Consider the following 71,872-nt stretch of genomic DNA (forward strand, 5'->3'; position numbering starts at 1 on the left):
TCCTCTTGAGATGGGAACTCAGCCTTTGGGGTTGCTTTATCACCTAAACTTCCTTGACCTCCTTTGTCTTTAATAGTGAAAGGCTGGTCATCAATGGTAGGAAGGTTGGTAGGATTGTGGATATTGAACTTCATAACCACATCTTCAGCAATGTTCAAGGTCACAAGATCCTCCTTCACATCAATGACTGCTCCAACAGTAGCCAAGAATGGCCTCCCTAGCAAAATTGGATCCTCAGGCTCCTTATCCATTTCTATCACCACAAAGTCAGTGTGAATCCTTGCTTTCCCTATCTTAAGTGGGACATTCTCCAACCTGCCAACTACCTCTCTATTTGTCCCATCAGCTAGAAGCACATGGAGGTTGGTAGATTTGAAATCAGTTCTCCCTAGCTTTTGAGCTATGGAGTATGGCATCACACTTGTTGAAGCTCCCAAATCACAAAGACACTGATTGTAGTGGAGGTAGCTGATAGTGCATGGCAGATAAAAAGGGCCAGGATCCTTAAGCTTCACTGGAATGATCACTCCTCCAAGGTCCTCAAGATCCTTCTCATCTTGAGCTTCACCCCTCTTACTAGACAAATCAAGCAAAAAAATTTTGTAGAGAGGATATGGTTCATACTGCTCCAAGGCAGGTCCTCTCTCCTCCTCTTGGTAAGCTATGATGATCTCTTGAATGGCTGACACTTGTTCCTCTTTCTCAACCAAAGCTTCTTCTTTCAAAACCCTTTCTTCTTCTTGTTGCTTTGCCAATAATGCCTTTTTCTCAATTATTTCCCTCAACTCTTTGATCTTCTGTGCTTTGAAATGCCCAGGGAATGGTAGTGGAGGTTTATAAGCAGGAGGAATGTACTTAGCAGGCTTGACAGCTTCGGAATGCTCAGCTCGATCGACCACTCGAGCATGCACTCGGTCGAGTGGCTGCTCGAGTTCCTGGTCGAGTTCTCCTGCGAGTTCCTGATGCTTTGCACATATGGCACTTGGGGCTTCAGTAACTGATGAATTCCCCCAAACTTGGACTTCACTGTCCTCAGTGACTTCTTCCTCCTCAATTAGAATGGCTTTGGCTGTGAACTCCCTTGGATTTTGAACAGCTTTTCCAGCGAGTTGATTGGGTTTTGGAGCTGAAGAAGAGGCTATGTTGCTCTCCATGTACTTCACTCTAGAGTTAAGACCTTCAAACTTCATGTTCAGGTCATTGTACTGGGATGTAAGCCTTTGGTTTAGCTCTGCAAACTGCTTGGCTTCCTCAATCTTCCCTTGTGTTTGACCAATCAACAGCTGCTGTATCATAGCTCTAAGGTCTTGTTCTTGGCCTTGGTTAGTCTGAAACCCTGTTGGGGGACACAACTGGGGCTGGAACACTTGCTGCTGTTGTTTGGGGATATAGTTTTGGAATCCTTGAGGCTGTTGAGGTTGTTGAGGCTGTTGAGGAGGGTAGACTTGGTCTTGTGGGTTTGCCACATTAGTGCTCCTATAAGAGAGGTTGTTGTTCCTAAACCCTCCTTGGTTATAGCCTTTAAAACCTCCTTGGTTTTGCATATAGCAAAGCTCAGCAAACTCATGCTCTCCTTCTTGAACTGGGGCTTCTTCTTCACCAATGAAGTGAATAGATTTGGACTGGCTGAGGAGTATCTTGTCAAGTTTCTCATTGACCATCTTCAAATCCTTCTTGTATATGTCCTCTTGATCAGTTGAGGAACTCCTTATGGTCCTATCATAATCTTCATTATAATTACCATCTGACTGAGCAAGATTCTCTACTAACTCCCAGCCTTCATCCACATGCTTGTTGAGGAAGTTTCCATTGGAGGCTGTGTCAAGAAGCATTCTGAACTTTGGAAGGACTCCTCTATAGAGTGTGCTCAACAATGACTCCATACTGAAACCATGATGAGGGCATTGAGTTTGGTAGCCCTTGAATCTCTCCCAAGCTTCACAAAAGCTTTCATTGGACCTTTGAGCAAAACCAGAGATCTCATTCCTCAGCCTTGCTGTCCTTGCATTGGAGAAGAATTTGGCCAGGAAGGCTTTCTTGCACTGATCCCAAGTAGTGAGAGCACCAGTAGGCAGAGTCTTCTCCCACAAATGAGCCTTGTCCCCAAGAGAGAAAGGGAACAACCTCAGTTTGAAACCATCTTCACTTACTCCATTTATCTTTGTGAGGCCACAGATTCTGTCAAACTCATCAAGATGATCTAAAGGGTCCTCTATAGGCAATCCATGAAACTTATTTGCCTGAATCATTGAGATCAATCCACTCTTGATCTCAAAGTTGTTGTTGGCAACTGATGGTGGTACAATGCCAGCTCTTTGGTTGTGTGTGTTGGGTGCATCTCCAGCACCAATATTCCTTGGTCTCTGAACTTGATCCTGATGATCCATGGCTACTGGAACCTCCTGTTGTTGCTGAACAACTCTCCTTTTCTTTGATCCCACACCCTTGGTCAACTTGTTGATGCTGTCACTATGCTTAACAAGATTATCCTTTCCTTTGGACCTTGTGTGCATCAACTTTCACAAGCGATTTTTCCCGAGCAAGCAACTGAGCACAGGCTCCAGAAGGAAGGTAGGGCAACTGGAAAAAGAGGCGTACAGAGATCCGGTGTCTGGCTCGATCAAGTGCTCGATCACTACTCGGTCGAGTGGTGGTCGAGTGACTGGTCGAGTGGTACCTGAAATTGAACTTCAACCCAGAAACACAAGATTCAAGTGCAGAAACTTCACAAATGCTTAAAAGAACTTAATCTTAGACTAATATGGATCCTAAATGTCACAAAAACTAACTCAAACAGGCAACAGCGCCAAATTGAAACATGTTCTTTTGTGTGTGGATGTGAATGTGATGATGAATGGTGTGTGTGAAAGTGTATGATGGTGGGTGTTTCAATTCCCCTTATACAGTTGCAGTATAAGAGGTGTCAATCCAGTCTGAGTGCTTGTGAACAATCAAGATATGCATATGAATCTAAGTTAAGACAAATATGAAAGGATGTTTGTCACTAACAATCCTATGATGATAATGATAAAAAGCAGAAAATAAACTACAAGAACTAAGAACTAGATGCAAATGAAACAAAATGATTATGAACTAAGAACAGAAACAGAAACTGTAAACACTAGATATGAACTAATGCAAGACAAGTAATGAACTAGATGCTAAGTGAATGCAATGGAAATTAAACAGGAATGAAACAAGACAAACATAAAACATAAACTAGAAATCTGGGGAACAGCTCGATCAGCACTCGACCGAGTGTAGGTCGAGTGGGTGGTCGAGTGGGACTAAAACGTGAAAACAGAGCAAGACAAGAAAAACAGAGCAATGCTAAATCAGATCAAACAACAAGCAAGCAGTGGTATTTAAACTAAGAATTCAATAAACAAAGAAGGTTCCTGAGGATGGATTCATGGGATGAACTGATCTTTGTGATAATCTAACTTGATCAACAAACCTCAATCAAACTTTGAGCTGACCTCTAGACATATTAATCTAAGACAAGTTTCTCCCACTCTCATGGTGAAGAAACAATCAAACCTATGCAATCCTAGACTTGCTCTCACAATGAAAAGAATTTACACAAGCAGGCATTAAGCAATACATCTCAAACCAAACAAGACCTCTAATCTCTTAGCAAGCCTAATGGTAAGCTCTAGATCTAGCCTTATCTATGCCTTTTAAACATTGGTGTGATGCTAAAAAGCTTGAGATCAGATCCTACCCTCTCAGATATAGGATCAGCATTAAGAACATCTAGCCTAGAAGAGATCTACAACAATCAAGCTTGATCAAATCAGATATACCACAAGATCAATCCATCCTAACCATCCTCAAGATCCTAATATGACTACTCACAGCAAGACATGATCAAACAAATCATAAACCCAGAAATAATTGAAACTTGCATGATTAGATAGATAAGATAAAGATCTACAACTTTAAAGAAGAAATCAAACTCAGATTCTCAATACCCAGAAAGTTATTAAACCAACAAGTATGAAGAATTTCTTCTCTTTCAAGAACAAAATCCAAAAAGAAAATAAAAAGGCAAAAGGAATAAAATTCCTAAAAAGGTAAAAACTAGGTTTCTGAAAAGCTGAATAGAATCTAGATATTTTGGTGGCTGCAGTACAAGGGTTTTTATAGTGGGGAAGGTGGAAGCCCTAAAAATAGGAAAAGTCAAAGTGGTCAACGGATCGGTCAACTCGACCAGTGGTCGGTCGAGTGACCGGTCGAGCTGGCTTCCCTGGTGCAACTCCACTCGGTCGAGTCCATCTCCCACTCGGTCGAGTGCTTGGTCGAGCTGGACTCCGGATCTTGGTTCTTCAGCCTTAACTTCCTTGTTTCCTCCTCATGACTGCTTCACATCTCTTCTCCTTTGCTTCCATGCTCCTTAAGCTCCAAAATAACCTGTTTATGCATGAAAAGATGCAAATGCAATGCAACTAGACTCTAATGCATGATTGGACCTAAAGCTACACAATAATGGTGAAAATGGCTAACAAAAGATGCAAAAGATGTAAATAAACTAAAGGAAAACAAGGTAAAATATGTGAACATCATCGAGTGGGTGGGTTGAGTTGATGCGCGAGGTGAAAATTGCTGACCTTGCTGCTGGTAGAACTGGTGCAAGAGGGCTAGATCCATGAAATATTGGGGTGGGAAGGGAGGGTAACCTGGGTAGCCTGGATATCCTGCTGGAACTGGGAAGCCATAGGGAGATCTGGGTAGGTACTCGACCGAGTGAATCGGGGGTACTCGGTTGAGTGGTTGCTCGAGTGAACCGGTCGAGTGCCTCGAAGATTGTTGTTCTCAGCGACTTGAACTTGTCCTCCTCTGAATTGGCTCTTGTATTGAAGCTCTAGCTGGTTCCATTGAGTTTTCAGCTCTTGACAGTGCTCTAGTTGAGCTACTCCTCAAAGGGCTAGATGGTGTTGGTGATGAGTTTCCACTCTTCAACTCAGCAATCTCCTTCTTTAAACCCTTGATTGACTTGGTCATCTTTGGTCATCTTTCCCATCTTCTTCTTCAGCTTCTCAAAGTTCCTCCCATGCCACTTGTTCCACTTTTGTAGGAGTGTCAACCTCTTGCTAGTCTCCCTCACTCCTCTACTATCCCTTGGGTGAGGCTCATAATCTTCAAAGTAAAATTGCTCTTCCCCATCAGCCATTTGCACATCTCCAGCTTCATCTACCCTCACTTGGACTGTCCCATCAAACAGGAACTCATCAGCTGGCCAAAAGTCAATGTTTACCCCTTCTTGTATGGTGGTGAGCTCTTGATTAGGTAAAACAAGCTGGCTTTTCCCAATTGTTGGAAGCTCAAAATTGAAAAGGTGATTTCCTTGATGCATCTCCTTGGCTAGTATTAGAGTGGAGGTGAGATAGTTAGAATCAATCCACCTTGGCATGACTTTCTCTCCTTTGAGTGGCACCTTAGCAGCTAGTAGCATTGGGGTGATGATTCCTCCAATGGTTAGAGTTCCCATTGAGCCCTTCTTGTAAATCTTGCTCACCCAGCTTCTCAAATAGATCATGTGGTCAATGAGCACCATTGCAAGATCAGTCTCCACACTGCTCCCAAGGATGATGGTTCCATCCCTTGCTTGAAGGATGATTCCATTGAGAGCCATATCAATCATCTTGAGCTCACCCTCAGTGAGATTTCCAGTCTCCTTCCTAGCAAAGAAGGTGTTTGCTAAGGTCTTGTGGAAGTACCTTAGGACTGGGCTTCTTATCTTTGAACTCTTGGTCTTGGAGGATGAGTAGGTGATGTTATCTCCAATGGTTTCCCAAACAGCATAGAGCTCTTCTCTTGGTATGAATATGCTCTTCTCACTACCAACTTCAAATACAAAGATATTGGCTATCTTTTTGAGTGAAAGCTCTTATCTCTTTCCCTTGATGGTGAACTCACAGCGACCAGGACCATATTCTTTATTCTTCTTTAAGTAGGAGTGCATCTTAATGGTGGTTAAGAACTCACAGCTTTCTTCTCTATATCCCTCCATGCAAAGCCCCATGAACTTGCTTAGGTTGCACTTCTCAAAGAGAAACTCCACATCTTCATCAATTCCAGCTTCTCCATGGTCTCTTTTTGGGGATAGCTTGTTCCTTAAAAGCTCATTCTCATGAAAGCTTCATAGAGCTGTCTTGAACTCAAATCACCAGATACTTCTTCTTCTTCTTCACTCTCACTTTCAACCTCTTCTTGTTGAACTTCAAATGCTGGCCTCTTCCCCTTTGCCTTGTTCCTCCTAATATGTTCTTGAAGAGTGAACCCCATCTCTTCTTCACTTTCAGTTCGCTCAGGGTCTTCTTCAACTGGCTGATGTCTCTTACTCACAAGCCCACTCGACCGACTACTCGAGCTTGCACTCGGTCGTTTGCCTCCTCGAGTGGTTGGTCGAGTGCTTCCGCCAGCTCCTTTTCTTGATTCAAGATGAGCATCACGACGATCCAGAGAGCTATCAGCAGCTTGTTGAGACTTCCTTGTTAACCTTGAAGACATTTTCGAATAGAACTGAAAGAAATAGACTCAAAGCTTAAGGTTAATAGGTTAGTGACCCAAAAACCAAAAAGAACTAAGCTTTGAGCAAGAAGATAATCTTGGAAGAGATTTTAAGCAAGGATCTTTATTGTTTTAAGCAAATGAGAGAGTGTGAGAAGCAAAGGATCGAGTTTAGCTCCATATAAAGAAGCTAAGGGGACAAGGAGACAAGAGAGGAGCGTGCATACCATTCAAATTTGAATTGGGAATCTTTGACTCACTTTTTGCTGCCACTCGACCCCACTACTCAACTGCACGTGGTCGAGCTCCTTGACCAAAACCTTAAATTTGAACGTCTTTTCCCTCCACTCGATCATGCAAGAGAAATGAGAATTGAGTGGGCCTTGGTGTCCATACAACTCGATCGAGTACCTCTCGTGGGCCGGTCGAGTGGGCTTGCGAGTCTACTTCCTCAAGTCCAAATCTCTCCAAACCCATCTACACTTTCATTAAAAAGCCTACCCAACATAAACATAAAACAAAAATATCAAAACTACAAGGAAAAGAAAGCATATGTACAATGATACCTTAGGGACTTCCTCCCAAGTGAGCTTGTTTAAAGTCACTAAGCTTGACTTTTGATGCCTTTTCAGGCTTGGTTTAGATACCAAGGAGGTGATGAAATCCTCCCTGGCACCTCTTGATCAATGTGAAACTGATCCTTGATCACTTCACCCTTAACACATAACCCTTGTTTCTTCTTAATCTGGAGCCTTGGTCTTGCCTTCTTCAAAGACCTCTTGTTGAGTTGCACTTGAAGATCTTTCACTAGATCAGTCAACTCTTGAACTGAACCCTTGAGCTTTTCCACTGGCTTGGCTTGTGATGAACTTTTAATCCTAGGGTCCTCTCCATCCTCAAAAACTTCACAACTAGCTTGTTCCTCTACCACAAAGTGCTGACCTTCAATAGTAGGTTGATGTGTTGAATTCTTGATGTCAAACTTCATAGTGAAGTCTTTAGCAAGGTGGAGCTTGATGGTTCCCATCTTAAGATCAATTACAGCCCCAACTGTGGCTTAGAATGGTCTTCCCAAGATGAGAGGATCTTCTGGCTCTTTGTCCATGTTCATGATCACAAAATCAGTTGGGATTCTAGCCTTCCCTATCTTTACTGAAAATCCTCAGTTACTCCAAGCACATCCCTCTTAGATCCATCTGCTAGGCCAATATAGAGATTGCAGGGCTTAAAATACTCATATCCCAACTTTTTAGCTACTGAGTATGGCATTAAACTCACTGAAGCTCCTAGGTCACATAGGCACTTGTTGAAGTGCATATAGCTGATGGAGCAAGGTAGGTTAAATGAACATGGATCCTTAAGCTTTGTTGGGATAATAGCTTTCTCAATCTCTTTTAGATCCTTCATGTCTTGGTCTTGAGCCTTCTGCTTGGATAATTCAAGAAGCATGTCCTTGAGTGCAGGATGTTGAGCATATTTTTCCAAGGGAGGTCATCTCTCTTCCTCTTTCTTTTCAATGACAACCTCTTGTTGAATGGCCATTACTTTCTCTTGTTGCAAAGCCAACTCTTCCCTTTTCTCAATAATTTCCCTGAGTTCCTTCAGCTTTTGTGCCTTGAAACGTCCTGAGAAAGGCAGAGGCGGCTTGTAAGTAGGAGGAATGTACTTAACAGGCTTAACAGCTTCAGAGTCTTTAACTCAATCGACCACTCGATCAGTCACTCAGTCGAGCACTCGCTCGAGCACCTGGTCGAGTGCATTGCCGGATTCAGTCTTCTTCATACAATCTTCACTCTGGGCTTCAATAAATGATCCCCCCTAGCTTGAACTTCACTGTCCTCAGTGACAGCTTCCTCATATACATGAATGGCTTTTTCAGTGAATTCCCTTGGGTTTTTAACAGCTTTTCCATAGAGTTGGTTAGGCTTTGGAGCTGAAGTAGAGGCAATGTTGCTCTCCATGTACTTCACTCTTGAGTTCAGACCTTCAAACTTCATGTTCAGATTATAATACTGGGATGTGAGCCTCTAGTTCAACTCAGCAAATTGTTTGGCCTCCTCAATCTTTCGATTGGCTTGCCCAATCAACAACTGTTGCATCATGGCTCTTAAGTCTTGTTCTTGGCCTTGGGAGGTCTGAAACCCTGGAGGGGGACACAATTGAGGCTGGAACCCTTGATGTTGCTGCTTGGGGGCATAGTTGTTTTGCTGTTGAGGCTGTTGAGGTGGATAGACTTGATCTTGAGGATTAGCTACATTGGTGCTTCTATAGGAGAGATTGTTGTTCTTGAATCCTCCTTGGTTGTAACCTTTGAATCCTCCTTGGTTTTGCATGTAGCACAACTCAGCAAACTCCCTATCTCCTTCTTGTACTGGAACCTCTTCTTCACCAATGAAATGAATGGTCTTTTGCTGGCTGAGTAGAATCTTGTCTAGCTTCTTATTGACCATATTCAAATCCTTCTTGTACTTCTCCTCTTCATCATTGGAAGTGAACCTTACTGTTCTGTCATAGTCTTCATTATAATTCCCATCTGACTGAGCTAAATTCTCTACTAACTCCCAGCCTTCTTCTACATTTTTGTTAAGGAAGTTACCATTGATGCTGTATCAAGAAGCATCCTTATCTTAGGTAGAACTCCTCTATATAAAGTGTTGAGCAGAGATTCATTGCTAAACCCATGATGAGGACACTGTGCTTGGAAGCCTTTGAATCTCTCCCATGCCTCACAAAAGCTTTCATTGTTTCTCTGTGCAAAACCAGAAATCTCATTCCTCAACCTTGCAGTTCTTACATTGGAGAACAACTTGGCTAGAAAAGCCTTCTTACAAGCATCCCAAGTGGTGATTGCTCCAGTTGGAAGTGTTTTCTTCCATAGATGAGCTTTGTCTCCAAGTGAGAAAGGAAACAGCCTAAGCTTTAAGCCATCTTCACTAACACCATTGATCTTTGTGAGCCCAAAAATTCTGTCAAACTCATCAAGGTGGTCTAGGGGATCTTCCATTGGCAAACCATGGAACTTATTGGCTTGAATCATAGAGATCAATCCACTCTTGATCTCATATTTATTATTAGCAACTGTAGGAGGCACAATACCAGCTCTTTGGTTATGTGTGTTTGGTGCATCTCCAGCACCAATGTGCCTTGGCCTTTGAACTTCATTATTTTGTTGCTCCATTAGTAACTGATTCTCTTGTTCTTGTAGGATTCTTGTTCTCTGCTGTCTCAAATCTCTTGGTAGCCTGTTGATGTGGTCAAGAAGCTTATGAAGATTCTGATTACCCTTGGACCTTGTTTGCATTAACGGACTCGATCACGGACTCGGACAGACATTCGATCGAGCAGAGGCTCGAGTAGATGGTCGAGCTGACTGAAACGAGACGTCTAATTGTATCCGGGGTTTGGCTCGATCGGGTACTCGATCGTGACACGGTCGAGTAGTGGTCGAGTAGGTACCTGAAACTCAACACAAACAAGCAGAGGAAGAATTCGAGATTAGTATTGAACAAGGAAACGAAGGAACTTAATCTTAGACTTGTATAAATCATAAATGTCATAAACAAACACTCAAATGGGCAACGGCGCCAAATTGAAACTTGCTTTCTTGTGTGTGAATGATGAATGATGATAGATATGATGTATGATGGATGCAAGGTGTTTCAATTACCCTTATAATGTTGTAGTATAAGAGATGCCAATCCTAAATGAGTGTGATGCAAGCAATCAGGATGTGGAATACTTGTCTAAGTTAAGCCAATTATAAAGGATGTTTGTCACTAACAACCTAATTATGAAAATAGAATGCAGAATGTAAAGCAACTAGAACAAGATACTAAATGCAAGGTAAACTAAATGATTAAAGCAGTAATGTAATGAAGCAGAAACAGAAACTACAGCAATGCAAGACAAGTACTATAGCAGGATCAATAGAAACTAAATGAATGCAACAAAAATGAAACTACAATGCAACAGGAAATGAAATAGGACATATGTAGAACATAAACAACAAAGACTGGAGGGAGCTCGAGCAAGCACTTGATCGAGCACCGATCGAGTACTAGGTCGAGTGGGTTGAAATCCCAGAACCGAAACAGAGCATCAACAAAACAGAGCAGAACAAAAATAAAGCAAACAACAAACGATTAAACAGGATTCTAACAGGTAAATCAATAGATAAGGAAGGTCCTAAGGATGGAGTCATGGGCTGGATTCAAGCTATGATTATCTAAAACTGGTCAAAAAACCTCAATCAAACATGAGCTATCTCTAGACAATGATCTCCTAATACAAGTTAATCCAATCTCTTCGCAATAACAATAAGGGTAAGCTACTCCCAATCTAGCTCTCACTAGCAAAGATCATATTAAAGCAGGCATTTAACAACAGATCATTATAGTCAAAAATCAAACAAAACATCTAATCTCTTAGCATGCTTAATGATAATCTCTAGATCTAGCCTTATCTAATAACTTAGACATTGGTGTGATGCTAAGAAGCTTAAGATCTAACCTTACCCTCTCAGATATAAGATTAGCATAGAGCATATCTAGCCTAGAAGAGATCTATAACAAATAAGCTTGACCAATCCAAACAACCACAACCATCATCCAGCCTAACCCATCCTTAAGATCCTAAGCCACTACTCACAATCACAAAACATAATGAACAAAGTCATAAACCCAGAAATCAATGAAACTTGCATGATTAGAAAGATAAGATAAAGATCTACAATATTGAAGAAGGTATCAAACTCAAAATCTTAATGCCTTGAAAGTTATGAAACCAACAAATATCAAAGATCTCTTCGTTTTCTCAAAAGTGGCTAGAGAATCTAAGCAAAGAAGAAAAATGCAAAAAGTAAATAATTCCCAAAAGGATAAATACTAGGTTTTTGTACTCTAAAAGGTCTCTCCTTTGGTGGCTGCAGGCTACAAGACTTTATATAGAAAAAGGAGTGGAAGCCCTAAAAATGCTAAAAGACAAAATAGAAGCGCGGCTCGGTCAACTCGACTCTGTGCTCGTTCGAGTGCATGGTCGAGTGACCTCTTCTCCTGCTTCTTCACCCGGTTGAGTCAATCTCCGCACACGGTCGAGTGCCTGGTCGAGTGGGCGGTCGAGTAGACTTCCGGACCTTGATTCTTCAGCTCTAACTCCCTTGTTTTCTCCTCTTGATAGCTTCAATCCTCTTCAGCATTGCTTCCATGCTCCTTAGGCTCCAAAATCACCTGTTTATGCAAGAAAATATGCAAATGCAATGCAACTCTATTCTAATGCATGAACAGTCCTAAAGCTATACAATAATGGCCAAAATGGATAGAAAAAGATGCAAAAGATGTGAATATACTAAGGGAAAACAAGGTAAAATATATGAACATCAAATCATCACTCTATAAATCATTAATAAATATATTGAACATAAGAAGTTCTGTTTGCTGCAATTGCTTTAAAAACAACGACGAAACCATCACCCTCCATCACCACCACTTTAGAGAATACGAACAGAGAAGCTTCAGATCCTAGATCCATTTTCCAACGAAACCATCACCATCCAACCACCATCACTTTACAAAGAAGAAAAAGAAAGTCTAGATCCTAGATCTGTTGCCCATCAAAACCCTCACCTTCAAACTCCAGCCACACCAGATCCAAAGCCAGAAGACTACCACAGAGGCTTGACGGAAGAAGTAGCGCCTCTATTGAAGCATTTTTAATTTATTTTATCAATTGAAGTAATTACGCTTTCGTAAATAATTCTTTTTGATAAAGAAATAATTTCAAATTTAATTTAACAATTTTTTTTTTGTTATTTTTTAATTAAAATTATAAAAAGTCACGAATTAGTCAATAATTATCTTCGTGGCAATGAGCCATAAATATTTTAAGTGGTTATTCCGTGACAACTTAGTTACAAAATACGCGTAAGTAAATCGTGGCTACACAGCTACGAAAAAGCCAGGAAAAAAGAAGTCACGACGCTATAACCATGAATTTTTAGTGATCATTCGTGACTATTACAACGTATAGCCATGAAATTTTAACCTCGACCACTAAAAGTTTTGTGGTTATACATATTTTCTTTACTAGTTTCAAGGTGAATGCATGACCATGGCTTTATCTGAGCATGAGATTTATGAGTTCTTTGCGTTTCTCTATGATTTAGGTATTGTTTTTCCTTGTTTGTTATGATTTTCGTGTTTCCCTATGACTTGTTTTGGTGTGGATGTGTTCATGACTAATTTGTGATGATGGAGGATGATTCTCGATGATGACGGCAGGAATTTACACTATGGCAACTGCATCGATCGATGCATGGAGGGTATCAGTCGACGCAGTCGCGAGGATTTGCAAACAATCAAGGTGATGCAGCAGTTGATGCGAGACGCAATAAATTGCATGGTGTGCCTTCGAGTATCGTGTCTGACAGAGATTCCAAGTTCACTTCAGTGTTATCTAGGGCGTTTCAGGCAAAGATGGGCATGAAGGTGCATATGAGTAAATCCTATAATCCTCAGACAGATGGTCGGAGGGGACGATCTAGAATTTGGAAGATTTACTAAGGATGTGTGTGCTGCATTGGGGTGGCCAATGGGCAGACCACTTGAGCATGGTGGAATTTGCATACAACGATAGTTACCAGGCGAGTATTGGGATGTCTCCTTATGAGGCATTGTACGGGCCATGATATGAACGCCGGACGGCCTAAAGGCTCGGACGGAGTTCTACGTCATTGGACAGACGATCGCTATGGACGGACGGACGAACGCTGCGGACGGAGAGTCACTGCGGACGGTCGAACGGTCGTTGCATGTGGTCCGACGCGGATCTACGGTTGCGGATTGACGTACAGACTTCGAACTAGTCGGCTCTCTTCAAGGTTTGATGGGATGGAGGAAATCGACCGATTAGAAACTCGACTCGGCGATCTTCAGAAGAGATGAACGGATGGGAGAATGTCTTGGTAAGATTCTCGACCCGATCGGTTCTCAAGAAGATGGACGGATGAACGAACGCAGTAGACGGAACGGTGGATTGATGCGACGACACACGGGAGATGGCTCGGCTAATTATACGGTCGGACTAGGGGATCACGCTTTGTGAATCTCCTAGGGTTTCTGTCCCGACCCGGAACCTCGGTACATGCAGTATCGAGAATTACTGAGAGTCAGTACCGAGAGTGACCGAGAGTCAGTATTGGGAGTTACCTAGAACCAGTATCGGGAGTTACTAAGAACCAGTATCGAGAGTTACCGAGAGCTAGTGCCGAGAGTTGCCGATACTTGGTATCGAGGAATGCTGATACTTGGTATCGAGGAATGCTGATACTTGGTATCGAGGAATGCCGATACTTGGTATCGAGGAATGCCGATACTTGGTATCGAGGAATGCCGATACTTGGTATCGAGGAATGCCGATACTTGGTATCGAGGAATGCCGATAGCTAGTGCCGAGAGTTGCCGATACTTAGTGTCGAGAAGTGTCGATGGCCTGGGCCGAGGAATGCCGACCACGGTACGCGAATAGGAGGAAATTGGCACAAACCTCAGTATAGAATGGGACAAATAAATGGGATAAAAGGACTTTGACCATGAGCCGAGAAAGGAGTTCGAGACTACCGAAGTTTACAGTGATGGATCATTCAGGCTTGCAAGTTCCTGGATGAAAATGGGGAAATTCAGTATTTAGTCTAAGTAACAGTCCGAGTGATAGTGATAGTGAAGTGAGAGTGATAGTGAGTAGGCTATCCGGAAATGGTTGCATCGGTGAACGATGGATCGGGCCGATGGACGAGAGTGGATCGATTAGACTATGGGCCGATGAATGGCCCGGGGACTCGGTAACCTTGCAAAGATTTAAGCCGACTCACGGGAGAGGAAACCTGAGAGAAATAGAAACTCGCGGAAAAGGTAAGGTGATTGGATAAGGATAGATGCGAGAAATAAGGGAAGCTAGGGACGGGAAGACTTATCGTTCTAAGGAAACATAGGGCGGTTTAGTCGACCCTATATAAGGGATGGAACCATTAGAAATTCTTTAGTTTTGCATACCTTAGGTCGATACCGAAAGTGAGTGTGTGACTGTGGCCGAGTTCCATGGTTGATTTCTCTTGACCCACGGTTTATTTAATCTCGTTAATTGCTTGTCTTGATTGATGATTAATGTGTTCTATTGCAATATGAATGATGGTTGGTCTAAACGACTTAGGCAACTATCCGATGTGAATTGTTTGACTTGCGTGACTTGATTGGAATATACCCCTGTGTTAGTTTGAGATCGTTGAACTGAGCCTAGTGAGACGGGATGACCGCTCCACTAAGCAAACATTGTTTGCTTACGCCTCCTTTCAATGGACACAGGAAAGGAAAAGTTCGATGATCAGGATTATAGTGGCTGACCAGCTCGTGTGACGAAGGCAAGGGAGGAAGAGGATGGTGGCTTTGGGTAGATTTAATCATAGTGTTTATTTTATAAGTACTTCGTTATTTCCATGTATGGGACAAGTTGTTTATTAAGGATGAATCGAACCTTTTCCATTAATGAATGCGTATTTTTAAGTTATATCATCTGCTATACATATCTGCTGTTAAGTCTTGTTAAAAGAATGAGTAGAAATTCATAGGCCCTAAGAAAAATTTTATCGGCCGGTACGTCCGTGTACGGGTTTTTCAAGACAAAGCTCACAACTTACACACCAAGAGCCCAAGGTTAGCATCACCACCAAGGAGCCTTGAGACGCGACCAGGTTTGGGAAGCCATACTCGCGAGTCTTCACCACCACGCTAGTGTGAAGACACCTCTAAGCCATTACACGAAGTTGTACTCTTTTTCCTACTTTGGGTTTGTCCCAATGGGTTTACCAAAGAGGTTTTAACGAGGCAGCAAACTCTAGTGCATCTACACTTCGATCCCACTTGGCTCATGACTTGGAAACATCAATGACATGCTTGGGAGCCAAGGAAGTGAAGATTCTATTGCCACGCCTCAACCAATGACGTGGCGACCCTATCCCCTTCCTTCTTTTAAATTAGTCTAGACTCTTCTATGACCGTTGCTTTTGGTCATTGTTTGATTTGCTTTTGTTTTTGCTTTAGGACAAGTGTGTGGTTTAGATCAAGGCCACGTTTTCTAGGGTTTAGAGTCTCCATTTGTAAGCCTCACTATATAAAGGCATCAACCCACAATGTAAAAGGCAGACTTGAAGTATTGAATTAAATTTCACAAAGAGAGAATCTTTGTTCTTGTCTCACCTCTCTCCTTAGCCCAAGTCCGGAATTTGGCTCTTGAGAAACCCTAAGAGATTCACAAACCGGGTTCGTAATCTCTTAGTCGACTAAATCAAGAGACGAGCCAGCCCTCTTGTGTCATCGCATGGATTCACCTCTATCCATCCTCCATCTCGTTCGTTCCACCATCACCAGCCTCGAGTTCTCTTCCACAAGCTCTCGAGTTATCATCGATCCACCCATCATCCCCCCCTTCGTTTCATTTCCATCGTTCCCCCATCGTAATCGCCTTCGAGTCCAACGTTGTTCTCTTGCAGCCTCTCGAGGTCGCCAACGTTGTCCTCTCGTAGCCTCTCGAGGCGTCCATCGTCGTCCAACGTTCTCACCGCAACCACCGTTGTTCCTTCATCGTCCCTTCGTCGTTCCACCGTCGCCTATTGAGGCGTCCATCGTTTGCACCGCATCTACCGTCATCCCATCGTAGCTTCCCGAGTCCACCGTCGTTCTGCGTCACTACCGACCGAAGCCTCTCGCAGCCGCTCGAAGCCTCTCGGAGCCCTTCGACCAAAACAAAGCCAGACTCGAGGATTTATCAAACCATCCGTTGGTTTGATCTCCTTTCTCGTTTCCGTCGGTCATTTCCCTCATAGAGCCGATTCCCAGAAGCTTGACCGAGGAAAGTCGGCTCACGTCCGACCTGACCGAAGAAGATCGATCCGGTCCGTCCGAGACGCGTCTGTGGGTCACATCACATGGGGTCAGTACGGGAGTGATACCAACAGTGGGTAGGGTGCTAATGCGACTGCGAACATGGGGATGGGGCAAGTATTGGACACCTTGGTCCAGATACTGAACCAGATGACACCACCACAGGTCGCAAACCCGCCTGTACCTAACGTGGTGCCAATGGGAGTGGCAACTCCTTCGTACTTGACTATCATGGACCACATGTTAAAGTTGGGTACACAATACTTTAGTGTTGGAGCGAACCCTACCGAGGCTGATGAATGGAGAAGTCGCCTCGAGAGGAACTTTGACTCCATGCGTTGTCCATACGTGGTGGACAGGCATGGTGAAACGTATGGTCAACCCGAATTGCTCATGGGAGACTTTTCGTGGTATGTTTCTTGCGATATTTTCCGCAGGAAGCTATTGACCGTCTTGAGTCGGAATTTCTGGATTTGAGGCAAGAGAGTATGAGACCGAGTTCAACCGACTTAAGAGGTACGGTAGAAATGAGATGGCGGATGAGCAAGTGCAGATTCGTCGGTTCTTGCAAGGCATGAGGGTGGATGTCCGCAACCGATGCATGATTTGGAACTTCGGGAGTCTTGCCAAGCTGGTTGAAAAGGCGGCCATGTTGGAGGACGGACTGGCCAAGGAAGCTCAGCAACATTCCGGAGGAACTGCGGTGCAGCAGGAGCCGATGGTGAAAACTGAACTAGGAACTGGGAGTAAGCAGACTGGGAGTCGGAAACCTACGGGTAAGGTTTCGGGCAGTGTGCGTGTGTGTCCGACTTGCCGCAAGAGTCACTCGGGACAGTTTCGACGTTTACTCAGCACTTGTCTTGCTTGTGGTGGGAAAGACCACATGGCTAGCAATTGCCAGAATAAGGGAAGTGACACACGAGTGTGCTACCAATGTGGGCAGGCGGGTCACATCCGGCCAAACTGTCCGCAGTTGAGAACGCAAGGGCAGAAACGGGCCAGCGAGGTGCTGCCGTTGCCACCACCGCCGAAATGGCCGGCGATTGTGCCTAGGGTGTATTTGATTGCGGACGGGCAGGTGGAAGCGAGCACTTCACGGTAGATCACTGGTAAGTTTTGATACTCATCTTAGTGGAATTTTGCGTGAAACTTGTGTGTGTGCGTGTGTTTGTTTGTGTGTGGATAGGTTCTTAGCAAGTAGAATTGTGTAGGGACCTTACTTTTGGGCGGTGTGGAAACTCATGTGATGTTTGACAGTGGGGCTACGCATTTTTTTGTGAGTCTGAATATGATTGGGAAAGGCGGTTTCTGGAAGGAACCCGTAGATCATTTTGGTTTGGTACAAGCATCGGGCGGTCAAGTGATGATGACGTACGGAGTGGTACATAATATCTTGGTCATGGTGTGCGGTATGGATATGCCGGCAGACTTAGTCATATGCCGAGTGAAGGCACACGATGTGATACTAGGCATGGACTAGCTAAGTAAACACAAGGCCCACATGGAATGCTACCGCGGGCGAGTAGTGTTTGAAACTGCCAAGGGAATGATAGGATATCAAGGTATCAGGCCATTGTCGGGAAATCTGTTAGTCTCGGCGGTGTAGGCCGAACAATTGATCAGTAATGGGTGCGAGACATACTTGGCTTCGATCATGATAGAGGAAGTGGGTACGAGTACATAACTACAAGAGATACCGGAGGTACAAGAGTATGAGAGCGTGTTCGGACCCCTATCCGGATTACCACCAACATGGTCAGACCCGTTCACTATCGAACTGGAACCTGGTACGGCTCCGATATCAAGAGCTCCGTACCGCATGGCACCGGCGGAGATGGCCGAACTAAAGAAACAGTTGGGAGAGTTGATGGAGAAAGGTTTAGTGAGACCAAGTAGCTCACCATGGGGTGCACCGGTGCTCTTTGTAAAGAACAAGGATGGTACTTTCCGACTTTGCATCGATTACCTGGGATTGAACAAAGTGACGGTGAAGAATCGGTATCCTTTGCCGAGGATTGACGAGTTGCTTGATCAACTCCGGGGAGCCACATATTTCTCGAAGATTGATTTGGCTTCGGGATATCACCAAATCCCGATAGAAGAGTCCGACATTCGAAAGACAGCCTTTAGGACAAGGTACGGCCATTACGAATTTGTGGTCATGCCGTTTGGGTTAACCAACGCTACGGCAGTATTCATGAAACTCATGAAAAATGTGTTCCGAGAGTACTTGGACGAGTTTTTGATTGTGTTTATAGATGACATCTTAGTCTATTCGAAGAGTAAAGATGAGCATGCCGCACATTTGAGGAAAGTGTTGGAAAGGTTAAAAGAGCAGAAGCTATTCGCCAAACTGAGCAAGTGCAGCTTCTAGAAACGAGAGATCGGTTTCTTAGGACATGTAGTATCAGACAAAGGAGTGTCCGTGCATCAGGAAAAGATTCGGTCCATAGCACAGTGGCCTAGATCGCAGAACGCCTCAGAAATAAGAAGCTTCCTAGGACTGGCCGGATACTATCGACGATTCGTGAAGGATTTTGCAAGTATGGCACAGACGCTGACCAAGCTAACAGGAAAGGACGAACCGTACGTATGGTCGGACGAACCGTACGTAAGGATATGCTGACTAGTGCACCTGTGTTGGCACTACCAGAACCGGATGAGCTGTATGTGGTATACAAGGACACGTCTGGTCAAGGATTGGGATGTGTACTCATGCAGAATGGGAAGGTGATCGCGTATGCTTCTAGACAGCTGAGGAAGCATGAAGCGAATTATCCAACCCATGACTTGGAAATGGCGTCCGTAGTATTTGCACTAAAAATTTGGAGGTCCTACTTGTACGGTGTGAAACAAGTATTTATATGGTGGTGGATGATGAATGTATGCAATGGTGAGATATGAATGGAATGATGGATGGGTGTTTCAATTCCCCTTATGCTGTTGCAGTATAAGAGGTATCAATCCTAAATGAGTGTTTGAGAACAATTAAGATATGCATATGAATCTAAGTTAAGACAAATGTAAAGATTGTTTGTCACTAACAATCCTAAGATGGAAATGTAAAATGCAGAAAATAAACTACAAGAACTAAGAACTAAATGCAAATGAAACAGAATGATTGTAACTGTAATGAAGCAAGAACAGAAACAGAAACTACTACTAATGAACTAATGCAGGACAATTAATGAACTGAAAACTAAATGAATGCAACTGGAATGAAACAGGAATGAAACAAGACAATCACAAATCATAAACACAAGTTTTGGGGATGAACTCGAGCAGGCACTCGACCGAGTGTTGGTCGAGTGGGAGGTCGAGCTGGTTAAATCCGGAAAACAGAGCAACAAAATAAAAACAGAGCAATGCAAAAACCAATCAAACAACAAGCAAACAACGGGATTAAGACTAAGATTTCAATAAACAAAGAAGGTTCCTGAGGATGGATTCATGGGATGAACTGATCATTGTGGCTATCTAACTTGGTCAACAAATCTCAAGCAAACTTTGAGCTAACCTCTAGACATATAAATCTAAGACAAGTTTCTCCCACTCTCATGGTCAAGAAACAATCAAACCTATGCAATTCTAGACTTGTTTTCAGACAGTAAAGAATCTACACAAGCAGGCATTAAGCAATACATCTCAAACCAAACAAGACCTCTAATCTCTTAGCAAGCCTAATGGTAAGCTCTAGATCTAGCCTTATCTATGCTTCTTAAACATTGGTGTGATGCTAAGAAGCTTGAGATCAGATCCTACCCTCTTAGATATAGGATCAGCATTAAGAACATCTAGCCTAGAAGAGATCTACAACAATCAAGCTTGATCAAATCACACAAACCACAAGATCAATCCATCCTAACCCATCCTCAAGATCCTAAGCAAACTACTCACAACAATACATGATGAACAAAGTCAAAAACCCAGAAAATATTGAAACTTGCATTATTAGAAAGATAAAACAAAGATCTATATTATTGATGAAAGGATGAAACTCAAATTCTCAATATCTTGAAAGTTATTGAACCAACAAAATACAAAAAACTAGTCTTCTATCTTAAGAAAGTACAAGATCTTAAGAATAAAAATGCAAAAGGAATAAAGCTAAAAAAGGTAAAAACTAGGTTTAGAGAATATCTAAAAAGCTGGACACTTTGGTGGCTGCAGGTACAAAGCCTTATATAGTGGGGGAGTGGAAGCCCTAAAAATAGAAAAAGTCAAAGTAGTCAACGGCTCGGTCAACTCGACCTGTGCTCGGTCGAGTGAGGGGTCGAGCTGGCTTCTCACGTGCAATCTCCACTCGGTCGAGTCCTCCTCATCACACGGTCGAGTGTCTGGTCGAGTGTGCGGTCGAGTTGGGCTCCGGACCTTGTTGTTTCAGCCTTAACTCCCTTGTTTCCTCCTCATGATTGCTTCACATCTCTTCTCCATTGCTTCCATGCTCCTTCAGCTCCAAAATCACCTGTTTATGCATGAAAATATGCAAATGCAATGCAACTAAACTCTAATGCATGATTAGTGCTAAAGCTACACAATAATGGCCTAAATGGATAGCAAAAGATGCAAAAGATGTGATTAGACTAAGGGAAAACAAGGTAAAATATATGAACATCAACACCCCCAAACTTAGTCTTTGCTTGCCCTCAAGCAAATAATCAAAGACATAAGAAGGTAAGTGAGGTTTGAAAGTGGGACCTCAGCTCCTAAAGCTTGCAAATAGACCATCTAGAATCAATGTCCAAGTTACTAATACTAAGATGCAAGTTGAATGAGCTGGAATTAAAGACTTTAGACAAGCATTTCACAACCTTTATTGATTTGAGCCTAAGACATCCACATGCAATTCAAATCAACCATTTCCTTTAACATTCATCAAACAAGAACATGGATCAATTCTATGCAATGCTTAAACTCATTTGGCTTGGTAATAAAGGGTTTTGAGACATTGATGGTCTCTGTTTAGAGTGGGGCTTATCAATATCAAGGTTCTCTCATGAAAATGGATTGAGCTTTAGAAGAATGCTAAAGGTAAGAACACCTAGACACATACAAGAATAAAACCTTGTCTACCCAAAGGCACCCAAAGATTTCATCCTATCAATCTAAACCCAAATGATCCTAGTGCTACCCTTTGCTTCTTCTTTTCTCTTTAACCTTTTCTCTTTTGATTTTCAAGTCTTAGGAGATGTTTTCTTATTTGATCTTTCTAGTGGGATGGGGGATTCTTACTTATTTGCTATGGTTCTCTTTTCTTCTTATTCTTAAGACATATAAGCTTTTGCTAAACTTTTCTTTTCTTTCTTTTCTTTTCCTTAACTAGAACCATCTTAAACAACACTTTACTTCCCATCCTTTCACTAGACTTTTACATAAACACAATCTCCTCTTAAAGACTCTACCCTTTTTCTTTCTCTTTTCTTTCTTTTCTTTTCATAACAGCCAAGTCCCAAACCCAACAAGTGAACCACCTAGTCCTATCTAGTTTGAAAAATGCAAACTAGAACTACACAAGGTCTTACTCTTGTCAGTTCAAACCTAACACTTTCTACCAATCTCAATCCCAAAAATAGGCCTCACATACTCAAGAATAAACAAGGCTTGAAAGAAGGTTTGGTTTAGGGGTAGGGGAACTGATCTTAATGATTTAATCAGCTACTTGGATCAACAAGAGTGGTAAAAAGGAGAAAGATGATCCAAGTATGTATATGGTACCCATGAGTTTAAAGCAATGCACACATTGATAATTATATGTCAATATTAGGTTCTTATAAATAGGAAATGGTTTCAAATCTCAACATGCTTCAATTTAGACCAAATGCAATGCAGGAATTCAAGGCTTGGTTCAATCTTATTCTTCTAACTACTCAACTAGCATCAAAGTACTATTAACTTGGGCATTGATCCTAGTCTAGTGAATAAGCTAGCTAACAAGACAAGCTCATCATAGATCCCTAATGCAAATATTATACAATCCTACATGAAACATGCTAAACAAGATCCTAATATGCAATGCAAACTACATGAACACTCTTTTTTTATGAAGATTTTTTTCAAAAATTTTCAAATTTTTATGGTTTTTCTATGCCTTAGATGCTATGCAAGTGCTAACATGATGATAATAAAAATTTGAAATAAGAACACAAAACACAACATCAAATGCTATCTCAAACCCTCCCCCAAACTTAAATCACACAGTCCTCTGTGTGAAAGAAATTTGTAAGAGGATTCAAGACTTAAAAACAAAACAAAACACCATATGAAATGCAATGGTATTTACAAGTGAAGGTGATGATGGTACCTTAGGGGTTGTGGAAGAAGTTGTCCACATCCATCTGCATGCTGTCATAGGAGTAGTTAGGGTCAGGCTGGTGGCTTGGAGATGGACTTTGGGGCAGCTCGACGACGGCGATCGACCGTGACTCGGTCGAGTACGTGTCCGAGTGGGGGGGTCGAGTTGGTCCGCCGGTGTCAAAATGGTGAGCTTGCTGCTGGCAAAACTGCTGGTAGAGAGATGGATCCATGTAATATTGAGGTGGGATGGGAGGGTAACTTGGATAACCTGGATAAGCAGCTGGAGGTGGGAAACCATAGGGTGATCTGGGCTGGTACTCGGCCGAGTGCATTGGAGGTGCTCGGTCGAGTGGGTGCTTGAGTGACCCGGTCGAGTGACTCGAAGATTGATGTTCTCGGGTACTTGAGCTCCTCTTCCTCTGATTTGGCTCATACATTGAAGCCCTAGCTGGCTCCACAGGGTTTGCAACCCTTGAAAGTGCTCTAGTTGAGCTACTTCTCCTCAAAGGGCTTGAATGGCTAGGAGATGAGTTTCCACTCTGCAGCTCAGCAATCTCCTTCTTCAAGCCTTTGATAGACTTAGCCATGTTGGTCACCTTCTTCTTCAGCTTATCAAACCTCTTTCCATGCCACTTGCCCCATTTTTGCAAAAGAGTCAACCTCTTGGCATTCTCCCTCACTCCTCTACTATCTCTTGGGTTGGGCTCATAATCTTCAAAGTAGAACTGCTCCTCTCCATCAGCTACTTGTGCATTCCCAACTTCCTCAACTCTATGTTGAATCACTCCATCAAACCAATGCTCCTCAGGTGGCCAAAAATCAATGTTTGCTCCTTCTTGAATGGTGGTGAGCTCTTAGTTAGGCAATATGAATTGCTTTTTCCCAAGTGTTGGAAGCTCAAAGTTGAAGATGTGGTTCCCTTGATGCATCTCCTTGGCTAGGATGAGAGTAGAAGTGAGTTAGCTTGAGTCAACCCATCTTGGTGAGACCCTTTCTCCTCTAAGTGGAACTCTAGTAGCTTGTAGGATTGGAGTGATGATGCCTCCAAATGGTAAGTGCTCCTCTTGACCCTTTTTTCTCCAACTTTCCTACCCAACTTCTCAACTGAATCATGTGGTCAATGAGCACCATTCCTAGGTCAGTCTCCACTGTGCTCCCAAGGATGATGGTACCATTCCTTGCTTGTAAGATGACTCCATTGAGAGCCAATTCAATCATCTTTAGCTCCCCCTCATTGATGTTCCCAGTTTCCTTCCTTGCAAAGAAGGTATTGGCAAGAGCCTTGTGGAAGTACCTTAGGACTGGGCTCCTTATCCTTGAGCTCTTAGAGTTGGAGGATGAGTAGTACTTGTTATCCCCAATGGTTTCCCACACAGCTAACAGTTCTTCTCTTGGGATCATCAAATTCCTATTGCTCCCAACCTCAAATCCAAACACACTTGCTATCTCCTTCATTGAAAGCTCATGCTTCTTCCCTTTGATAGTAAAGGAGATGTGACCAGCTCCATGTTCAGCACTCTTCCTTGCATATGTGTGCAGCTTGATAGTGGCTAGGAACTCACAGCTTTCCTCCTTGTAGCCTTCCATGCACAGCCCCATGAACTTGGTGAGATTGCTCTTCTCAAAGAGGTATTCCACATCCTCATCAATGGGAAGCTTCTCCATGGTCTCCTTGTGAGGATATCTAGTTCCCAGGAACTCCATCCTCATGAAAGCATCATAAAGATGCCTCTTTGACAGCCCACAAGACTCAGCTTCTCCATCATCCATCAATTCTTCTTCTTCACTCTCCTCCTCACTTTCACTTTCACTATCTTCTTGCTCAACTTCAACAGCTGGCCTCTTCCCTTTGGCCTTTTGTCTCCTCATAAACTCATTGAGAGTAGGCTCCCTTTCCTCCTCACTCTCAGTCCTCTCAGGATCTTCCTCAACAGGCTCTCTCCTTGGACACGGCATCTGGCTCGATCGAGTGCTCGAACCGCCACTCGGTCGAGTGGTCGATCGAGTGGTCCGTCGAGTGACTCTCCTAGCTTCACCTCTTGATTCAAGGTCAGCATCACGACGTTCCATGGAGCTGGCAGCGGTTTGGTGAGACTTCTTGGTGATCTTGGAAGACATTTTCAAAAGAAACTGAAGAGAATAAACTCAAAGCTCAAAGTTAATAGGTTAGTGACCCAAAAACTTGAAAGAACAAAGCTTGAGCAAGAGATGAACTTTGAAAGAGATTTTAGAGCTTGAATTTAAGGTTTTGAGCAAATGAGAGAGTGTGAGAAGTACAATCTCGTGCAAGGGCTATATAAAGAAGCTAAGGGGACAAGGAGACAAGGGTGGAGCGTCCATACCATTCAAATTTGAATTGGGAATCTTTGACCCACTTTTGGCTGCCACTCGACCCCACACTCGACCAGCACGTGGTCGAGTTCCTTGACCAAATTTGAAATTTCAAAATTTTTCTCCTTGTTTTTCCCTCCACTTGATCGTTCTAGAAGATTGGGAATCGAATGGGCCTCAAATCATACCCAGCTCGGCCGAGTACCTCTTGTGGGATGGTCGAGTGGGCCTGCGAGTCTCCTTCTCCAAGTCCACATCTCTCCTTACCCAACTACATTTTCACCTAAAAGCCTGTCCAACAAAAACATAAAAGAAAACACATCAAAACTACTAAGAAATTTAAGCATATTTACAAAGGATACCTTAGGGACTTCCTCCCTAGTGAGCTTGTTTAAAGTCACTAAGCTTGACTTTGGTTTCCTTCTTAGACTTGATCTAGATACCAAGGAGGTGATGAAATCCTCCCTGGAACCTCTTGGTCACTGTGAAGTTGATCCTTGATCACCTCACTCTTAACACTCAAACCATATTTCTTCTTAAATTTGAGCCTTGGTCTTGCTTTCCTCAAAGACCTCTTGTTCAGCTTAACTTGGAGATCCTCAACCATACTGGACAGCTCTTGAACTGACCTCTTAAGCTTCTCCACAGAATCTTCTTGAAGTGGGAGCTCAGCCTTTGGGGTTGCCTTATCACCTAAACCTCCTTGACCACCTTTGTCCTTGATAGTAAAAGGCTGGTCATCAATGGTAGGAAGGTTGGTTGGGTTATAGATGTTGAACTTCATGACTATATCCTCAGCAATGTTCAAGGTCACAAGACCTTCCCTAACATCTATTACTGCCCCAATAGTGGCTAAGAATGGCCTCCCTAATAAGATTGGATCTTCAGGCTCCTTGTCCATCTCTATGACTACAAAATCAGTATGAACCCTTGCCTTCCCTATCTTGAGTGGGACATTCTCCAACCTTCCAACTACCTCTCTATTTGTCCCATCAGCTAGGCACACATGGAGGTTAGTGGATTTGAAATCAGTTCTCCCAAGCTTTTGAGCTATGGAGTATGGCATCACACTTGTTGAAGCTCCCAAATCACAAAGGCATTGGTTGTAGTGAAGGTAACTGATTGTGCAAGGCAGATAGAATGGACCTGGATCCTTAAGCTTAAGTGGGATGATCACTCCTTCAAGGTTATCAAGATCCTTCTCATCTTGAGCTTGAGCCTTCTTTTTTGACAAATCAAGCAAAAAATCTCTGTAGAGAGGATATGGTTCATACTGTTCCAAGGCAGGTCCTCTCTCCTCTTTTTGGTAAGCTATGACGATCTCTTGAATGGCTGACACTTGTTCCTTTTTCTCAACCAAAGCTTCTTCTTTCAAAACCCTTTCTTCCTCTTGTTGCTTAGCCAACATCTCCTTTCTCTCAATTATTTCCCTTAACTCCTTGATCTTCTGTGCTTTGAAACGCCCAGGGAATGGTAGTGGAGGCTTGTAAGCAGGAGGAATGTACTTAGCAGGCTTGACAGCTTCGGAGTCTCCAGCTCGATCGACCACTCGAGCATGGACTCGGTCGAGTGTGTGGTCGAGCTCCTGGTCGAGTTCGCTTGCGAGCTCCTGTTGCTTTGCACAAATGTCACTTGGGGCTTCAGTAACTAATGAATTCCCCCAAACTTGGACTTCACTGTCCTCAGTGACTTCTTCCTCTTGAATTAGAATGGCTTTGGCTGTGAACTCCCTTGGATTTTGAACAGCTTTTCCAGGGAGTTGGTTGGGTTTTGGAGCTGAAGTAGAGGCAATGTTACTCTCCATATACTCCACCCTTGAATTAAGACCCTCAAACTTCATATTCAGATCATTGTACTGTGATGTTAACCTTTGGTTCAACTCAGCAAACTGCTTGGCTTCCTCAATCTTTCCTTGTGTTTGCCCAATCAACAACTGTTGCATCATTGCTCTTAAGTCTTGTTCCTGGCCTTGGTTAGTCTGAAACCCTGGTGGGGGACACAACTGAGGTTGGAACACTTGGTGTTGTTGTTTGGAGATGTAGTTTTGTTGCTGTTGAGGCTGTTGAGGTGGATAGACTTGGTAGTGAGGATTAGCCACATTGGTACTCCTATAAGAGAGGTTGTTGTTCTTGAACCCTCCTTGGTTGTAGCCTTTGAATCCCCCCTGGTTTTGCATGTAGCACAACTCAGCATACTCAGTCTCCCCCTCTTGAACTGGAGCTTCTTCGTCACCAATGAAGTGAATAGACTTGGACTGGCTGAGGAGTATCTTGTCAAGTTTCTCATTGACCATCTTCAAATCCTTCTTATACTTGTCCTCTTGATCAGTTGAGGAACTCCTTATGGTTCTATCATAATCCTCATTATAATTGCCATCTGACTGAGCAAGGTTCTCTACCAATTCCCAGCCTTCTTCCACATTCTTGTTGAGGAAGTTTCCATTAGAAGCTGTGTCAAGAAGCATCCTTATCTTGGGAAGCACTCCTCTATACAAGGTACTCAAGAGTGACTCATTGCTGAAACCATGATGAGGACATTGAGTCTGATATCCTTTGAACCTTTCCCATGCCTCACAAAAGGTCTCATTGTTCCTTTGAGCAAATCCAGAGATTTCATTTCTCAATCTAGCTGTCCTAGCATTTGAGAAGAACTTGGCCAAGAAAGCCTTCTTGCAAGCATCCTAGGTGGTGATTGCTCCAGTAGGAAGAGTCTTCTCCCAAAGGTGAGCCTTGTCTCCAAGTGAGAATGGAAAGAGCCTCAACTTGAAACCATCTTCACTTACTCCATTTATCTTGGTTAGACCACAGATTCTGTCAAACTCATCCAAATGATCAAGTGGGTCCTCGATTGGCAATCCATGAAATTTGTTGGCCTGGATCATGGAGATTAATCCACTCTTTATTTCAAAGTTGTTGTTTGCTACAGTTAGAGGCACAATTCCAGCCCTTTGGTTGTGAGTGTTGGGTGCATTTCCAGCACCAATGTGCCTAGGTCTCTGCTCATGGTTAGCTTGTTGCTCCATGATTACTTGATCCTCTTGTTGAACTTGAACTACCCTTCTCTGATTTCCCAAACCTTTGTGCAACTTGTGGATGTTGTCAATAAGCCTTTGAAGATTGTCTTTTCCTTTAGACTTTGTGTGCATCAACAAACACGAGTACTGATTCAAACGGGTTCACAATTGAGCTCAGGCTCGTCTGGGGGGTCAAGTCGACTGGGAAGTGGTGCCCAAATGTACACGGCTTCTGGCTCGATCAAGTGCTCGGTCACTGCTCGGTCGAGTGGTGGTCGAGTAACTGGTCGAGTGGTACGTGAAATGGAACTTCAACCCAGCAACAGAAGATTCAAGTGTATAAACGAACTTAATCTTAGACTAATATGGATCCTAAATGTCACAAAAACACACTCAAATGGGCAACGGCGCCAAATTGAAACAAGTATTTATATGGTGGTGGATGATGAATGTATGCAATGGTGAGATATGAATGGAATGATGGATGGGTGTTTCAATTCCCCTTATGCTGTTGCAGTATAAGAGGTATCAATCCTAAATGAGTGTTTGTGAACAATTAAGATATGCATATGAATCTAAGTTAAGACAAATGTAAAGATTGTTTGTCACTAACAATCCTAAGATGGAAATGTAAAATGCAGAAAATAAACTACAAGAACTAAGAACTAAATGCAAATGAAACAGAATGATTGTAACTGTAATGAAGCAAGAACAGAAACAGAAACTACTACTAATGAACTAATGCAGGACAATTAATGAACTGAAAACTAAATGAATGCAACTGGAATGAAACAGGAATGAAACAAGACAATCACAAATCATAAACACAAGTTCTGGGGATGAACTCGAGCAGGCACTCGACCGAGTGTTGGTCGAGTGGGAGGTCGAGCTGGTTAAATCTGGAAAACAGAGCAACACAATAAAAACAAAGCAATGCAAAAACCAATCAAACAACAAGCAAGCAACGGGATTAAGACTAAGATTTCAATAAACAAAGAAGGTTACTGAGGATGGATTCATGGGATGAAATGATCATTGTGGCTATCTAACTTGGTCAACAAATCTCAAGCAAACTTTGAGCTAACCTCTAGACATATAAATCTAAGACAAGTTTCTTCCACTCTCATGGTCAAGAAACAATCAAACCTATGCAATTCTAGACTTGTTCTCACACAGTAAAGAATCTACACAAGCAGGCATTAAGCAATACATCTCAAACCAAACAAGACCTCTAATCTCTTAGCAAGCCTAATGGTAAGCTCTAGATCTAGCCTTATCTATGCTTCTTAAACATTGGTGTGATGCTAAGAAGCTTGAGATCAGATCCTATCCTCTCAGATATAGGATCAGCATTAAGAACATCTAGCCTAGAAGAGATCTACAACAATCAAGCTTGACCAAATCACACAAACCACAAGATCAATCCATCCTAACCCATCCTCAAGATCCTAAGCAAACTACTCACAACAATACATGATGACAAAGTCAAAAACCCAGAAAATATTGAAACTTGCATTATTAGAAAGATAAAACAAAGATCTATATTATTGATGAAAGGATGAAACTCAAATTCTCAATATCATGAAAGTTATTGAACCAACAAAATACAAGAATCTAGTCTTCTTTCTTAAGAAAGTACAAGATCTTAAAAATAAAAATGCAAAAGGAATAAAGCTAAAAAAGGTAAAAACTAGGTTTAGAGAATATCTAAAAAGCTGGACACTTTGGTGGCTGCAGGTACAAAGCCTTATATAGTGGGGGAGTGGAAGCCCTAAAAATAGAAAAAGTCAAAGTAGTCAACGGCTCGGTCAACTCGACCTGTGCTCGGTCGAGTGAGGGGTCGAGCTGGCTTCTCACGTGCAATCTCCACTCGGTCGAGTCCTCCTCAGCACACGGTCAAGTGTCAGGTCGAGTGTGCGGTCGAGTTGGGCTCCGGACCTTGTTGTTTCAGCCTTAACTCCCTTGTTTCCTCCTCATGATTGCTTCACATCTCTTCTCCATTGCTTCCATGCTCCTTCAGCTCCAAAATCACCTGTTTATGCATGAAAATATGCAAATGCAATGCAACTAAACTCTAATGCATGATTAGTGCTAAAGCTACACAATAATGGCCTAAATGGATAGCAAAAGATGCAAAAGATGTGATTAGACTAAGGGAAAACAAGGTAAAATATATGAACATCACGGTGGGAAAGTGCAAATATACACGAACCACAAAAGCATACAGTACATCTTTAGTCTGTCGGAACTGAACCTACGACAGCAAAGGTGGATGGAACTAGTTGCGGATTATGACTTGGAGATCAGTTACCATTCCGGTAAGGCCAATCTAGTGGTGGACGCCTTAAGTAGAAGAGGGTCGGCTATTAATGCCGAGAGAGACGCGGAGAACTTAGTTGGAATGATCAGAACCTTGCGGTTGAATGCATTGACAGAACAATTGGAACCGTTAGGCCTTGGGGCCGCGAACCAAGCAGACTTGCTAACGAGGGTACGGATAGCACAAGAGAGAGATGCAGAGCTGATGCGGTTGTCCAAGGTGGATGGAAGCAAGTATGAGACCGCGAATAATGGTACTATTTTGGTTAAGGGTCGAGTGTGTGTTCCTTCGGATCAGGACTTGCGTACCGAAATCCTTAAGGAGGCACACCAGTCCAAATTAGCGATCCACCCCAGATCCACCAAAATGTACTGAGACTTGAAGAGGTACTACCATTGGTCGGGCATGAAGAGTGAAACGACCGCACCCGGATTCCCAATTCTTGCACATGATCCATGGGAAACGATCTCACCGGAAACCCATAATTCTGAAGAGACAACTGACGTAGAAATCGTTCCTTACAAAATCTTCCATAATTACAAGCTACTAACTCATACTCCACGTCCAGATACCATAGTCATACGAACGTACTTCAACTCCACAAGCACCTTACATTTGTAGACTTCGACATCCGACCGGACAAGCCACTTGTATCCACTTCCCATAATAAGCTTCACTTAATCACATATCCCAAATACCACCTCATCTTGAAACTTAGTCGCACAACCAACCACCCCTAAGCGACCAAATAACAAGAGAGATGGGCTGGAATACTCTTTTCCGCTCTAGCCACAGATTTTGCCTCACAACCAATCCGCTTTGGCCCACACTAGCCATTCCACAGTCTATTAACCCCAACTACGGTTCCATCCTTGGGTTTCCAACACCCGTTCAAGTCTTCCCAACAACTCTTGCCAGAAACAAGCTGATCCCCATTTAGTGTCGCTCGGCACTCAAACCGTAACAAAAATGATTACCGGGCCAATATTAATTCAAACAAAATACACAAAACAATCTCCATGATTTAATCCATAAAATTAACCCAAAACTAAAGTCTCCATTCAAACTGATTTGGCATCCCACCAATTAAATTATTTATATTTAGCTTAATAATTAAATCAAACCATAATTACATAAATTAATATTAACTACCACAAGCCATAATAATACGCTACACACAAATCAATTCACGTGACTATGGTTCGGTTCAACATTAATCCTAACCAGCCAAAGAAACTAACACCACTACACGTACGTCAACAACTCACATACTCACGTGAACGCACCTTCACCACAATTAAGTTCGGTTCTGTACTTTAATTACACTACTTAAGATTCTCGGTCTAGTCTGGTTATGGTCTTTGGTTCAATAATCAAGCGACACAACCAAAACAGACACGATAAAGATTTGCCGTTTACCTTTCTCGGCAGACCCTCGTGATGAATCGACCAGCTTATTCAACTAACCGTGGTTACTTACTCACACTGTTAACGTTCTCGACGATGGCTACGGCTTCTCCGGTGACAATGGCTGCCTACTCCGGTAACACACGGTGGCAGACTAACCAATGGTGGCGATCGACGGTAGCCAACGGAACCGACGGGTCCATACTGTACGCTACTCCTCCGAGAGACGCATCACAGCAACGACCTCAGCAACAATAATCATAGTTAAACCCCGACAACATAACAATATATCAATGCCACGATATCATCATCAACGACGACAACCCCTTCCTCATTAACGGGATAGGGTTTCTCTTCCCACAACCCAGCTCGCCTCTCCCTTTCGTCCTCACCCTAAACTCATCTCCCTCTCTCTCCCATCACCACCAAACCCGCTCATGGCTCACGATGGAGGCCACCACCCCCCACTACCGCGTGACCCCTCCTCATTTAGGGTTTTCCCCCTTTTTATTCCCCTAACGTGATCGGTCCTCATAAATAAGAAAACCCTTGCGTAAATAATTAACCTTGGTTTAATAGCACACTTACCAAACCAAACGGTCTAACCATAATACACCACCATCAACATACGTGACCACCCACACAAATCAAATCACAATCACAACACTTATGCTTCTGGTTTAATTAAATCAACACATAATAACTAAAACAATAATTAATTAAACTATTATTTGGTTTAATTAATAAATTGACCAACTTAATAACCCAAGTGAAATTAACCGCTTTTCACTACAATTCACGATATAATTCAAATCTTCTATTATTGCGGGACACGGGCGCTACAAAGAGAGACGTGGCAGAATGGGTCGCAGCTTGTCTGACATGTCAGCGAGTTAAGGCCGAAAATCAAGTTCCACGCGGTTTGTTGCAAAGCTTACCGATACCCGAATGGAAATGGGACATGATAACCATGAACTTTGTCACGCGCTTGCCGTCGTGTGACAAGAAGGAGGCCATATGATTGGTCGTGGACCGACTGACCAAATCGGCAGATTTCTTGGCCATCAACCAGAAGGACGGCGCCGAGAAATTGGCCGAGGTATATGTACAAGAGATAGTACGGTTACATGGTGTTCCAGCGAGCATAGTGTCAGACAGAGACTCGAAATTTACCTCAGGGTTATGGAAGGCCTTACAAAAGCGTTTTGGGACGCGAATGGATATGAGTACGGCCAACCATCCGCAAACGGACGGATAGTTCGAGCGCACGATACGGACGCTTGAGGATCTTTTGCGAGCAAGTGTTATGGATTGGGGAGATAATTGGGTAAGGCATCTACCATTAGCAGAGTTTGCCTACAATAACAGCTTCCACGCGAGTATAGGCATGTCACCGTACGAGGCTTTATACGGCCGACCTTGCAGAACACCCTTGTGCTGGACACAAGTAGGGGAGCGGAGTGTTTATGGTCGAGATTTTGTGGACAAGACGACCGAGAAGATTAAGATCTTGAAGCTGAAAATGAAAGAAGCCCTGGATAGGCAGAAAAGTTATACGGATAAGCGCCGAAGAGAGTTCGAGTTACAGGTTGGGGATATGGTATATCTCAAAACCGTAACTTATAAGGGTAAGGATCGGGTAGCATTGAACACGAAGTTGACACCTCGATACATGGGACCGTATCGAATCCTGGAAAGGATTGGTCCGATGGCTTACAAGTTGGAACTACCTCCGGCTATGTCAGCTTTCCATCCGGTGTTTCATGTGTCGATGCTAAGGAAGTGCATCACGGGACGAGAGAATGTAATCTCCGAACCCCCACCCGACCTACAAGTGAATATGACCATCATCGGTCTGCCAGTTCGGATAATTGGTAAAAAGATGAGAGGTCAGCACAAGAAAAAGAAGACAAAGTTTATTCAAGTCGTATGGAATTGTGAGGGAATAGAGGAAACGACTTGGGAACCAGAAGAAGTTATGAAAGTAAATTTCAGGAAATGGTTTGATAAGAGAGAAGTCCCTCGTAAGGGAGCAAAGATACGAGGACGAACCAGTCCTAAGTAGGGGAGAAATTTTAGTATTTGCATTGCATCTAAGGCATAGAAAAACCCTAAAACTTTGAAATTTTTTGCAAAAACTTTATAAAAAAAGAGTGTTCATGTAGTTTGCATTGCATATTAGGATCTTGTTTAGCATATTTCATGTAGGACTGTTTAATATTTGCATTAGGGATCTATGATGAGTTGTGCCTTGTTAGCTTCCTTAATTCACTAAACTAGGATCAATGCCCAAGTTAATAGTACTTTGATGCTAGTTGAGTAGTTAGAAGCATAAGATTGAACCAAGCCTTGAATTTATGCATTACATTTGGTCTAAATTGAAGCATGTTGTGATTTTATGCCATTTCCTATTAATAAGAACCTAATGTTGACTTTCAATTATCAACTTGTGCATTGCTTTAAACTCATGGATACCATATATATATTTGGATCATCTTTCTCCTTTTTACCACTCTTGTTGATCCAAGGAGCTGATTTCCTTATTAAGAATCAGTTTCCCTACCCTTAACCTATCCTTCTTTCAAGACATATTTATTCTTGAGTGTGTAAGGGCTTTTTGGGATTGAGCTTGGTAGAAAGTGTTAGGTTTAAACTGACAAGAGTAATGCCTTGTGTTGTTCTAGTTTGCAATTTTTAAACTATATAGGACTAGGTGGTTTCATTGTTGGGTTTGGGACTTGGTTGCTTTGAAAACGAAAAGAAAAGAGGAAAAGAGAAAGAAAAAGGTTAAAGTCTTTAGGAGAGAAATGTGTTTAAGTTAAGTTCTAGTGAAAGAATGGGAAGTATAAGATTGTTTAAGTTGGTTCAAGTCAAGGAAAAGAAAGAAAGAAAAGAAGAGTATAGCAAAAAGCTTTTATGTCTTAAGAAATAAGAAGAAAAGGGAACCATAGCAATAAGAAAGAAAACCCCATTTCACTAGTTGATTCATGTAAGAAACCTCTCCTAAGGCTTAAAAACAAAAGAGAAAAGGGTATTTGAGAAGAGTTGAAGAATAAAGGGTAGAACTAGGACAATCTGGGATTAGAATGTTAGGATAAACACTTTGGGTACCTTTGGGTAGACAAGGTTTTATTCTTGTATGTGTCTAAGTGATCTTACATTTAGCCTTCTTCTAAAACTCAATCCATTTTTTATGAGAGAACCTTGATATTGATAAGCCCCACTCTAAAAAGAGACCATCATTGTCTCTAAACCTTTATAACCAAGCCAAATGAGTTTAAGCATTGCATAAGATTGATTCATGTTCTTGATTAATGAATATTAATGGAAATGGTTGATTTGAATGCATGTGGATGTATAAGGCTCAAATCAATAAAGGTTGTGATAGGCTTGTCTAAAATCTTTAAGTACAGCTCATTCAACTTGCATCATAGTACTAGTAACTTGGACATTGATTCTAGCTAGTTTATTGGCAAGATTTAGGAGCTGAGATCCCACTTTCAAACCTCACCTACCTTCTTATGTCTTGTTTATTTGCTTGAAGGCAAGCAAAGACTAAGTTTGGGTTGTTGATGTTCATATATATTACCCTGTTTTCCCTTAGTATATTCACATCTTTTGCTATCCATTTTGGCCATTATTGTATAGCTTTAGGACTGTTCATGCATTAGAGTAGAGTTGCATTGCAATTGCATATTTTCTTGCATAAACAGGTGATTTTGGAGCCTAAGGAGCATGGAAGCAATGCTGAAGAGGATTGAAGCTATCAAGAGGAGAAAACAAGGGAGTTAGAGCTTAAAAATCAAGGTTCAGAAGTCCACTCGACCAGGCACTCGACTGAGTGCGGAGAAAGACTCGACCGGATGGAAGAAGCAGGAAAAGAGTCCACTCGACCATGCACTCGACCGAGCTCAGGGTCGAGTTGACCGAGCCGCCCTTCTATTTTGTCTTTTAGCATTTTTAGGGCTCCCAATCATTTTTCTATATAAAGCCTTGTACCATGCAGCCACCAAGGAGAGACCTTTTAGAGTACAAAATCCTAGACATAGTATTTACCCTTTTGGAGAATTATTCCTTTTGCATTTTTATTGTTTGATCTCTTAGCCACTTTTGTTCACTTTTGATAAATCTTTAATACTTGTTGGTTCCATAACTTTCAAAGCATTAAGATTTCGAGTTTGATTCCTTCTTCAATATTGTAGATCTTAATCTTATCTTTCTAATCATGCAAGTTTCATTGATTTCTGGGTTTATGATTTTGTTCATCATGTTTTGTGATTGTGGGTAGTGGCTTAGGATCTATAGGATGGGTTAGGCTGGATGATGGTTTTGGTTGTTTATATTAGTCAAGCTTGTTTGTTATAGATCTCTTCCAGGCTAGATATGCTCTATGCTAATCTTATATCTGAGAGGGTAAGGTTAGATCTTAAGCATCTTAGCATCACACTAATGTCTAAGTTGTTAGATAAGGCTAGATCTAGAGACTATCATGAAGCATGCTAAGAGATTAGATGTTTTGTTGATTTTTGACTATAATGATCTGTTGTTTAATGCCTGCTTTTATATGAACTTTGCTAGTGTGAGCTAGATTGAGATTATCTTAGCTTGATTGTTATTGCCAAGAGATTGGATTAACTTGTATTAGGAGATCATTGTCTAGAGATAGCTCATGTTTGATTAAGGTTTGTTGACCAGTTTAGATAATCATAGCTTGAATCCAGCCCATGAATCCATCCTTAGGACCTTCCTTATCTATTGTATTACCTGATTAAATCCTGTTTAATCGCTTGCTGTTTGCTTTAGTTTCATTCTGCTCTGTTTTGTTGATGCTTTGTTCCGCTTCTGGGATTTCAACCCACTCGACCTAGTACTCAATCGGTGCTCGATCGAGTGCTTGCTCGAGCTCCCTCCAGTATTTGTAGTTTATGTTATACATCTGTCCTATTTCATTTCCCATTGCATTGTAGTTTTGTTTCTGTTGCATTCATCTAGTCTTATTGATCTTGTTTTATCACTTGTCCTTCATTACTGTAGCTTCTATTTCTGTTTCATTGCATCACTACTTTAATCATCTTGTTCTCTTTGCATTTAGTATCTAGTCTTAGTAGCTTTTACTTTCTGCATTTGTATTCATCATTAGGTTGTTAGTGACAAACATCCTACATAATTGGCTTAACTTAGACAAGTATTGCACATCCTGATTGCTTGCATCACACTCACTTAGGATTGATATCTCTTATACTACAATAGCATAAGGGTAATTGAAACACCTTACTTTCCACCTGTTCATCATATCATCATTCATCATCATTCATCATCATACACCACCAAAATATATTGTTTCAATTTGGCGCCGTTGCCCATTTGAGTGTTTGTTTGTGACAATTAGGATTAATATTAGTCTAAGATTAAGTTCCTTCATTCCCTTGTTCACTACTAATCTCGATTTCTTCCTCTGCTTGTCTGTGTTGCGTTTCAGGTACCACTAGACCATCAACTCGAGCTCACACTCGCCGTTTGCTGATCGAGTCACGACGCGGATACAATTAGACGTCTCATCTCAGTCAGTTCGACCATCAACTCGAGCCTGTGCTCGACCGAGTACCTGTCCGAGTCGGTGATCGGGTTCGTTGATGCAAACAAGGTCTAAGGGTAATCAAAATCTCCAAAGGCTTCTTGACAACATCAACAGGCTACCAAGGGGTTTGAGACATCAGAGAAGAAGAGTATTACAAGAACAAGAGGATCAAGTTCTAATGGAACAACAAGATAACCAAGTTCAACGACCAAGGCACATTGGTTCTGGAGATGCACCAAACACACATTACCAAAGAGCTGGTATTATGCCTCCTGCTGTTGCTAATAATAATTATGAAATCAAGAGTGGATTGATCTCTATGATACAAGCCAACAAGTTCCATGGGTTGCCTATGGAGGATCCCCTAGACCACCTTGATGAGTTTGACAGAATTTGTGGACTCACCAAGATCAATGGTGTTAGTGAAGATGGCTTCAAGCTTAGACTGTTTCCTTTCTCACTTGGAGACAAAGATCATCTCTGGGAGAAGACTCTTCCTACTGGAGCAATAACCACATGGGATGCTTGCAAGAAAGCTTTTCTAGCCAAGTTCTTCTCCAATGCAAGAACTGCAAGGTTGAGGAATGAGATTTCTGGTTTTGCACAAAGAAACAATGAAAGCTTTTGTGAGGCATGGGAGAGATTCAAAGGCTTCCAAACTCAGTGTCCTCACCATGGATTCAGCAATGAGTCTTTGCTCAGCACTTTGTATAGAGGAGTTCTTCCCAAGATAAGGATGCTTCTTAATACAGCCTCTAATGGTAACTTTCTCAACAAAAATGTGGAAGAAGGCTGGGAGTTGGTAGAGAATCTAGCTCAATCAGATCGGAATTATAATGAAGACTATGACAGAACAGTAAGGTTCACCTCCAATGATCAAGAGGAGAAGTACAAGAAGGATTTGAAGATGGTCAATGAGAAGCTAGACAAGATTCTACTCAGCCAACAAAAGACCATTCATTTCATTGGTGAAGAAGAGGTTCCAGTTTAGGATGGATATAGGGAGTTTGCTGAGTTGTGCTATATGCAAAACCAAGGAGGATTCAGAGGTTACAACCAAGGAGGATTCAAGAACAACAATCTCTCCTATAGAAGCAACAATGTGGCCAATCCTCAAGATCAAGTCTACCCATCCCAACAAACTCAACAGCCTCAACAGCAAAACAACTATGCACCCAAGCTGCAACATCAAGTGTTCCAGCCCCAATTGTGTCCCCCTCCAGGATTTCAGACTAACCAAGGCCAGGAACAAGACTTAAGAGCTATGATGCAACAGATGTTGATTGGGCAAGCCAATGGAAAGATTGAGGAGGCCAAGCAGTTTGCTGAGTTGAACCAGCGGCTAACATCACAGTATATTGATCTCAACATGAAGTTTGAAGGTCTGAACTCAAGAGTGGAGTATATGGAGAGCAATATAGCATCTACTTCAGCTCCAAAACCTAACCAACTCCATGTAAAAGCTATTCAAAACCCAAGGAAATTCACTGCCAAAGCCATTCATAAATATGAGGAAGCTGTCACTAAGGACAGTGAAGTCCAAGCTGGGGGGGATTCATCATTTATTGAAGCCCAGAGTGAAGATTGTGCGAAGAAGACTGCATCCGGCAGTGCACTCGACCTACCACTCAAACACACACACGATCGAGTGACTGATCGAGTGATCGATCGAGTGATCGATCGAGTTGAAGACTCTGAAGCTGTTACACCTATTAAGTACATTCCTCCTGCCTACAAACCGCCTCTACCATTCCCAGGACATTTCAAGGCGCAAAAGCTGAAGGAACTCAGGGAAATTATTGAAAAAAAGAAATAGTTGGCTTTACAACAAGAGGCTGTCATTGAAAAGAAAGAAGTGATGGCCATTCAACAAGAGGTTGTCATTGAGAAGAAAGAGGAAGATAGAGGACATCCCTTGGAAAAATATGCTCAACATCCTTTCCTCAAGGAAATGCTTCTTGAATTATCCAAGCAAAAAGCTCAAGAACAAGACATGAAGGTCTTGAAGGAGGTTGGGAAAGCTATTATCCCAACAAAACTTGAAGATCCAGGTTCATTCAATCTACCTTGTTCCATCAGCTATATGCACTTCAACAAGTGCCTATGTGACTTTGGAGCTTCAGTGAGTTTGATGCCATACTCAGTGGCTGAATAGTTGGGATATGAACATTTTAAACCATGCAATCTCTATATTTGCCTAGCAGATGGATCCAAGAGGGATGTGGTTGGAGTAGTAGAAAACTTTCTGGTCAAGATAGGGGAGGCTAGGATTCCAACTGATTTTGTGATCATGAATATGGATCAAGAGCCAGAAGATCCTCTCATCTTGGGGAGACCATTCTTAGCCACAGCTGGGGCTGTAATTGATGTCAAGATGGGAACCATCAAGCTCCACCTAACTGAAGACTTCATTATGAAGTTTGACATCAAGGATTCAACACATCAACCTACTATTGAAGGTCAACACTTTGTGATAGAGAAAAAAGCTAGTTGTGAAACTTTTAAGGATGAAGAGGACCCTAGGACTAAAGACAAGACAGTGGAGAAGCTTAAGGGTTCAGTTCAAGAGTTGACTGATCTAGTGAAGGATCTTCAAGTGCAACTCAACAAGAGGTCTTTAAAGAAGGCAAGACCAAGGCTCAAGATTAAAAAGAAACAAGAGTTATGTGTTAAGGGTGAAGTGATCAAGGATCAGCTTCAGATTGATGAAGTGGTACCAGGGAGGATTTCATCACCTCATTGGTCTCTAAACCAAGCCTGAAAAGGCATCAAAAGTCAAGCTTAGTGACTTTAAACAAGCTCACTAGGGAGGAAGACCCTAAGGTATCATTGTACATATGCTTTATTTTCCTTGTAGTTTTGATATTTTTGTTTTATGTTTGTGTTGGGCAGGCTTTTTAATGAAAGTGTAGATGGGTTTGGATAAAATTGGACTTGAGGAAGTAGATTCGCAAGCCCACTCGACCGGCCCACGAGAGGTACTCGATCGAGTTGTATGGACACCAAGGCCCACTCGATTCCCATTTCTCTTGCATGATCGAGTGGAGGGAAAGGACATTCAAATTTCAAAATTTGGTCAAGGTGCTCGACCACGTACAGTCGAGTAATGGGGTCGAGTGGCAGCAAAAAGTGAGTGAAAGATTCCCAATTCAAATTTGAATGGTATTGACGCTCCTCTCTTGTCTCCTTGTCCCCTTAGCTTCTTTATATAGAGCTAAACTCGATCCTATGCTTCTCACACTCTCTCATTTGCTTAAAATAGTAAAAATGTAGTTTAAAATCTCTCTCAAAGTTCATCTTTTTTCTCAAGCTTAGTTCTTTTAGTTTTTGGGTCACTAACCTATTAACTTTGAGCTTTGAGTATATTCATTTCAGTTCTATTCCAAAATGTCTTCAAGGTTAACAAGGAAATCTCAACAAGCTGACGATTTCTCCCTAGATCGTCGTTATGCTCGTCTTGAATCAAGAAAAGAAGCTAGTGGAAGCACTCGACCAGCCACTCGAGCAGGCAAACGACCGAGTGCAAGCTCGAGTAGGCGGTCGAGTGGGCTTGCGAGTAAGAGACATCAGCCAGTTGATGAAGACCCTGAGCGAACAGAAAGTGAAGAAGAGATGGAGTTCACTCTTTAAGAGCACATGAGGAGAAACAAGGCAAAAGGCAAGAGGCCAGCAGTTGAAGAGCAACAAGAAGAGATTGAAAGTGAGAGTGAAGAAGAAGAAGAAGAAGAGGAGGTAGAAGAAGAAGAATCTGATGAGTTGACTCCAATGCAGCTCTATAAAGCCTTCATGAGAATGAGCTTTCAAGGAACAAGGTATCCACACATGGAAACCATGGAGAAGCTTGGAATTGCTGAAGATGTGGAGCTTCTTTTTGAGAAGTGCAACCTAAGCAAGTTCATGGGGCTTTATATGGAGGGATATAGAGAACAAAGTTGTGAGTTCTTAGCCACCATTGAGATGCACTCCTACTTAAAGAAGGATAAAGAATTTGGTCCTCGGCGTTGTGAGTTTACCATCAAGGGAAGGAGATATGAGCTTCCACTCAAAAAGATAGCCAATATCTATGGATTTGAAGTTGGTAGTGAGAGGAGCATGGTCATACCAAGAGAAGAGCTCTATGCTGTTTGGGAGACCATTGGCGATGACATCACCTACTCATCCTCCAAGACCAAGAGTTCCAAGATAAGAAGCCCAGTCCTAAGGTACTTCCACAAGACCTTAGCAAATACCTTCTTTGCTAGGAAAGAGACTGGAAATCTCAATGAGGGTGAGCTCAAGATGATTGATATGGCTCTAAATGGGATCATCCTTCAAGCAAGAAATGGAAACTTTGTCTTTGGAAGTAGTGTGGAGACAGGCCTTGCCATGGTGCTTATAGACCACATGATCTATTTGAGAAGATGGGTGAGCAAGCTTTACAAGAAGGGCTCAATGGGAACTCTAACCATTGGAGGAATCATCACCCAATGCTTCTAGCTGAAAAGGTGCCACTCAAAGGAGAAAGGGTCATGCCAAGGTGGATTGATTCCAACTATCTTATCTCCACTCTAATACTGGGCAAGGAGATGCATCAAGGAAATCACCTCTTCAATTTTGAGCTTCCAACAATTGGGAAGAGCCACCTTGTTCTACCTAATCAAGAGCTCACCACCATACAAGAAGGGGCAAACATTGACTTTTGGCCAGCTGATGAGAAGCTGTTTGATGGGACAGCTCAAGTTAGAGTAGATGAGGCTGGAGATGTGGAAATGGCTGATGGGGAAGAGCAATTCTACTTTGAAGATTATGAGCCTAACCCAAGAGATATTAGAGGACTGAGAGAGACTAGTAAGAGGTTGACACTCCTACAAAAGTGGAACAAGTGGCATGGGAAGAAATTTGACATGCTGAAGAAGAAGGTAGGAAGAATGACCAAGTCAATCAAGGGTTTAAAGAAGGAGATTGCTGAATTGAAGAGTGGAAATTCTTCACCAACACCATCTAGCCCTTTGAAGAGGAGTAGCTCAACTAGAGCACTGTCAAGAGCTGAAAACCCAATGGTACCAGCTAGAGCTTCGATGCACGTGCCAATTCAGAGGAGGAGAAGTTCAAGTCGCCGAGAACAACAATCTTCGAGGCACTCGACCGGTTCACTCGAACACCCACTCGACCGAGTACCCCCGTTTCACTCGGCCGAGTACCTACCCAGATCTCCCTTTGGCTTCCTAGTTCCAGCAGGCTATCCAGGATATCCAGGTTACCCTCCCTTCCCACCCCAGTACCTCATGGATCCAGCTCTCTTGCACCAGTTCTACCAACAGCAAGGACAGCAATTTTCACCTCACGCATCAACTCGACCACCCCACTCGACCAGACACTCGACCGAGTACCAGTCGATGGCCATAGTCGAGTTGCCTCCTTCACCACCTCCAAGTCAACCACAAAACCCCCACTACACCTATGAGAGCATGAATGAGGATGTGGATAGCTTCTTCCACAATCCATGAGGTACCACTATCACCTTACACTTGTAAATACCATTGCATATCATGTTGTGTTTTGTTTTAGTCTTGAATCTTCTTTCAAATTTCTCTTACACAAAAGACTGTGTAATTTATGTTTGGGGGAGGGTTTGAGATAGTATTTGATGTTGTGTTTTGTTTTCTTATTTCAAATTTTTAGCATCATCATGTTAGTATTTGCATTGCATCTAAGGCATAGAAAAACCTTAAAAATTTGAAATTTTTTGCAAAAATCTTTATAAAAAAAAGAGTGTTCATGTAGTTTGCATTGCATATTAGGATCTTGTTTAGCATGTTTCATGTAGGACTGTTTAATATTTGCACTAGGGATCTATGATGAGTTTTGCCTTGTTAGCTTGCTTGATTCACTAAACTAGGATCAATGCCCAAGTTAATAGTACTTTGATGCTAGTTGAGTAGTTAGAAGCATAAGATTGAACCAAGCCTTGAATTTATGCATTGCATTTGGTCTAAATTGAAGCATGTTGTGATTTGATGCCATTTCCTATTTATAAGAACCTAATATTGACTTTCAATTATCAACTTGTGCATTGCTTTAAACTCATGGATACCATATACATTTTTGGATCATCTTTCTCCTTTTTACCACTCTTGTTGATCCAAGTAGCTGATTTCCTTATTAAGAATCAGTTTCTCTACCCTTAACCTATCCTTCTTTCAAGCCATATTTATTCTTGAGTGTGTAAGGCCTTTGCCTTGTGTAGTTCAAGTTTGCAATTTTCAAACTAGATAGGACTAGGTGGTTTCATTGTTGGGTTTGGGACTTGGTTGCTTTGAAAAAGAAAAGAAAAGAGGAAAAGAGAAAGAAAAAGGTTAAAGTCTTTAGGAGAGAAATGTGTTGAAGTTAAGTTCTAGTGAAAGAATGGGAAGTATAAGATTGTTTAAGTTGGTTCAAGTCAAGTAAAATAAAGAAAGAAAAGAAGATTATAGCAAAAACTTTTATGTCTTAAAAAATAAGAAGAAAAGGGAACCATAGCAATAAGAAAGAAAACCCCATTCCACTAGTTGATTCATGTAAGAAACCTCTCCTAAGGCTTAAAAACAAAAGTGAAAAGGGTATTTGAGAAGAGTTGAAGAATAAAGGGTAGAACTAGGACAATTTGGGATTAGAATGTTAGGATAAACACTTTGGGTACCTTTGGGTAGACAAGGTTTTATTCTTGTATGTGTCTAAGTGATCTTACCTTTAGCCTTCTTCTAAAGCTCAATTCATTTTTTATGAGAGAACCTTAATATTGATAAGCCCCACTCTAAAAAGAGACCATCATTGTCTCTAAACCTTTATAACCAAGCCAAATAAGTTTAAGCATTGCATAAGATTGAATCATGTTCTTGATTAATGAATGTTAAAGGAAATGGTTGATTTGAATGCATGTGGATGTCTAAGGCTCAAATCAGTAAAGGTTGTGATAGGCTTGTCTAAAATCTTTAACTACAGCTCATTCAACTTGCATCATAGTACTAGTAACTTCGACATTGATTCTAACTAGTTTATTGGCAAGCTTAGGAGCTGAGATCCCACTTTCAAACCTCACCTACCTTCTTATGTCTTGTTTATTTGCTTGAGGGCAAGCAAAGACTAAGTTTGGGGGTGTTGATGTTCATATATTTTACCCTGTTTTCCCTTAGTATATTCACATCTTTTGCATCTTTTACAATCCATTTTGGCCATTATTGTATAGCTTTAGGACTGTTCATGCATTAGAGTAGAGTTGCATTGCAATTGCATATTTTCTTGCATAAACATGTGATTTTGGAGCCTAAGGAGCATGGAAGCAATGCTGAAGAGGATTGAAGCTATCAAGAGGAGAAAACAAGGGAGTTAGAGCTGAAGAATCAAGGTCCAAAAGTCAACTCGACCGCCCACTCGACCAGGCACTCGACCGAGTGCGGAGAAGGACTCGACCGGATGGAAGAAGCAGGAAAAGAGCCCACTCGACCATGCACTCGACCGAGCTCAGGCTCGAGTTGACCGAGCCGCCCTTCTATTTTGTCTTTTAGCATTTTTAGGGCTTCAACTCCTTTTTCTACATAAAGCCTTGTACCAGGCAGCCACCAAGGAGAGACCTTTTATAGTACAAAATCCTAGACCTAGTATTTATCCTTTTGAGGAATTATTCCTTTTGCATTTTTATTGTTAGATCTCTTAGCCGCTTTTGTTCACTTTTGAGAAATTTTTGATACTTGTTGGTTCCATAACTTTCAAAACATTAAGATTTCGAGTTTGATTCCTTCTTCAATATTGTAGATCTTAATCTTATCTTTCTAATCATGCAAGATTCATTGATTTCTGCATTTATGATTTTGTTCATCATGTTTTGTGATTGTGAGTAGTAGCTTAGGATCTTAAGGATGGGTTAGGCTGGATGATGGTTGTGGTTGTTTATATTGGTCAAGCTTGTTTGTTATAGATCTCTTCTAGGCTAGATATGCTCTATGCTAATCTTATACCTGAGAGGGTAAGGTTAGATCTTAAGCATCTTAACATCACACCAATGTCTAAGTTATTAGATAAGGCTAGATCTAGAGACTATCATGAAGCATGCTAAGAGATTAGATGTTTTGTTGATTTTTGACTATAATGATCTGTTGTTTAATGCCTGCTTTTATAGGAACTTTGCTAGTGAGAGCTAGATTGAGATTATCTTAGCTTGATTGTTATTGCCAAGAGATTGGATTAACTTGTATTTGGAGATCATTGTCTAGAGATAGCTCATGTTTGATTGAGGTTTGTTGACCAGTTTAGATAAACATAGCTTGAATCCAGCCCATGAATCCATCCTTAGGACCTTCCTTATCTATTGTATTACCTGTTTGAATCCTGTTTAATCGCTTGCTGTTTGCTTTAGTTTCGTTCTGCTCTGTTTTGTTGATGCTCTGTTTCGGTTCTGGAATTTCAACCCACTCGACCTAGTAGTCGATCGGTGTTCGATCGAGTGCTTGCTCGAGCTCCCTCCAGTATTTGTAATTTATGTTCTGCATCTGTCCTATTTCATTTCCCATTGCATTGTAGTTTCGTTTCTGTTGCATTCATCTAGTCTTATTGATCTTGTTTTATCACTTGTCCTTCATTACTGTAGTTTCTATTTTTGTTTCATTGCATCACTGCTTTAATCATCTTGTTCTCTTTACATTTAGTATTTAGTCTTAGTAGCTTTTACTTTCTGCATTTTGTATTCATCATTAGTTTGTTAGTGACAAACATCCTACATAATTGGCTTAACTTAGACAAGTATTGCACATTCTGATTGCTTGCATCACACTCACTTAGGATTGATATCTCTTATACTACAATAGCATAAGGATAATTGAAACACCTTACTTTCCACCTGTTCTTCATATCATCATTCATCATCATTCATCATCACACACCACCAAAATATATTGTTTCAAAAAGATGTGACTCAGCGTGTGAGACAATTAACCATGCTCTTTTTGAGTGTTCTTGCTCGTGTCAAATTTGAAGTTTTTCTCCAATTCAAGTTTTTCGAGGGAACTTTCCTTATGAGTCTATGTATTCGAATCTAGATTTTATTTATTGGAGAGGATCCTCTCACTCAAAAGATCAAGATTATCTTCCTCAATTACCCGAGATTTTATGGTCGATTTGGAATGATAATAATAAAAAAATATTCCAAGACGCGTAGCTTGCGCCAGACAAAGTGATTAATCAGGCTATGAGTAAATGTACTAAAACCCCCAATATTCTCTAATTAAATTTTAAAATGTACTAAAACCCCCCAATATTTTCAATAATAAAAAAAGCTTTCTCCTCAGAACCTCTTGCTTGCGCCCGTCATCGTCAATTTTGGGGTTTTAACATTCCTTTAGGTCGTAGCATTTTGTATATTCTTGCTTTATACCAAAATCTATAAAACAATAACCATTAATTACGCCAAATTAACGGATCATGAAAATAAGGACAGAGGCATATGCATAATTCAAAAAAATGTGAGAAAACAAATTAATACCAAATCAACATCTATTAGGAGAGCATATAAGAGAGCATTTAGAAGCTGCAGATGCTCTCATATGCTCTCTTCCTATATGCTCTCATTTGAAGCATTTCCCAAGCATTTAACTCTAAAATATTAATATATATTAAAATAGTTTTAAATAATTAATTTCTTTTGTAAAAATAGAAAATTATGATTTTACAAAAGATAAAATTATTGTTATAACATAATATATATGAGAAACTACTTAATGTTATTATATAAAATAATATAATAATTTATTTAATATATTAAAATATTAATGTGGATATAATATTTATAATATATATTATTGTTTTATTTTAGTTTAATGTGTTATATTATATATTAAAAATTTATTGAAATTAAAAATGTAAATATAGATATAAACTTTTAAAAAAAGTTATAATATACATTAATTATTTGTAATTAATGTGTAACATTATAAATATATATAATTAAAAATTATTAAATTACACATTTATATATATAACAATTTATTAAATGTAAATATATTTTTAAAATAATTATATAGCAATGAGTGATAATTAATTTTCTAATGAAACATATTTAAATTATATTTTTATAATTAAAACATCTATCAAATATAAATATAATATCTAATACTCCACTGCTATACCAATCAACTAAATGTGTTTTATTAATCAGAGCATACAGCTTATGCACCTTAATGCTTATGCTGCATAATGCTAATGCCCTATTATATATTGTTCCAATCAAGCCCATATTCACACATATCATCTATATATACATAATTAATGGACGATTTTGTATAGAATAAATGTTCAAATTGAATTCATAATATGTATTTTTCTTTTAAGATCTGGTTTAGAATTACCAGAAAATTCATTTGAATTTGATCAGACTATCATCATATTAATACGGTTTTTCTATTGCTCTCTGAATCTTGTATTTATATTATTAAAACCATATTGCTACATCATTAGTCTACCAAATACATATGTTTGGTTCAATTATGTCGTCTTTGACAAACAACAACATACGTTGTCGTTAGGTCTACATTTGCCGTATAGTAAACCGCTTATACCCACACAAAACTTTTCGCATTCACTGCTCCCTCCCTTTATACACGGAGCTGAGGTGTAGCATTGCTTATACTCTTGCTTTATTTCAAAACCTATTTTACAATACAAACATAACAAACACATATTCGGAAAAAAGATAAAAGTCATAAAACAAGTCTATAATAAAAAAAAAAAATGGAGTGTACAATATAAGAAATTAGTACCAGAAGTGTTATCAGAGCAATGAATAGAAGGTACGACAAAGAGGATAGTAAGAACAAATGCGAGGAAGATTTTCTTGTTGATGGCCATTTTGTTATGATATTTATCTTTAGCTTTTGAAGTTTTATGTTATATGCTTCGGATGACTACATATATATAGTGTATGACACATATACGTAAAATGTAACCTTTTTTTTTTCTCTAGTCAAAATTGCAATCAGAAGAAAATAAATATGGTGATTCAGTTACTTGATTATGTTCGAAAATTAACCTATCACATTGAATAAAAGAGATTTAATTCTATTTATTTACATGATAGACATATATCTAGAAGATAGTTAAAAAGGTTAAAAAATAAAAGTTGATTTTGTAAAATCAAAGGTCGGTCTTGTAAAATGAAAGAAATAGTTGGTAATGCTTTGAATATATTTCAAATGACATAATCTTATAAATAAATAAATAAAAATATTTAAAGCCCTTACCTTTGAAAATACAAAACAAAAAATGATTTTTTAAAGGAAAAGGTATATATTTGTTATAGTTTTATACAAAAATCTACTACACATAATTTTTGGTGGTATAGTTTTACTATATTATTTTTGGTATATTTTCTGTATTAACAAAACTTGTTACTAGATATACCACAAATTTTGTTTGTCATATCATTATTAATTTTTTTTTGGTATATAGTTTTATTGTATTTTTTTGTCTTTTAACTTTTTTTTGTTATATTTTCTTTTTGTAAATTATACAAATCATTTAATCTTTTTTATATAATTATAAAAATATATAAAAATAAAAAATTATTATTATTAGAAAAAAGAAAAAATATACTTCCTCCGTTTCAAAATATAGGATGTTTTAGAGAAGTTTGTTGTTTCATAAAATAGGATGTTTTCAAATTTTAATGCAACTTTTAGATTAGTTTAGTATTTTATATTATGCAGTATTGTTTCTGATTGGTTGAACTTGTTAAAAGTAAAGTCTTCTTCATCTGCGTGTTTTGCTTAAAACATCCTATATTTTGAAACGGATGGAGTATTTTTTTTGGTCAACACCGGTCGACATTGTTCAACGTCGGTTAACACTGGTCAATGTCAGTCAACAGTGGTCAACACCGAATTCTGGCCAACCAAAACCGGAATTGAATATTTATGGTGTTGTATACATAACATGTGTTTGTTTACGGATGTCCTTATGTGATGACAATAGTTCACGTAGTTAACAAGACATTTATATTATTTATATTTGTGGCCATGTGTTGGCGAATACTTCAAATAGTTAACAATCATTTTTCCAATTAATTACGGTAATCGTTCTTCTCACCGTGTCATCACGTAATACGTGCAATCAATTGTAAATACAAATTGTAAGGGAAAAAAAAATCTGGTCAACGAAAATTATTACTCCATATTTTTTAAAAATTTGTCTCTTAATTATATAACAATAATAAGGAGAATGTTTGTTCTTACCTAATTAAGGGTGCAAATGGTTATTAATATGTTTTCACACTTAATTAGGTAAGAAACTTAAACATACAATAGTTAAGTTTATTTTGCAGATTGCATTGGTGGTTGGTCATAACTTGAAAGTTGAAACTAATTGTTCGGAGTCGATATATAATTTTTTTCTTAAAATTGTAGTTGATAGAATTTAAGGATTTGTATTTAGTATGATTTTATAAACTGGGTTAACGGCTGTTACTTTTAGCTGTAGAGACTTTGACTTTTAAATTTTAGCTGCAGAGAATTTGGTTGTAGATGTTTTGACTGTAAAAACTTTAACTGTTAAAATCTGATTGTTTACTAACAACTTTTAAAGTTGTAACTGTTATTTATTATTATTATTATTATATTAATAATAAGTATAATTATGTAAAAAAATTAATTCATAAATCAATTTAATGACAAAAATAAAATTTAACACAAAAAATTTAAAGCTCAAGCTGTTACTTTTATCATTAATATATATATATATATAATAATAATAAATATAAATTATGTTAGAAATGAGCTCATATTATTTATGATAACAGAAAAAATTCAAAATGTAAGTCAATCAAATATGTGATTTTTCTCAAAAATTAATTAAAAACATACAATTATATGAAATTTTCCAGTGAAACTTATTATAAAAATGACTATTATGGCACATGATTAAGAAATAGATTATATAATAAATAAGTAGTGAATGGTGTTGAATTTACCACAAATAAAAAAAAGAGAACTACTTTGTTTTATTTTGTTATGAAATTAAAAAAATTATTATAGTGATTATGAAAAGTTTTTTCATAAACTTTTTATCACTATCATTAATGATGAGAAAAAAAAGTGAAATAGAAAAAAAAAATAGAATGGAGTACTTTTAAATAGAATGAGGAAAGAACAAAATAATTTTTTTATACTTCTTTAATTTTTAAGCCTCGTTTTGAGGCTTTAAAAAGTCTGAGAAAGCAACGAAGGAAAAAATCAAAGTGGCTTTGAAATTTTTTTAAAAATTTAAACTAAAAAAGCGTGTTTGGTAAATTAAAATTAAACTCTATAAAGTCACCTACCAATAGGGGTGAAAGGTTTTATCATAAAGCTTTTTAACTTAAAATTAAACATTTTAAAAGACCTTCTAGGTTAATAAAATCATGTATGTGAATACTATTCATCAATACACATCAACAATATTAAAAATATTAATACTCTCTCCGTTTCACAAAGAGTGTCATTCTGGAGATTTTTCTTTGTTTCACAAAGAGTGTCACTTTATAATTCCAATACATTATTTTATAGGGGCATTCTCAAAAATGCCCCTTTTTCTATATCCCTTTTTAAAAATACCCTTTCATGTTGACCATTTTTAAAACTACCCCTCTTTATGTACAAAATGACCAAATTACCCTTTTTTGAGTGACAGCAAGAATGTTCAGTCATCAAAATCGAAAATATTTTCCCGCCAAAAATTTTTTTCCCGCCAAAATCGAAAACTTTTCCCGGAAAAATTATTTTTTCCCGCCAAAATCGAAAATTTTTCCCGCCAAAAATATTGAAATTTATAACTTTTAAAAACCTTGTAAACGCTTTTAAAAGTTTTTTTTAAGCGTTTACAAGGTTTTTAAGCACATTGTAAACGCTTTTAAAAACCTTGTAAATGCTTTTAAAAAGCTTTTAAAAGCGTTTACAAGGTGTTTAAAAACCTTTTAAAACCCTTTTAAAAATCTTATAAAAACTTTTACAAGGTTTTTAAAAACATTGTAAAAGCGTTTACAAGGTGTTTAAAAACCTTTTAAAAATCTTTTTAAAAACCATTTGAAAAACTTTTAAAAACCTTTTAAAACCTTTTAAAAACCTTATAATAATCTTGTAAAAGCGTTTACAAGTTGTTTAAAAAACCTTTTAAAACTCTTTAAAAAATCTTGTAAAAGCCTTTACAAGGTGTTTATAAGGCTTTTATAAGGTAGAAACCTTATAAAACCTTTTAAAAACCTTGTAAATTTTTTTTGGCGGGAAAAATTTTGGCGGGAAAATTTTTTTTTGTCGAAAATTTTAAAAGGTTTTTCGAAAAAATTTTGGCGGGAAAATATGTCTGGAATTTTTTGGCGGGAAAATTTTGTTTTTCTTTTTATTGAATAAAATAATTTTCATCTAAGGGTAAAATAGTCATTAAAAATTAAAAGAGGGCAAAAAGAAAAATGGCCAGAAAAGAGGGTATTTTTGAAAAATGGTACATCAAAAGGGGGTATGTTTAACAAATTCTCTATTTTATATTTCCAATGCATTTTTTACCTTAGATTTCCTAGTTTTACCCTTAATTATAATTAAGATAATCTATTAAAAACTTATTAAATAAGGGCATATCTGTATATTTCAATGTTTTCTTAATTTGTGTGAGAAGTATTAGAATGACACTCTTTGTGAAACGGAAGAAGTAATATATTAGTGAGTGATCAAATGAGTACTGGTGGGTTTTTTTTGGGGTTTTGTTGTCAACAAATATAATAACGGAGATGATCTTAAAAGTTTTTTCTCTTCTCACATCTAAAACAAAGACAAAACTGTTACTAACTATCCAATCATAAAAACAATACAAAATTAAAGTATTATAGTATATCGATGATTATCATTATTATCACAATGTTAATGCATGTAGCACACAATAACTAAACGAAAGTGCACTTGAAGATCCAAGCAAACCACAACAGAAACCGTAATATGTTTATATATTGACGCATCTAACCTAAGAGTAGATTCTTCCAACCAAACTCCACTATATTCTCTTTCAATCATCAATAGACAAATGCGGTTTGTTAGGCAATTTCCTGCCACTCACAAAGCTACTGAACATAAGTAGAGCTCGTGAGGGCTGCGCATACGGCACCATATGAGCCGCTCCTCTTACCGTTACAAAGGTTAGTAGACTTCCATACTCAGTGAACCAGCCACCAATCTAGTCATAATCCAAACATGGACAAGTTAGCAATCACAAGAACTTATCATAACATTGTTTAGTGGTGAAGGGAAACTACCTGTTCTTTGTGGAACCAGGCTCCATATGGAACTGTAGTCTTGAAGTTGAGATCTTGTGCAAGCTCTCGTACGAGAGTTCTTGAACTTTGAAGAGGAATTACAGAATCTTGATCTCCACTATAGTGTCAGCAAGCTGGTTGATTAGCCACTTAATACAAGGGAATAAGGAGATTAAAGAATAGAATTCTCTTACCTGAAGATCCAAACAGGAGTTTGGCTCTGTACAATTTTCTTAAGAATCGGAAGCATATCGATGTTCCAGTAGATGCCACTGTAATTTAACAGGCTGTAACATAGTCAAAGGTAGCCGATAGAAATCAGTTACATTAGCTCTGGTTATAAAGAATTTCTTAATCTTTTTGTCAATGGAAACTAAAAAGAAGGTAAGATAATTTTACTTGCTGCACATGGTCCACTCATAAGGTAGGCGAGTGCGGTTTGCATGAAGGGCCTTCTGTACCTCCGGGAGATTAAAATAGAAACTTCTTTCGTATGTCATACAGACATCAACTCCCATGTTCATCTTAGTGGCCTGAAAACATTTTCAAAATTTTAGACACAAAAAGTTTTGTTGGTGGAACAGAAGGTGGAAAAAAAGACAAAAGTGCTAACCATTTTCTTGAGCCTCAACTCTTGCTGGACAATAGACGGGTAGCATAAGTCGAGGAGAACATGATAATAGTTGACATACTCAGTGACGATGCGGGCTTCAATGATAGCATCGGTACAGACTTTGCTCATGTTCTGTGGACTGGCAAAATCACATTGGCTCATGATTGTGAGTCTTACTTCATCAGAAATCATCCCATGCGACCAGAAGAATTCGTATGCAGCTGGATAGTCCCTGTGAAGCTTCAGAAGTGGATTCCCAATCTGATCAGAAAGAGAAGAACACACAAAGGAATCAGAAGAGAGACAAAAGAGTTGATGTAACGCCAAAGAAGAAGGTTCCTTTTTGGCTTACTGCAATGCCTTTGATGTTGAATTTGAACCCACTTGAGCGTGAATTGTAGGTAAGTATCACGTCAGCCAACTGAGGTATGTAATGTCCTGAGAGAGAATGAAGTCAAGTCCTGGTCAAGTAACTTCTGAGGAAATTAAAAAGCAAACCAGCTAAGCTAAAAGAGTTCCATGATCTTCAGATAATCTCCATTTTCGTAAAGTAAGAATCAGAATAACCAAAGACACACCAGCGTAGCTTTCGCCAGTGAGAAAGAGGTTGCGAGACTTCAACTCTGGGAACCTCTTGAACCATCTCAACAAGAACATAAGCATATCATTAGCTGTTCAAATACAAAAACATGTCAGCTGGAAACAACAGTCTTCTAATATAGTTTGAAAAATGCAATTTAGAGCTTTACCAGTAGACTTGTCCCCGGTGTTGTAATCAGAGCTTCTGTTCGAGTATGACCATCCTACTCCCGCTGGCGACTCCACAAATAGCAGATTCGAGGCTACACATTTCACAACAAGAGACAATATAGCATTGAATTACAGAGTTCTCTGGTCGCTTTATATATAAAACAGTCAAAACAACAAACCTTTGTTCCAAGACATGGAGTTAATGCGGAGGCCACGACCATCGCCTGTGGGGTAAAATGGACCTAACTCAGTGAAAGCTCCTCCACCAACTGAAGAACAACCTGGACCTGCAATACAAACCTCAAATATGTAATTTAATATGGAAATAGTAAACTAGCTTAAACCAATGAAACTATAACAGAAACAGAGAAACGGAACAGAGACCTCCATTAAGCCAAAGGGTTAAGGGCTTAGTGTCGGGTTCTTTTACAGCCTCGACGTAGTAGTAAAACAGACTACGACCATTCTCCGAGTCCACATTGATATATCCTGCAAATTGTCTGAACCCGACCTTCGGTTGACCTGGAAGCCTCACCACCAAATCGTCTTCCGGGTAACCTTCTGCAAAACTACAAGTATACCCCAACCACTGCAATGTGACCAATACCACCATCATCATCACAACGATCGTCTGGCATGATACCATGATCTGAAAAATGTCAAAATACATAATCAATAAGTTACAAGTTAAGTTCAATCTCACTGAATCTTATACAAAGACAGTTTAGGAGCATAAGCCACAACATGAAGACAATAGAGGTTGTGTTATAACTTATAAGTGTTGTTCCAAACTCTTTCGCGCACCTATGACTTGCATAACCTTTTTCTACTATGTTTTTGTGAGCTTTGGTTTTTCAGAATTTCCCTTTCTGTTTTTTTAGACTTTACATATACACTAACTTGTTTCTGAGAACCCAATCTTTAAATATGGCATTGAATCAAAGTTGACTCGGATGGAGCAATCGACAATACATGAAAATCACAATATCAAATTGTATCAAACTTGAGAGAGAGAGAGGGGTAGGACCCGTGAGGAAGAGAGCCAGCGGCAACACCGTTCTGAAGACGGACCTCAGCAGTTTCGGTGACGGAGATGGAAGGGAGATTGAGGTGAGTGGTGAGAAGAAGATTCCGGTGAATGAGGAATCCAGTTCCCGAAGTAAAAAACTTTAAAAAACTTTATTGAATAAAGACACACTTATTCACCATAGAAAGTGTGTGTGTCACACTTCCGGGAATATTGACACACTTTCTTATTACAAATATTGACAATGTACTTTCTTAATTTTAAAATCAAAAATCACAAAAATAATATTTTTTTTTAGCTTTGAAGAACCGGGTGAAGAAGAAGAAGAAGGTGTTGGATCAGATTGTTTATGGGTCGGGTCGAGTTTTTAATGTTTGTTTGGTTTTAAAAATTTCATACCGGATTTGCATTGGTTTCTATTAGATTTGGTTAGTAAACCGTTTTAACCATAAAATTTGGAAAAAATAGTAATAGAACTATAGATTCGGGTAGAAATAGGTAGAACACTTAAATTTGCGGGAGATATAGAACGAGGTCAAAGTTTTGTGTGGATCTAGTATGATGCGATAGTTCTGAGGGAGAAATATGATGTCCTTCCAAAGCATAACAAAAATATTTGTCAAAGAAGTAAACCTTATGAAAACTATAGATCCTAAAAGATGACCATATTATCAATTCAATCTCTTTGTTTCACTAAAGTTATCAAACTCACCAAAGTCTTGAAATTGAGATCTTAAACTCCTCAGACCCGTTCCCTGCAAGCAACACCAAACTTAAAAGGGTCGTATCTGAAAAAACAGAGTGTCTGTAACAGTTACAAGCTGTGTCTGAACATGCTTGAAGGACTTCAGACGAAGCGGAAAATTATCAAGTGGCATCTGCCAACACAATACATTGGAGACAGTGAAACACATCAAGGATGGAGATGGGGAGCATGGGCGAAAAAGGTGTGAGCCTAAAAGGTGTTCGTTGGAAGCTACAAACAATTGGGTTGGTAAAGTCAACATGATGATGATGGGAAACTTCTCAAGACCTAATGGATAAAGAGAGGTGTTGTGAAGGATATGAAGAATTGGAGGATTTGCTGGATAAAGAAGAGTATGGTGAAGATTGTTGAAGTCTATATAAGAGAAAGAAACACATCTTATTAGGGTTAGCACTTTCAAAGGTAGAAAAGTGTAAGTATAGAATTAAGCAAAAGAAAAGATATTTCTTGAGCGTCTTTGTTGGTGAGTGAATAAACGAGTGGGCATAGCTATTGCTGTGCAGGCAAGGTTGGATAGATTATGATCGATTCAGTGGCAAACTACATGTTGTGGTGTTGAATGAAACTGATCAAACAAGCTTGTAAGATAGTTGTTTGAGGAATCTTTAATAAAGCTCAGTTTATCTATATCTTTGGTGTTCTTGTATTAGTATTCAAGATTCTAGTTATTTCATTATCAAATTCTCAACACCAAACCACAAAATTGTTTCTTTAATCAGAGGTTACGATCTTTCTTATATGTCTGTCACTTCTAAACTATATTTCTTTTACAAAAAATAAAGAAAAAAAACTTACCTTAGAGTTGAAGATAGAAGTGAAGAACAAGTGGGTAAAATATTTGATTGGAGGAGAGCTCTAACCAGACAAGAATAAAGTGACTTTAGTTTAATAATGACTATGTGATTTCCTTATTTTGCTGTTTGTGCTTTTTTTTCTTTTCTTATCATTATTGTATAATTTGTATTCTTCAATGTAGACTCTGAATGGAGAGAGTGTATCAGGCAGAGCAGATCAAGTGGTTCAAACAGATCAAACATAACAAAAGCTGATCAAGCAGATTTGGCTGTTCAAGTGCAGATCAAGCGGTTCGATATATTTTAAATATATTTTATTTTCTAATTAAAATTATATAATTTCTTTTAATATAATTTAATACTAACTACAACAAAATTAGTATGTACATAAGTTATATACAATACATAAACATAAATATCAATAATTACAAAAATTATATTTTATTTACTTATAGAATTTTATTAAATATTAATAAGTGTAGAAAAGATAAAAGAATATTTTAATATATAGAAAATAAATTATGTTTAATTTGTATAAAAAAAATACTTTTGATAGAGAAGATGAATGAAAATGATAGAAACTTTGATTGTGTGTTATATAATTTTTTTATAAAAGTGGAAAGAAAAAAGCAAAAAAAAAAAAATGTGTTTGAATTATTATTTTATTTAAATGGTCTGCATAAAAAAGGGTGAACATCATAAAAAAATCTGTAGACTAGATTTGCATGCATCTCTCCTGCATTTACTACAAAAAGACAAAAACATTTCAACTGTGTGTAGTTCATCTGCATTAACTTTTAAAAGTAAAAAAATTCTCGAATGGTGACTTAATGATAAGAGTAATGCATTAAAAGGTGACCTACTTCTGTTCTCCCATTCAAACCTGTAATTGTTAGCAAGTGATTTTCTAGAAGAAAAGAAAATTATTCTTGATCTCTCCTCTCTCTCTTCTGATGAAACAATTGTGAAGTTCAGTTCAAAGATAAACGCCATAGCAAATGAAGCTGGATTACTTGGGAAGACCTACAATGATCAAAAACTAGTAAAGAAACTACTAAGGTGTCTTCCGGCCAAATTTGCTGCTCATAAGGCTGTGATGACGGTAGCTAGTAATATTGATTCAATGACATTTGCAGAATTGGTTGGCATACTGAAATCTGAAGAAATGGAAGCTGATGAAGACAAAGCTAAACCGTCTAAAAGCGTTTCAAGCTGAGCAAAAACCTGATCAGTTTCAAGAAATCAAGGATAGCATGGCCTTGCTGGGCAGCAACTTTGGTAAAGCCTTGAAAAAGGTTGAGAGAAACAACAAAAAAGATGGGTGGCTTGGAGTAATTCAGAAGGGGACAAACTTAGTGGTAGATCGAAAAAACCAGACGCTGACAACTCTGCAAAGAGAAAGGAGATTCAGTGTTACGAATGTGGAGGTTATGGTCATATCAAACCTGAGTGTCCAGTTACCAACAGAATGAGTTGAAGTGTCTTGACTGCAAAGGTATGGGACACACAAAATTTGAATTTCCTAACAAAATTAGGTCAAAAGAGAAATCTCTGTTGAGCTTCAGCGACTCTGAATCTGATGAGGAAGAAGAAGAGCTTCTCAACTTTGTTGCTTTTATAGTCAGTGGAGAAGATGTTCAGATTGGAGCTGGTTCTAATTTGGCGAGTGATGAAGAAGTGAACCCTAAGGAGGAGTACAGAATCCTGTATGATAGTTGGGTTTAACTAAGCAAGGATAAACTTAAGCTTATTCAAGAAAAGCTCGCTCTGGAATCCAAACTTGCATCAGCCTCTAAAGATGCAACTGAAAAGGATACTTGAAACTTGGTATTTATGGTGGTGTGAGATGAATGATGATTATAGAGATATGATGATGAATGATGGAAAAAAGGAGTTTCAATTACCCTTATGATGTTGTAGCATAAAGGATGTCAAACCTAAATGAGTGTGATGCAAGCAATCAGGATATGAATACTTATCTAAGTTAAGCCAAATATGATGGATGTTTTTAACTAGCAACCTAATGATTATTAAATGCAGAATGTAAAGCTACTAAAACAAGATAATAAATGCAAAGTAAACAGAATGATCAAAGCAGTAATGGAATGAAACAGGAACAAGAACTACAGTAATGCAAGACAAGTAATGAAACAGGATCAAACCAAAACTAAATGAATGAAACATAAATGAAACAGGAAATGCAACAGGAAATGAAACAGGACAGATGCAGAACATAAACAAGAACTCTGGAATGAGCTCGAGCAAGCACTCGATCAGATGCTCGATCGAGTGGGTGGTCAAGTTGAAGATCGAACAACAGAACAGAGCAAACAATGAAAACAGAGCAAGATGAAAGCAAATCAAACAGCAAGCAATTAACAGGAATTAAACAGGGAAATAAATAGACAAAGAAAGGTCCTAAGGATGGATTCATGGGATGGACTCAAGCTATGGTTATCTCAAATTGGTCAACAAAACTCAATCAACAATGAGCTATCTCTAGACAATGATCTTCTAATACATGTTAATCCATTCTCATTACAATAACAATCAAGCCAAGATACTTCTTAGACCTAGCTCTCACTAGCTATTACATATCAAGGCAGGCATTAAACAACCAGATCATTAATGTCAAAAATCAAACAAAACATCTAATCTCTTAGCATGCTTCATGATAATCTCTAGTATTAGCCTTATCTAGCAACTTAGACATTGGTATGATGCTAAAGAGCTTAAGATCTACCCTTACCCTCTCAGTATAAGAATAACATAGAGTTTATCTAACCCAGAAGAGATATTAAACACTCAATCTTGACCAATCCAAACAACCATAACCTTTATCCATCCTAATCCATCCCTCAAGATCCTAAGCCACTACTCACAATCACTAAACATGATGAATACAATCATAAACCCATAAATCAATGAAACTTGCATTATCAGATAGATGAGTAAGAGACCTACATTATTGAAGAAGAAATCAAACCCAAAATCTCAATACTTTGAAAGTTATGGAACCAACAAGTATCAAAGATGTAACATCTGTGAACCAAAATCCTGGTTTAGGAGATTGCATCGGTCGATGCATATAGTGCATCGGTCGATGCAGGTTCAGTTTTCTGCGTTTGGACTTAAGTGAAACGCTGCGTTTTGGGCTAAGGGAAAAGGAAAACCCTGAAGTCGATTCTTTTGTCTCATTAGTCGACTTTGGCAGTTTTTGAGAGAAAACAAAAGATAGAAAAGGTTCTTGAGTGTTCTTGAGGATTTTGGGTGATTTGAGGCTGTTCCTATGGAGATCTCTAGCTGGCATCGTTGTAGGAGCTTCCTAGGAGCGTGTTCTTGCTTGTTTAAGGTTCAGAAACTTCTTGGCAAAGGTAAGTGCAGGACCATGGCTTATCTAAGCTAGAGATTTCTCTGATTTGCTTGTTATGTGTTGTTAGGCTTGTTAGATCGTTATTTGGGACGTTAGGAAGCTTTCTTGTGGCTTGAGATCGAGTTTTGTGGTTATAGGAACGAAGATCCGGCGAGAAGCTTTGGGGAAACACGATGCTCGGCATTGCATCGGTCGATGCACTTTGTGCATCGGTCGATGCAAGTGCGAGGACAGCGCGTAAAACCCTAGAGTTTTCGTGTTATGTCGGCATGCGTCGGTCGATGCAGTGCGAGTGTCGATCGATGCAAGTGCATAGAGCATCGGTCGATGCAACCTTGTGTCGGTCGATGCATCCCCATTTGGTGTCGGTCGATGCATGTTGGTGTCGGTCGATGCAGAGTCCTGGTTTGTTATTGTTGATTGATTGATTGTTGATTGATGGTTAGAGATGTCTCTATTGCTTGTGTGTATAGCCCAGTAGATGGGAGGATTGCCTTACTGAGTGTTTATTAAATACTCATGCATTGCAATTTGTGTTTGTGGTCTAAGTAAAGGCAAAGTGTGATTGTGGAATCAAGGAAATGAAGAGGAGGATGTTCTAGTGGTTCGCTTGGTTGTCTGGCTTATGTTAGGTTGCTAGAGTTGAATCCTAGAATGTTGTTTAGTGTAACAAGGATTTTATCTAGGTCTACTTATGCAATGAATGTATGATGATATGCAAACAGAGACATAAGTAGTGATGATCAGAATGTATGCAAGGTGTTTCAATACCCTTATGATGTTTTAGCATAAAGGATGTCAGTCCATAAAGAGTGTGATATGTAAGCAGTGAAGATGTGATCAATGCATTCAAGTTAAGCCAAATATCAAGTTGATTTGTTTCTAACAACCTAATGACAATAATGAAATGCAATGAACTAAGGCAACTAATTAAGACAATAGTAATGCTGAATTAAACTGTAGAACAAGTGCAATAAACAATACTAAGCAGAATTGACTAATAAGTAGAAGAAAACAAGAACAGAACAATGCATAAACAAGAAAGTAAACTGGAGCTCGACCTAGCACTCGGTCGAGTGCATGGTCGAGTGGGTGGTCGAGTTGACAAGCGAATGAACAGAACTGAAACAGAGCATCAAACAAAACAGAGCAGTACGAAAGTAAACAAACAACAAGTGATTAAACAGGATTCAAACAGGTAAATCAATAGATAAAGAGAGTCCTAAGGATGGATTCATGGGCTGGAATCAAGCTATGATTATCTAAACTAGACAACAAACCTCAATCAAACATGAGCTATCTCTTGACAATGACCTCCTAATACAAGTTAATCCAATCTCGTGGCAATAACAATCAAGCTAAGATACTCCCAATCTAGCTCTCACTAGCAAAGATCATATAAAAGCAGGCATTAAACACAGATCATTATAGTCAAAAATCAACAAAACATCTAATCTCTTAGCATGCTTCATGATAATCTCTAGCATTAGCCTTATCTAGCAACTTAAACATTGGTATGATGCTAAGAAACTTAAGATCTATTCTTACCCTCTCAGTATAAGAATAGCATAGAGCATATCTAATCTAGAAGAGATATTTAAACAATCAAGCTTGATCAGTTTAAGCAACCATAACTATTACCCAGCCTAATCCATCCCTAAGATCCTAAGCCACTAATAAGATCTAAAAATCATCATGAAGAACACAAACCCAGAAAATGATGATATAGACATGGATGAATAGATAATGATGAGATGAACAATTTAATACAAAGAAGTGAAAGAAAATACTCAATAGATTCAAAGTTATGAATGTTACAAATCTATGAAAATCTAGAGAAAAGATAAGAGATGATGCAATAATGTAAAAATAGCTAAAAATGGCAAAAACTAGGTTATGAGGTGTCTACAGGGTTTTTTCTTTTCGGCCACAAGTGCCAGCGCATATATATAGTAAAGAGGGGGAAGCCCTAGTTAGCTAGAGGACAAAATAGAGAGTTGGCTGCAAGTGCTCGACCATGCTCGGTCGAGTGCATGGTCGAGTGGTTGGTCCGTCAAGTAACTCCAGTCTTCGATCTGGTATGATATTGATTCAGTAAAACAGGTATAACTCTTGAACGACAGCTCCGATTGCCTTGAAACCACCTGCATTGGAAAGATAACTTAATTTCCTACAACTCTCATGAAGGACGCTGAAGCTGAATCGCAACGTCAAATCTACATTCGGATCGATCTTTGAGGAGCTTGTTATGAACCCGACCATGTACTCGACCGTGTGCCGGCTCGAGTGGTATGGTCGAGTGCCTTCTTTTCCCTTCCTGATACTTCTAATCCTCGTTTTTAGCTCCAGAAATAACAGCAAGTCCTTCCTTACCCTTTTAGAGCTCCATAACACCTAATAATACTCCAAATGCACAAATGTATGCAATGAATGCTTCTAAACATCCTAAGTGCATATTTGGAAATAAATGGCAATAAAACCTAAGGAATGACTTCTATATGATGCAAAACATGAACTAAACAAGGCCATAAATATGGTAAAATATAGTGACATCATTTAGGATTTCTGGTTCTCTAGTTTATGTTGTTTGGATCATTAGTTTATGATTTGGAATTAATGTTGGTTATTGGATTATTATTGGTTATTTAATGGATATTGGTATTGTTATTCCGCTGTTGATTGTGTTTTTGGTTAGGTGCCTAGTGGATATAGGACCACTAGTTGTAGTTTATTTATTATTATTATTATTTATTATTTATTTTTTTTAAAAACGGGTCGGGTCGTTTCAAAAGATTTCTTAGTTTTCTACAAAAATGGCTAAAGATATAAGCAAAAGAAAGCAAAAAGTAAACAATTTCCAAAAGGGTAAATACTAGGTCTAGATTTTGTTTCTAAAAGGTCTCCCCTTGGTGGCTGCAGGGTACAAGGCTTTATATAGAAAAAAGAGGGGAAGCCCTAAAAATGCTAAGAGACAAAATTGAAGGGCGGCTCGGTCAACTCGACCAGGTGCTCGGTCGAGTGCTGGTCGAGTGACCTCTTCTTCTGCTTCTTCCATCCGATCGAGTCCTTCTCCGCACACGGTCGAGTGTCTGGTCGAGTGGGCGGTCGGGTGGACTTCTGGACCTTGATTCTTCAGCTCTAACTCCCTTGTTTTCTTCACTTGATAGCTTCAATCTTCTTCAGCATTCCTTCCATGCTCCTTAGGATCCAAAATCACCTGTTTATGCAAGAAACTATGCAAATGCAATGCAAATCTACTTTAATGCATAAACAGTTATAAAGCTATACAATAATGGACAAATGAGATAGAAAATCATACAAAAGATGTGAATATACTAAGGGAAAACAAGGTAAAATATATGAACATCAACACCCCCAAACTTAGTCTTTACTTGCCCTCAAGCAAATAAATAAGACATAAGAGGTAGATGAGGTTTGAAAGTGGGATCTCAGCTCCTAAAGCTTGCTAACAAACTAGCTAGAATCAATGTCCAAGTTACTAGTACTATGATGCAAGTTGAATGAGCTGTACTTAAAGATTTTAGACAAGCCTATCACAACCTTTACTGATTTGAGCCATAGATATCCACATGCATTCAAATCAACCATTTCCTTTAACATTCATTAATCAAGAACATGAATCAACTTTATGCAATGCTTAAACTCATTTGGCTTGGTAATAAAGGTTTAGAGACGTGATGGTCTCTCTTTAGAGTGGGGCTTATCAATATCAAGGTTCTCTCATAAAAATGGATTTAGCTTTAGAAGAAGGCTAAAGGTAAGAACACTTATACACATACAAGAACAAAACTTTGTCTACCCAAAAGTAACCAAAGTGTTTGATCCTATCATTCTAAACCCAAATTGTCCTAGTTCTACCCTTTGTCTTCATCTTTTCTCAAATTCCCTTTTCTCTTTTCTTTTAAAGTCTTAGGAGAGGTTTCTTATTTGAATCAACTAGTGGAATGGAGATTTCTTTCTTATTTACTATAGTTCCCTTTTCTTCTTAATCTTTAAGACATAAAAGCATTTTGCTAGACTCTTCATTTCTTTCTTTCTTTTCTTTGACTAGAACCATTTTTAACAATTTCACACTTTCCATTCTTTCACTGGAGTTTACATTTTCTTAAACACATTCCCCTCCTAAAGACTATAACCTTTTCTTTCTCTTTTTCTCTTTTCTTTTATTTTTTCCAAAACAACCAAGTCCCAAACCCCACAATGAAACCTTCTAGTCCTATATAGCTTGAAAATTGCAAACTAGAACTACACAAGGCATTATTCTTGTCAGCTCAAACCTAACACTTTCTACCAAGCTCAATCCCAAAAACGCCTTACACACTCAAGAATAAACATGGCTTGAAAGAAAGGTTGGTTAAGGGTAGGGGAAACTGATTCTTAATGAGGAAATCAGCTACTTGGATCAACAAGAGTGGTAAAAAGGAGAAAGATGATCCAAATATGTATATGGTATCCATGAGTTTAAAGCAATGCACAAACTGATAATTGAAAGTCAATATTAGGTTCTTATAAATAGGAAATGGCATCAAATCACAACATGCTTCAATTTAGACCAAATGCAATGCATGAATTCAAGGCTTGGTTTCAATCTTATGTTTCTAACCACTCATCTAGCATCAAAGTACTATTAACTTGGACATTGATCCTAGTTTAGTGAATTTAAGCAAGCTAACAAGACAAAACTTATCATAGATCCCTAATGCAAATATGAAACAGTCCTACATGAAACATGCTAAACAAGATGCTAATATGCAATGCAAACTACATGAACACTTTTTTTGTTTTGTAAAGATTTTTGCAAAAAATTTCAAATTTTATGGTTTTTCTATGCCTTGGATGAAATACAAATACTAACACGATAATGCTAAAAATTTGAAGTAAGAAAACATAACACAAAATCAAATACTATCTCAAACCCTCCCCCAAACTTAAATTACACAGTCCCTTGTGTAAAAGAAATTTGTAAGAGGATTCAAACAAAACAAAACTAGAGATGCAATGGTATTTATAATGAAAAGGTGATGTTGGTACCTCATCGATTGTGGAAGAAGCTGTCCACATCCTCATTCATGCTTTCATATGTGTAGTGGGGGTCTTGTGGTTGACTTGGAGGTGGAGAAGGAGGCAACTCGACTATGACCATCGATTGGTACTCGGTCGAGTGCCCGGTCGAGTGGACTGGTCGAGTTGGTGGTGGTGGGAAAAATTGTTGACCTTGCTGCTGGTAGAATTGCTGCAAGAGGGCTGGATCCATGAAGTATTGGGGTGGGATGGGAGGGTAAGCTTGGCCATAGGAATAGCTTGGATACTCTGTTGGAGCTGGGGAACCATAAGGAGGTCTGGGTAGGTACTCGGCAGAGTGCATTGGAGGTGCTCGGTCGAGTGGGTGCTCGAGTGCCTTGGAAATTGTTGTTCTGGGCGACTTGAACCTCTCCTCCTCTGAATTGGCTCATGCATTGAAGCTCTTGCTGGTTCCACTGTTGTTTCAGCTCTAGATAATGCTCTTGTTGAGCTACTCCTCCTCGGAGGGCTAGATGGTGTTGGTGAAGAATTTCCACTCTTCAATTCAGCAATCTCCTTCTTTAAACCCTTGATGGACTTAGTCATCCTTCTCATCTTCTTTTTCAGCTTGTTAAAGTTCTTCCCATGCCACTTGTTCCACTTTGGTAGAAGTGTCAACCTCTTGCTAGTCTCTCTCACTCTTCTACTATCTCTTGGGCTTGGCTCATAATCTTCAAAATAGAATTGCTCTTCCCCATCAGCCATCTCCACATCTCCAGCTTCATCTACTCTTACTTGGACTGTCCCATCAAACAAGAACTCATCAGCTGGCCAAAAATCAATGTTTTGTCCTTCACTTATGGTGGTAAGTACCTTGTTGGGTAGAACAAGTTGAGTCTTCCCTAGTGTTGGGAGATCAAAGTTGAAGAGGTGCTTCCCATTGTGCATATCCTTGGCTAGAATGAGAGTGGAGGTGAGGTAGTTGGTGTCAATCAATCTTGGCTTGGCCTGCTCTCCTTTAAGTGGTACTTTTGCAGCTACAAGCATTGGAGTGATGATGCCTCCAATGGTTAGAACTCCAGTTGAACCCCTCTTGTATAACTTTCTCACCCAGCTTCTATAGTAGATCATTTGGTTAATGAGGAGCATAGCAAGATCAGTCTCCACACTACTCCCAAGGATAATGGTGCCATTTCTTGCTTGAAGGATGATGCCATTGAGTGCTGCATCAATCATCTTGAGTTCTCCCTCATTCACATTTCCAGTCTCCTTTCTAGCAAAGAAAGTGTTTACTAAGGCCTTGTAGAAGTACCTTAGGACTGGGCTCCTTATCTTTGAGATCTTGGACTTGGAGGATGAGTAGGTGATGTTATCTCCAATGGTTTCCCAAACAGAGAAAAGCTCTTCCCTTGGTATAGCCATACTTCTTTCACTACCAACTTCAAATCCAAAGATATTGGCTATCTTCTTGAATGAAAGCTCATATCTCTTCCCCTTGATGGTGAAATCACAACAACAAGCTCCCAACTCTTTATCCACCCTTGAGTAGAAGTGAAACTTGATGGTGGCTAAGAACTCACAGCTTTCTTCTCTATACCCTCCATGCACAATCCCATGAACTTGCTTAGGTTGCACTTCTCAAAAATAAATTCCACATCTTCAGCAATTCCCAGCTTCTCCATGGTCTCCTTGTGTGGATATCATGTTCCTTGAAATCTCATCCTCATAAAAGCTTCATAGAGCTGCCTTGGGGTTAGATCACCAGACCAGATTCTTCTTCTTCTTCTTCTTCTTCTTCTTCTTCTTCTTCTTCTTCTTCTTCTTCTTCTTCTTCTTCTTCTTCTTCTTCTTCTTCTTCTTCTTCTTCTTCTTCTTCTTCTTCTTCTTCTTCTTCTTCTTCTTCTTCTTCTTCTTCTTCTTCTTCTTCTTCTTCTTCTTCTTCTTCTTCTTCTTCTTCTTCTTCTTCTTCTTCTTCTTCTTCTTCTTCTTCTTCTTCTTCTTCTTCTTCTTCTTCTTCTTCTTCTTCTTCTTCTTCTTCTTCTTCTTCTTCTTCTTCTTCTTCTTCTTCTTCTTCTTCTTCTTCTTCTTCTTCTTCTTCTTCTTCTTCTTCTTCTTCTTCTTCTTCTTCTTCTTCTTCTTCTTCTTCTTCTTCTTCTTCTTCTTCTTCTTCTTCTTCTTCTTCTTCTTCTTCCTTTGTTCCTCCTCATGTGTTCTTGAAGAGTGAACTCCATCTCTTCTTCACTTTCAGTTCGCTCAGGATCCTCCTCAACTGGCTGATGTCTCTTCTTCGGCACGCCACTCGACCTCCTACTCGGACCAGCACTCGGTCGTTTGCCTGCTCGAGTAGGTGGTCGAGTACTTCCACTAGTTTCTTTTCTTGATGCAAGCTGTGCATCACGTCGGTCCAAGGAGCGATCAATAGCTTGTTGAGAAGCTCTTGAAATCCTTGAAGACATTTTGAAAGAAAACCGAAAGGAATAGACTCAAAGCTCAAAGTTAATAGGTTAGTAACCCAAAAACCAAAAGAACTAAACTTGAGGAAAAAGATGAACTTGAGAGAGATTTTAAGCTAGATTTTGATTGTTTTAAGCAAATGAGAGAGTGTGAGAAGCATAGGATCGAGTTTAGCTGTTTATAAGGAAGCTAAGGGGAAAAAGAGACAAGGGCGGAGCGTCCATACCATTCAAATTTGAACTGGGAATCTTTGACTCAATTTTTACTACAACTCGACCCCACCACTCGACCCCATATGGTCGAGTGCTTGACCAAAATTTGAAATTTGAACTTCTTTCTCCCTCCACTCGATCGTTCAAGACAAAATTGAATCGATTGGACTTGAAATTTTATTCCACTCGACCGAGTACCTCTTGTGGACTGGTCGAGTGGCTTTGCGAATTCACTTTTACAAGTCCAATTCTTCTTAAACCCATCTACACTCTCATAAAATGTCCTGCCCAACACAAACATAAAAGAAAAGAAATCAAAACTACAAGGAAAATTAAACATATTTACAATTACCTTAGGGACTTCCTCCCTAGTGAGCTTGTTTAAAGTCACTAAGCTTGACTTTGATGCCTTTTCAGGCTTGGTTTAGAGACCAAGGAGGTGAAGAAATCCTCCTTGGCACCACTTGATCACTATAAAGCTGATCCTTGATCACTTCACCCTTAACACATGAACCTTGTTTCTTCTTAATCTTGAGCCTTGGTCTTGCCTTCTTCAAAGACCTCTTGTTGAGTTGCACTTGAAGATCCTTCACCAGATCAGTTAACTCTTGAACTGAACCCTTGAGCTTTTCCACTGATTCCTCATGAGAAGAGAGCTTAGCTTTTGGAGTTTCCACTTCACTTGAAACCTCATAACCTCTCTTGTCTTTAAAAACAAAAGGTTGACATCTAGTGGGAAAGTTGGTTGGCTTGTTGATGTCAAACTTCATGATCACATCCTCAGCTATGTTCAAAGTTATTAGCCCTTCCTTGACATCAATTACAGCTCCAACAGTGACTAGGAATGGCATTCGTAGAATGATAGGATCTTCTAGCTCCTTATCCATATCTATGATCACAAAATCAGTGGGAATTCTGGCCTTGCCCAACTTGACTGGAAAGTTTTCCAATTTTCCAACCACATCTCTATTGGAACCATTAGCTATACTATTGTAGAGGTTGCTAGACTTGAATTCAGTATGCCCAAGCTTCTGTGATATAGAGTAAGGAATCACACTTATAGATTCTCCCAAGTCACACAAGCATTTGTTGAAGTGAAGATAGCTGAAGGAGCAAGGCAGATTGAATGGACCAGGATCTTCAAGTTTTGTTGGGATGATAACTCCCTCAATCTCTTCAAGAGCCTTCTTGTCTTGATTATGAGCTTTCTTCCTAGACATCTCAAGTAGCATGCCTTGGTAGAGAGGATATGGGGTATACTGTTCCAAAGCAGGTCCTCTCTCTTATTCTTTTAATGCTATGACAACTTCTTCCTTCAAAGCCATCACTTCCTCTTTCTTCTCAATGACAACCTCTTGTTGTAAAGCCATCATTTCTCAATAATTTCTCTTAGTTCCTTCAGCTTTTGTGCCTTGAAACGTCCTGGGAATGGTAGAGGTGGTTTGTAAGAAGGAGGAATGTATATAGCAGGTTTAACAGCTACTGTGGTATTGACTCGATCGGTCACTCGATCATGTACTCGATTGTGTGTGTGGTCGAGTACTTGGTCGAGTACCTTGCCGGATTCAGTTTGCTGTGAGAAACCTTTACTCCGGGCTTCAATAAATATTGAATCCTCCCCAGCTTGAACTTCACTGTCCTCAGTGACAGCTTCCTCATACAGATGAATAGCCTTAGCAGTAAACTCCTTTGGGTTTTGAACAGCTTTTCCAAGAAGTTGATTAAGCTTTGGAGCTGAAGTAGAAGCAATGTTGCTCTCCATGTACTTCACTCTTGAGTTCAGACTTTCAAACTTGATGTTGAGATCATTATACTGAGAAGTCAGCTTTTGGTTCAGCTCAAAAAATTGCTTTGCCTCCTCAATCTTCCCATTTGCTTGCCCAATCAACATTTGTTGCATCATAGCTCTTAAATCTGGTTCTTGGCCTTGTGAGGCCTGAAACCCTGGAGGGGGACACAATTGAGGCTGGCACCCTTGATGTTGTTGTTTGGGTGCATAGTTGTTTTGTTGTTGAGGCTGTTGAGGTGGATATACTTGATCTTGAGGATTGGCTACATTGTTGCTTCTATAGGAGAGGTTGTTGTTCTTGAATCCTCCTCCTTGATTGTAACCCTTGAATCCTCCTTGGTTTTGCATGTAGCAGAGCTCAACAAACTCTCTCTCCTCATCTTGAACTTGAGAGTCTTCTTCACCAATGAAATGAATGGTCTTTTGTTGGCTGAGTAGAATTCTATCTAGCTTCTCATTGACTACTTTCAAGTCCTTCTTGTACTTCTCCTCTTGATCATTAGAGGCAAACCTGACTGTTCTGTCATAGTCTTCATTATAATTTGCATCTGATTGAGCTAGATTCTCTACCAGCTCCCAGCCTTCTTCTACATTTTTGTTGAGGAAGTTACCATTGGAGGCTGTATCAAGAAGCATCCTTATCTTAGGTAGAACCCCTCTATATAAAGTGCTGAGCAAAGACTCATTGCTGAATCCATGCTGAGGACATTGAGTTTGGAAGCCCTTGAATCTCTCCCATGCTTCACAAAATGTTTCATTGTTCCTTTGTGCAAAACATGAAATCTCATTCCTCAACCTTGCATTTCTTGCATTGGAGAAGAACTTAGCTAGAATGGCCTTCTTGCAAGCATTCCATGTAGTGATAGTTCCAGTTGGAAGTGTCTTCTCCCATAGATGAGCTTTGTCTCCAAGTGAGAAAGGAAACAGCCTAAGCTTGAAGTCCAGAAATTCTGTCAAACTCAACAAGGTGGTCTAAGGGATCTTCCATTAGAAAACCATGGAACTTATTTGCTTGAATCATAGAGATGAGACCACTCTTGATCTCATAGTTGTTGTTTGCAACTGCAGGAGGAACAATGCCAGCTCTTTGGTTATGTGTGTTTGGTGCATCTCCAGCACCAATGTGCCTTGGCCTTTGCTCTTGATTATTTTGTTGCTCCATTAGCAACTGATTCTCTTGTTCTTGGAGGATTCTTGTTCTCTGCTGTCTCAAATCTCTTGGTAGTCAGTTGATGTGATCAAGGTACCTCTGAAGATTCTGATTTCCCTTGGATCTTGTTTGCATTAACTGACTCGATCACTCACTCGAATAGGCACTCGGTCGAGCACATGCTCGAGTTGAAGGTTGAACTGACTGAGACGAGAAGACTAATTGAATCCGGGTAGTGACTCGATGAGGTACTCGATCACGCAGACGGTCTAGCGGTAGCTCGAGTTGTATGTCGAGTTGGTACCTGAGATTTAAAACAACCAAGCAGATGAAGAATCTTAATCAATAGTGATCAAAGGAACAATAGAACTTAATCTTAGACTTGTATAAATCCTAAATGTCAAAAACAAACACACAAATGGGCAACATCGCCAAATTGAAACTTGGTATTTATGGTTGTGTGAGATGAATGATGATTATATAGATATGATGATGAATGATGGAAACAAGGAGTTTCAATTACCTTTATGATGTTATAGCATAAAGGATGTCAAACCTAAATGAGTGTAATGCAAGCAATCAGGATATGAATACTTATCTAAGTTAAGCCAACTATGATGGATGTTTTTAACTAGCAACCTAATGATGATTATTAAATGCAGAATGTAAAGCTACTAAAACAAGATACTAAATGCAAAGTAAACAGAATGATCAAATCAGTAATGGAATGAAACAAGAACAAGAACTAAAGTAATGCAAGACAAGTAATGAAACAGGATCAAACAAAAACTAAATGAATGCAACAAAAATGAAACAGGATATGCAACAGGAAATGAAACAGGACAGATGTAGAACATATACAAGAACTCTGGAACAAGCTCGAGCAAGCACTTGATCGGATGCTCGATCGAGTGGGTGGTCGAGTTGAAGATCGAACAATAGAAACAGAGCAAACAATGAAAAGAGAGCAAGATGAAAGCAAATCAAACAGCAAGCAATTAACATGAATTAAACAGGGAAACCAATAGACAAAGAAAGGTCCTAAGGATGGATTCATGGGATGGACTCAAGCTATGGTTATCTAAAATTGGTCAACAAAACTCAATCAACAATGAGCTATCTCTAGACAATGATCTTCTAATACATATTAATCCATTCTCATGACAATAACAATCAAGCCAAGATACTTCTTAGACCTAGCTCTCACTAACTATTACATATCAAACCAGGCATTAAACAACTAGATCATTAATGTCAAAA

The 71,872-nt window shown here is 39.5% G+C and overlaps 2 protein-coding genes, 1 long non-coding RNA gene and 5 other non-coding genes across 11 annotated transcripts; 4 read left to right on the forward strand and 4 right to left on the reverse strand.

Moving 5' to 3' along the window:
• The first annotated feature begins 1,887 nt into the window (after window positions 1–1,887).
• On the forward strand, window positions 1,888–1,994 carry LOC147926921 (small nucleolar RNA R71). The gene has a single exon (XR_015583058.1). It is a non-coding gene; the product is annotated as a small nucleolar RNA R71 (small nucleolar RNA).
• Window positions 1,995–9,188: 7,194 nt separating this feature from the next.
• LOC147926922 (small nucleolar RNA R71) lies at window positions 9,189–9,295 on the forward strand. Its single transcript, XR_015583107.1, has one exon. It is a non-coding gene; the product is annotated as a small nucleolar RNA R71 (small nucleolar RNA).
• Window positions 9,296–27,586: 18,291 nt separating this feature from the next.
• LOC147926923 (small nucleolar RNA R71) lies at window positions 27,587–27,693 on the forward strand. Its single transcript, XR_015583105.1, has one exon. It is a non-coding gene; the product is annotated as a small nucleolar RNA R71 (small nucleolar RNA).
• Window positions 27,694–37,959: 10,266 nt separating this feature from the next.
• On the reverse strand, window positions 37,960–38,066 carry LOC147926924 (small nucleolar RNA R71). Its single transcript, XR_015583113.1, has one exon. It is a non-coding gene; the product is annotated as a small nucleolar RNA R71 (small nucleolar RNA).
• Window positions 38,067–46,422: 8,356 nt separating this feature from the next.
• Window positions 46,423–47,065, reverse strand: LOC147926925 (uncharacterized). The gene is made up of 2 exons (XR_015581471.1): window positions 46,879–47,065; window positions 46,423–46,776 (listed from the first exon to the last, which is right to left on the reverse strand). It is a non-coding gene; the product is annotated as an uncharacterized LOC147926925 (long non-coding RNA).
• Window positions 47,066–47,787: 722 nt separating this feature from the next.
• Window positions 47,788–48,273, reverse strand: LOC109129265 (putative defensin-like protein 111). The gene is made up of 2 exons (XM_019237089.2): window positions 48,152–48,273; window positions 47,788–48,040 (listed from the first exon to the last, which is right to left on the reverse strand). The coding sequence occupies exons 1-2, from the start codon at window positions 48,237–48,239 to the stop codon at window positions 47,877–47,879; spliced, it is 252 nt and encodes an 83-aa protein (XP_019092634.1). The 5' UTR covers window positions 48,240–48,273; the 3' UTR covers window positions 47,788–47,876.
• Window positions 48,274–52,415: 4,142 nt separating this feature from the next.
• On the reverse strand, window positions 52,416–54,671 carry SCPL43 (serine carboxypeptidase-like 43). 4 transcript variants are annotated; one of them, XM_087489445.1, is made up of 10 exons: window positions 54,410–54,671; window positions 54,205–54,312; window positions 54,025–54,117; window positions 53,854–53,946; window positions 53,628–53,713; window positions 53,276–53,536; window positions 53,062–53,117; window positions 52,857–52,949; window positions 52,663–52,780; window positions 52,416–52,583 (listed from the first exon to the last, which is right to left on the reverse strand). In XM_087489445.1, the coding sequence occupies exons 1-10, from the start codon at window positions 54,669–54,671 to the stop codon at window positions 52,416–52,418; spliced, it is 1,338 nt and encodes a 445-aa protein (XP_087345571.1). The 4 variants fall into 4 exon arrangements, with proteins under 4 accessions (XP_087345571.1, XP_087345570.1, XP_087345569.1 ...); XM_087489444.1 differs by having other exon boundaries at window positions 52,660–52,780; XM_087489443.1 differs by having other exon boundaries at window positions 53,062–53,123.
• Window positions 54,672–70,153: 15,482 nt separating this feature from the next.
• LOC147926926 (small nucleolar RNA R71) lies at window positions 70,154–70,260 on the forward strand. The gene has a single exon (XR_015583144.1). It is a non-coding gene; the product is annotated as a small nucleolar RNA R71 (small nucleolar RNA).
• The last annotated feature ends 1,612 nt before the right edge of the window (window positions 70,261–71,872 follow it).

This window comes from Camelina sativa, chromosome 15 (assembly GCF_030686135.1).
Source record: "Camelina sativa cultivar CO46 ecotype springtype chromosome 15, ASM3068613v1".
In the NCBI taxonomy this organism is placed as follows: Eukaryota; Viridiplantae; Streptophyta; class Magnoliopsida; order Brassicales; family Brassicaceae; genus Camelina; species Camelina sativa.

Coding starts and splice junctions, on each gene's coding strand:
- LOC109129265 (XM_019237089.2), bottom strand. CDS start 48,239: ATGGCCATCAACAAGAAAATCTTCCTCGCATTTGTTCTTACTATCCTC. Junction 48,041..48,151: donor TTGCTCTGATAACACTTCTG/GTACTAATTTCT, acceptor ATTGTAAAATAG/GTTTTGAAATAAAGCAAGAG.
- SCPL43 (XM_010470246.2), bottom strand. CDS start 54,671: ATGGTATCATGCCAGACGATCGTTGTGATGATGATGGTGGTATTGGTC. Junction 54,313..54,409: donor AACCCTTTGGCTTAATGGAG/GTCTCTGTTCCG, acceptor TTTGTATTGCAG/GTCCAGGTTGTTCTTCAGTT. Junction 54,118..54,204: donor CTCCATGTCTTGGAACAAAG/GTTTGTTGTTTT, acceptor TGAAATGTGTAG/CCTCGAATCTGCTATTTGTG.